Below are 70323 nucleotides of genomic sequence, written 5' to 3' on the forward strand. Positions count from 1 at the left end.
TTACTGCAAAATCCTGTCAACTAAAATCATGAAAGGAGATGATCTTTAAGGTCCCTTCCAACCCAAAGTATTCTATGATTGTATCTTCAGGAGCTTTCCACAAACAATTGCTCTAGTTTTTTATTTATTTGCCAGTAGATGTCACATTTACATGGTGTGGAATGCTGTGTAAGAAATGTCAGCTGCAAAGCACAGTAAGAACAAGACTTGGAAAGTATTTAAGAGTAATAGGGAATGAAAAATTTAGATTGCACCAGTGACATAACATGTCAGGGAATAATACATGAAATACCAACCATGAGTATTTGTTCTTTGTGTGTTAGTAGATTTTGCCTTTAAATCCTTTTTGAGTTAATAGTTGCAATATTTTTTACTTGTTTTCATATCAATAGGAGCAAAACAGGAGGTTTTGATACTAATTTGAATGAAAGCATTTTTTCATAATATGTATTATTGCATGGATTATATAAAAATGTCACTAAAAATCCCTGATTTATAGTTCCTATTTCCATTTGAAGCTAGAACCAGAGGGAAGTGTCTGTATAATAGCCCACAATCACATTTCTATTTTATGTGCAATTGAAATTTCATAAATACACTGTTTTTAACCAAAGATGGTCACCAATACAAATTGAAAAGTGTTCCTATGCTGATCTGTTAAGTAAAGAGTATCTATAGTAGAGTGGATATAAAATTTTGAGTTGGATGGTAATCAAATTTAGATATATCTCTACTAATTATGTTTGCAGGCAAAAGAACAACTGTTTATATTTTTGTGAATTATGTGATCACCAGAGCAGTTGGAGAACAAGTTACAGCAAATGTGCTCTTGAGAGCATCCGTGATCAGAGCCTCATCAACCAATTTAAGAGCTGAGTAAGTTTTAAAATTATCGGTTTAACTGTCACAATCTTAATGCAGAACTGTTAAATGTCATGTCTGCTCATGTTCAGATGCATCTGGGTTTGGTTTATATCAAAAGAGAGGGGAAAACAGGGTCATCCAATGTGTGACTGGAAGAACTGCCCCCTGTAACAGCGCTTCCTTTCTTGCAGTCTGTTTTGGCAACCACTGTCCTACCAAAGCAATGTGTGCAAGCTTTGAGCTTGCACATTGATGCACAAATCACAGGGGTGTCATTTCTTCTGGTCTGCTCACAGTTCAGTGCCTGAGAGCAGACAGAGCCCCTGTAAGTCCCCCAGCAGAACCAGAAAGTGAGAGCTGCAGAAAATGCCCTTCGCTGGGTCTGGGGTGCTTTCAGAGGGCTGAGCAAAGAATGAAATGTCACACTCTGGTCTTCCACACCTGGCATCACTTCTGGCAGTTACACCAAAATAACAACATGGAGAAAAGATGCCAGTATTTGCTGAGACATGGTCACTTTACAAATCTTAAAAATGTGGATATTTCTGACAGTCAGGTTCTTCACTCCCAGGAGAAGAGCTTCCCAGCAAAGTGGGGAAAAAACTAGCACTAATTTTTCAATGTACTCTTTGAAATATAGTTGAGATTTCTGCTTGTTTTGTTGACACATTTCTGTCTATAACTGTTTTTCTGAGTGTATCATCATGTTGTGCTTTTTCATTTGCCTCACTTCCTGCAACCAAGTGCTACATTTTAGATTTCCCAGAGAGGTAGTAGCTATTTCACAGAGATGTCTGAGCCATGTTTATATAAAATGTTTTTATCAGTCTGGATTCCCTTTAACAGTGTTGGTATTTCATATGAATACTTTTTAAAAGCTTCTTGCTACATTATTACAAGCTGGGCAAATATGTGGCAGGTATACTATTAGTATGGGTGTGTTTTATACAGTGATTTTTTAATATGAAGTATAAGCTTTAAAATAACAAAGATTTAAGTCTAGACAGAAGCTTTATTAAATATTAGCAACTACTACCATAAGGAGTTGCACAACAAAATAAGTAGGGCAGGAAATTCTCAGTGAAGTGGATATAATTCAGGTGAAGGATGATTTATTTAAGCAATTCAGTCTTGGAAAAATGAGGAAGCAAAAGCATAAAGGTGTCACTGGGTTTGCATTGTAGTCAGCTACCATAGATGTTAATTTTTAGCCTGTATGAAAAGGGTGCAACTCTAGTCATCTTACTGGAAATTCATATGATGATAAGAAAAAGGTCAGGTAATGCATATTGTATCCAAAGTACCTTAGGATACTAAAGCAAAGGTTTCAGGGGCTTCCCACCGGACAAAAGCCAGATCTTTGTCCTGCTGGCTGGTCAGTGAGTCTGAGCAGTGGTGCTCCCTTCAGACTGGCAGCCAGGAGCTGTCACTGACCAGCGCTGGGCCCCTGCAGAGCTGCCAGCCCAGCAGCCAGAGCTTTCACGGAAGGCTGTGCACATCTACAGACCCTGTTCTTCTCCCTGTAAGAGCGTGCCCAGGGAACTGCATGGAAGGGAAATTCAGGCCCACTGATTTTGTGTTTAACACACACTGAACATAACTGCCTCAAAAATGAATGCCAGGCTGGTACCAAGTCACTCTGCGGCATTCTGGCCATGGCTTTTCTGCCTCCCTTCCCTCCTCACTTGCTTAACACCATTGCTCTTTAGGCTTTTGTCTAGGCTTTATGCAGAACCTCAGTGCAACATGACAACACGCAGCCATGCAGAACACCCTGGCAGGCCAGAAGGGGATTGTGAAGAAGACAACAGCATGGTTGTTGGAAGACCTTCCTGGCCAAGACAGGAATTGAAGAGGCATTTCATCGCTGGACTCCATGGGCTGGGAGCTGTCTCTCATTCCTCTGTGGAGTGCTGAAGTAGAGAAGGGAGAGCAGGACAACAGGTATGAAGCTGTTGATACTGTGGAGAAAGGTAAGTGGCAAAAATCCATTAAAGCAAACTAAAAATACTATAGACAGGGGTGGAAAAGACCTTAAGTGAGGAAAGACAATTTTCTGAGAGTAAAGTGCTGAAAAGGTGCAACTGGAGCAGTAACAGGGATTTTTCCTGTTTCTGGGTAGATAGGAGCTGCCAGGAACTGTGGAAAGGACCCTTTGGATGTCTCAAATCATCAATACCATACAGGTGTGATAAAAGGGTAATGTGGGGTAAGGGGCCTTTCAGAGCAGACTGGAAAGGGAGAAGGCACTGCCGAGACCCTACTGCAGCCGAGGGTGCAGCTTCAAGTGTCCTCTCCTGGGAGGTGAATGTACAGAAAGGAGAAAGGGGAACAAGATCAGAAAATGCAGACAGCAAAAGGACTGTGGTCATTCAGATGTTTGAGTCTACATAAGAATGTAAATACCAGAGAAACAGAGAAGTCAAATATTACACTAAAAAATATGAAACTAAAGATTATTACTACAGGAACAAACAGGTATAAACTGTTTATATATATATTTTAAGTTGTGGATTAAAATTTCTTCATCCCCAGCAAAGAGAAGCTGGACAGAGCCTTTCTGCAGGGTAGAATGGGCTGAGATTCCTCATGGGCCCAAGCCAGCGCTGGGTGAATGGGCTTGTGTGAGGGCTTGGCTGTGATGCCAGGAGACCAAACCCCATGGCCTGAACAGTCCCTTTTCAGTCTTGTATTGCTAGGAGGGAAATTATGCAAAAGGAATTTTTAGACTGTTATTAGTAATTGACTGGGTATAGCTATACATTAATTCAGTTTGCTGAGCAAGCTGGCGTATTACACCCATGCCACTTCCACACTCATGACAAAAGTTACTTAGAAACAGCCTGTGCCCCCATTGCACTCCCATGCTGCCAGTGCTGGGCATTACAAGGACTTGATGTTTTTTTGGCCGCCAGCCACATCGGGATGAAATCTCTTTGGTTTACTTTCTCCTTCACAATGAGCAGCAGGAACCACAAACGATCGCGATCAGCCCCGAAATGTCTCCCTGAAACCCCAGAGGAGAAGGAAGCATCTTCCAGCGTGTGTTCCACGCTGCGGTTCAGGCGCGGGCGGCACCGGCAGCTCCCAGAGCGGCCCCCGCTGCTCCCCAGGGGCCGTGAGGGGAAGGCGCGCCCGGGGCGGCCCCCGAGGGACTACAACTCCCAGCAGCCCCCGCGGCGCCGGGCGGCTCGCGGCCTGCATGGCGTCTGCTCTGAGGGCGCAGGTCTTTCCTGAGGGCACTGAAATATTTGGTCTCTGTTGGCAAAGGAATACGTGATTTACACAGGGCTAGATCCATTCTACTCTGCATAATGCCCCCTTGTTGAGAGGGGTTTCCCTCAATGTGAAACCACACAAGTCGTGTGTCATTTTGTCACCCAGCTTCCCCAATGCATGCGTTTAACCATGGGTTTTTACCCCAGGGCACTGGAATGAAGAAGGTTCAAAGGGCTTTATTTAGCCCTGGGGAGCTGAAATTCAGTGGCCTCTGCACAGCTAGCAGGGTGCTACACTCTACTTTGCCACATGTGTCATGCATTTTGTCTTCTACTCTTTAACTGCCAGGGACAAAACAAAAGGCTAGGAAGGATTGCAGTAGGAAACTGGCATTTTTCAATAGCCAGAAAACAGGGTCCACTGGTGTCCGATACCTGCACTGACCTTTGCATGTTTCCCCTCATGTGATAGCAGAAGTTCAAACACACACAGGACAGACCCCTTGTCCTGGATCTACCAACCCTGGTCTCACTTGGTTTCCTGGATGGCTTGGAAACTTTTTCTTTTTGGCCATAAGTGGCCAAATAATCAAACAAAAGGCTAATTAATTTTTCTGCTTTATCTTCCTCCAGACATAATTTTATTACAATTAAATTACCTTACCCCAATGAATGAAAATACAGGCCACAGATCATATTCCACACTGAACTTTTCCACAACCAGTTTCCTTAAAATTCATCTCTTCTGTTCAAGGTTCTCTGGAAGGAATGCATGCACTGTGTGAGCCTCACTTCAAATACTCAAAGGATTAACTGAAGAACATGATGAAAGGGAGAATGTGAGTAAAATAGCTCATTTATATTTGTATCCTCAAATGTCAGTTCATTACCAAAGTTAGAAACCAGCTGATGCAGAAAACTCATTATGGCGTCCTTTAGAATGTTTATTTCTTTAGAGCCAGACAAGAATTGCCTTGCTTGCCTCACTTGTCCAACACAAATATGCGACATTTTACAGTACACTTTGGGATGGGCAGTAAAGAGGGTTTTGTTTAGGGCACAGTACACTTAATCCTCTATTTATTTTGTTTATCTGCATTTATTTAAATCCCAAAGCAGTGAGGACTGTTACTGCCCTCTGTTCTCAATGCTTCTGTCAATATTTGCAAAGCTCCTGCAAGCTCTGGTTATTTATCTGACAGCACATAAGTAAGACAAAATGAAGTGGTTTGGGAAGTTGTGTCTATAGTCCTTTGCCCAAAAGTCCACTTTGCTGGTAATTTTAGTGCCTGTAACCCTGCCCAGTTAGCAGCTACGTGACCTTGATCTCCATGCAGCCAGGGTGCAGTAACTTTGTCTGGGAGTGAGATGGATGCAAAGTGCCTGGGACAGCCCCAGGTGCCCATTCTGGTGGCCAGGCAAGCTCTGTCTGTCCATGCCAGCTGAGCACTCGTGTCACAGCTCTGCAGAAATCAGGCCAGAGTCACCAGTAGATTCTGTGCAAATCCCCAGGTAATTTGTAATGTCCCCCCTTGCCTTGCAGCAAAGAGCAGGTGGGTAATTTGAGTAGCTTGACTCAGAAGGAATTTTTTAAAGTAAAACATCCCACAAATTTGAAGTAACCCAGCCTGTTACGGATAATCAAAAGGTCACAGCACCTGATTAGTGTCTGGGATGCAGCCCTGGCTACAAAGCCCGTGTGTGGGGAAACAGGGTGTGTTGATAGTCCTTGCTTGATCTCCCTTGCACTGACAGTGCATACAGGTAATGCCTACAAGCCATTAAAAAACGTCAGCAATCAAGGAAATACTGAAGAGACAAAAAATAGTGTAAAAAGGGGAAAAAAAAGTGTTGTTGCCAGAAAAACTTGACAAGTTTTGTATTAAACTCTGTGGGTGAGATTTTATTGCCAGTGGACACTCAGTAATTTGTAAGCTCTTTGAGTTGATTCTTTCCGTACAGTAAATCCCGTGGGTATGGTCTCCTTGTGAAATAAAGTCTGGAGCTTAGACGAGTAAGATCTGCAGACTCAGTGCCTCCATCTCCTCTCTTTCCCCAGGGCCGCCGGTGGCACGGTGGGGGTGACTCGGGTGTGCTGTCCTGGGTCACTCCTCTTTCCCATCACCCCGAGCCTGCAGTTGCAGGAGTTCCACAGAAAGCCTAATGTCTGCTACTCACATCCGTGTTGACGAACTCATTCTAGGAATTAATTTTTCTAACTTTATCAATTTGCCAACATCTGGCGACTCCTACTTCCTACCTTGTATAAAATTTCCTCGCCTTGATACTGCATCCTTCAACAACTAGGGATCTGTTTCCTTTCCGTTACCTGTAACACCCCGCTTGTTAGGAGGAGCAGAAATGTCCACAAGGAGGCCCCAAGAACCTCAAGTCACGAACCGAGCTCGGAGCGCTGCTCTCCGGCCGTGTGCCGCCGGCAGGTCCGCGCCCGCCCATACCGGCCCCCCCGGCCCCGGCGCTGTCCGCGGCTCCCCAGCAGGTAAGCGCCGCCTGGGTAAGGCGCTCGGCGGAGGCGCCGCTCCGTGCCCCGCCCCGCTGCCGGCCCCAGCCCGAGGGCTCCCGGGTGCCCTCCCGCGCCGGGCGGGGCCGGGGGCGGGGGGGGGCCCGCAGCCGCGGGCTCCGCCGCTCCGCAGCAGCCGGTAGCCATGCGCTGGTTTAGTTGCTCCTAGGTAGGTTTTTCTGCCTTGCTTCCCTCGCCCCCAGCCAGAACTGACAATGAGGTGCAGTGCGAGCGGGCTCGCCGGTGCCTGTGAGATGCTGAACGCGTGTCACAGCCCGGCGCAGCCGCCGGAGCGGAGCCCCGGGAGCCCCCGCCGCCCGGGCCCGTGGGCTCCGCGGGAGGTGCCCGCCCCGAGCCCGGCGGCTCCGGGCCGTGCGCGGCCGCGGCGCGGGGCGTTCCTCAGGTAGGCTGGTGCGGGTGTCGTCTGCAGTCACCTCAGGTGAACCGAGAAGTGATTTCAGGGAATTCGTGGAGTTGTTTGGCCAGTGGTGCAGAAAGAAGCATCTTTTCGATTAGTTCGTAACTGTGTTCTTGGTGCTTTACACGCTTCTACGTGTATAATAAAGGGTCTTCTTTTTATTCTTCCTTTTTTTTTTCTTTTTTTCCCCCACAGCAATATTAATTGCTATTCTCTATTTTTGCAAAGTTTTAGCTGAAGAGCATGATTTCCCTATTCTGTATCCCAGAGCTGTGAGACATTTCACTGGCGTCCATTAATGCTACGACGAGAACATCCTGAGTCCTTGGTCCGTTCTCTGATGCTCTCTGAAATAGAAATGGCTTACTTGAGAACAGAAAGGAAAGGCTTGGGTTATTTCTGCATGTTCCGTGGAGTGATGGAAAAAGCTATTGGTGCAAGTACTCCAGCGTGCTGCAAGGAAGGAAGCAAACTGGATTTTCTCCTGCGTCCTTCACATGCTCCTTTCCGTTTTGGAGTTCAGTGTAACATACCTATAGAAAAAGCTGCTCTAGTGCAGGAAGGGAGGTCTTATGGATGACATACTGATTTAGGCCTCAGGAGTTTGGGGCTCAATTATTTGCACAATGGGCATAAGTGACGTGCTCATCTGTATTCAAGTCCACATTTGTAAAACAAGGCTATGACCTTTCTAAAGATCAGATCTTCCATCTGTTTGGATCCTCTGTATCACAGGATAACTGAAAACCTATCAAGCTCTCTTGATACACAGCTATATATTGCACATCAATCTCTGTGTATATAAATACATAGTTTGATCAAAATTTTAACACTTGTGAAAAGGATTAAATGTAGTATTACTTTCCTTGATTTTCAGGCAAGAATTGTTTCTTGTATTTGAAGCACAGATCAACTTTCTTTTCTAGTTCTTTAGCTACTATCAGCTTTGCCAGGCTTCCAAGGAAATCAGTCTTTGACAGCACTGTTGCTCTCAAGTGGAAACATGCATGTGTCCCTGTAGAATGCTTGATTCTGTCACATTACCCCGCACTAGTCATACTATCAGTTATTAAACACAGTTTTTTCTTTTTCCTCCCTATTGATCAGTTGCTGAAGTAAAACTTCTGTCCTCCCCATGCTAACTGTTGACATGGAAAACAAGGAAAATGGCTCTCTGGATGTCAAAAAGTAAGTGTTCCTTTTACATAAACAGCACATGGATTTTGAATGTAGATTTCCTTTGAGCTAATGTAGTTGGCAATAGTGGCCACCTCCATCTTTGCGCATTTCAAATCCTCCCTGTTCTTAATGACTTCTGTTGTGTTTCAGCTTTGAAATAGAAGAGTCCAGGGCACTGAGCTGATTAAAAGTGATATGTGGTAGGACTGTATAGCAATGAAGAGATGTAGAAGCTAGTAACTTAAGTTAGAGGTATGTTTTTTCTTTTCCTCTCAACCAGACATTAAAGCAAGTGCTGTTCTGATAAGGCCAGATAGTCTCATTTTCAATTTTGCTGAGTGTTGCTTTCTGTGTAATCACAATCAGTGAAGCAATTCATAAAGTAAGTCATCATGTGCTGAGCAAAAGTAAGAAACTTTCTCATCACTCAGAGATCTGTGATAAATGAAAGAAACTGCTTTTAGAAGGCCCAGTGTAGCACAGGCTGTGGATGATCTCTGTGGCCAGATTTTGTTGCCTTATCAACAGACACATTTCAAGAGTCTGGGGGGACATGCAAAAACCATTGTTTCCATAAGCCTTCCTTCCCAGGACTCAGATAGTTGTAGAAACAAGAATGTTGTAGAAACAGCAATGGGAAAGATGGTCTACCCTTGATTTGCCCAGTTACTTTGCTGAAAAACATACAAGTCCAGGCAAGGCAGAGATGCTGACAGTTGGAAAAAAAAATAAAAAAATTGAAGGACAGAACAAAAATATTGCATTGGAGTATAATCTGTTTCTTTTCCAGCTGGTGCTGTTGAAATCAAAGTCCTGCCTCTAAGCTTCAGACCAGAAAATGGACAGGATTCTGACAACTGCCCTAATCTGTACATTTTCAATATTGCTTTATTAGCATTATGGTTAAGCAAGTATAACGATGGAAAATTTTTGGCATGAACTTCAGAACTTCTGGTCGGGGAAACACGTTAAAGCAGCTGTCTCTTTGATACCTTGCTGTTCATCCTCATAAATTTCAGTAGAAGAGGCAGTCAAGCTCACTGTGTCTTTTTTTTACCAAAAATTTTCAGACACACCAAGGTTTTCCTTGTGATAGGGTGATAACAGTTTGAGGAAAAGAAATGCAGGATAAGGATAATAATATGAATGTTTTGTTGGTTTTGCTACTGTGGAAAACAATTGCCCGAGGTTAATCACAGAAGGAGTTAATTCTGATTGTGTTTAACAGATGTTTTCTCAGATGCACAGCTATTTAAAAAGTCCATAGATTGTCCAAACATGAGTCTGACAACAGTTTTGGGAAATTTTCTATATTGAGAATTAGTGCAATCATTTGGTGCCTCTTTTTTGTTTTGGTTGGGGTGTTCTGTTTGTTTGTAATTGATTTGTTGTTGTTTTGCAAGGTAAAGATGCCTACCAGTAATTTCTACCCATGTTACAAGAACAGTCTCATCTGTGTAAAGAATAATCCACATAAAATTCTTTAAGTACTTGGTAGCTGAAAGCAAGCTGCAGGCTTGAAAGGCAGGAGCCCAGTTATGGCAGATCTCATTCTCCAGCAGCAAAGACAGCACACTTGTAGGAAGATCCTAACTGATTACCTCTGGTTGATGTGAAGATTCATATACTTTCTTCTTTTCTGAAAGAAGAGGGGTCTCAATTTTCCCCAGCATCAGGTCTTTGGAATGTAAAAGAACAGCAGACACTGTTCTGTATTGGAGTGGGGGAGATGTATCAAAGAACACTTTTCCTGCACAAACAAGGAAGGAGGGGGACCTACGTGCACAAAGGAGGGGGACCTACGTGCACAAAGGAGGGGGACCTACGTGCACAAAGCAGCAGCAGATGTTCTGCACACCTTTAGTGATTACTTGTCTGCGTTTGCACTTTGCAGTTCACTAGAGAATGGGAGACCTCTGGATCCTGCTGACTGGGCTGTTACTGATGTTGTGAATTATTTCAGAACAGCTGGATTTGAAGAACAAGCCAATGCTTTTCAGGAACAGGTAAATCTGTTAGCAAACACCTTTTGACTGCCACCAGTTTCTCACACTGCAAATTTTTACTGTGGGCCTGGTTATATACTGTAAAATGGGAGAGAAAATCCCACATTAATGGTGGGATTTGAGTCTGCTATTGGGTGACAATGCATGGTTCTGTGATCTCTGAGTAATAATATTGTTCTGCAAGCTGTGGGTAATTAGTTGGAGTTTGTTTAAAATAGAATTCAGAAAGGTGAGAAATCTTAATAAATTTTCTGGCTTGAGCTCAGTCTCCCTATACAACCCACTCAGTTTCACTGTCTTGTTATTTAAAATGTGAATGGTGTTTAAAATGTGAATTCCCATCTTTCTTAGTGTATTGTGTAATTACACTCATGAGTACTTATAAAACCTGGGGCTTCTAGGCAGCGACGAGTGTGAAGGCATAGGGTGAAAAAGGGGCTGCTGTGTTGCATTGAACTTGGCAGTACAAGTGAATATGAAAAGGACAAGTTGGCACTAAGCTGGCAGAGGAGCAGCCAACTGCTTTGTAGGACTCAGTCTGAGAAACAGGTTGGGTCTTTGTTTCTAGGCCTTGTAGCTGCTGATACTAATGGAAGGCTTCTTTTGGTAGATTAGATCAGCAAAGAGCTTAACAGTCAGTGGCCCATTGTAACTCACCTGCCAGCAGCTGGGGCTGTGCGTTAGTGGGGCAGAATTGGAAAGTCAGCTTACTTGGCCTACAGCCCACCTGTTCCATAGAGAAGTAGCTCACATCACATTGGCAGTTCAGCAGCTCCCCAGATAAGTCTGTAGGCTTGTGTGTGACTACCAGGAAATTAGTCACCCACACTTGTAATTAGTTATCAAAATAGATGGCTCGACCTTCCAAGGTACTGAGCTGGTGCAAGTTATTGGCAGCTTTGCAGGGAGACTGTACCTTGCAGGTGAAATAACATCATGGTTGGTCAGGTTAATGTTGCTGACCTTCAGCACCACGGCTGTGAAATCCGATCTGATTGTAACTCATGCATATAACAAAGTATCTAAATTTAGTTCTTTGTTCTTGAGGGTGAAAAGCCTGGCGTTGGGTGATTCTCTGGCAGGTTGCAGAGAAGGTTCTTTCTGCAGCTGCTGCTAATTTTTCAGAATTTGAAGATGAGTGAACAGGCTAAAAAGGAAAATGTTTGTGTGTGTCCATTCCTTAATACCATCATCCATGTCACAAAAGCCCTGGAAATGTGGTTTAAAAAAACTACGTAGACAAAGTAATTGCGGTCTCTGTGAGTCTTTTCCTTATACTGACAGATACCTCTGACTTCCATCAAATACCTTGACCTCTTTGCCTCACAGCTGGCTTGACAATAATATTGAAGTAATTACTACTGATTTTGCAGCAGAAAGGTGAGGCTAATTTCTGAGTTTGGGCAAATCAGTTTGCAACAGCAGCCTTATAGGCTTTATTAGTATTTTGCAATGAGGATAAGTGGTTTAAGTAGGATAACTGAGGACTCTGCTGGGACAGCCGTGTGCAGAAATGTGGCTGTGATTCCACTGGCAACTTCACCTTATGCTAAAACCTTGGAGAGAGAGGCTGCAGCTGCCACCAGGATGTGGCCAGGAGCTGGGGGATGGATAATTGCAGCAGAAGTCATTGCCACTTCCTTCCTCCTCCTTCCCATTAGCAGCATGAGGAGCACCAAGTGCCTGGCTCTACGTGCCAGGTTTGCCAGCCTATTCCCTGTCTGCACCAAGAACAGCCCCATAAAAAATCCTGTCCCTAACTTCTTATCAATGGTGCTGTTCAGTTTCTTCTGCACTATTTGCTACCACTAACTCTAACTGTGTTCTTACAGTATTTTTTGTCAGGATGTTCCAGGTATGGCAGTGCAGACAGGTTCAGTTTGAACCCTTAGCCATCCTCTGTCTGTAGAGCACCAGGCATGCAGCTGCAGTTCTGGCCATTCTCTATTTTCCTCTGTCATTTGCAGTTGCCTGGGCCCCAGAAACCTAGTTTCATTTGATCTACTGCCCTGAATATGTACTGGAAGGAGAATGAGTTTGTAAGCAGTAAAGGAAAGTATTCAGTTTCACCTACAACACTGGAAAGTTGTTTTTCACTGAACTGCTTCAACAGGGGTAGCACAATGGTTTCCTTACAAAATATCCTTAGCCCAGAATGTAATCATGACATCTATTGTTACACTGAGCTTTTACACAGCAAGAACTGGGTCCACACTTTCTTTTGATGAATCTGAATACATCTGGACTCACCTAAAACAAGTGGCTCAAAAGATCTTTAAGACCTGAAATTTTCGTACAATACTTTAAGGATAATTAGAAGGCATTTTAAGGGCTGCAGAATGTTTTATTAAAACTCTATTGTAAGTGCTGGTAAGAAGTGATGCTTGTATGATGATTATCTGTTATTCCTTCTTGGAGTTCCACTGATGTCAGCAAATCAAAAAAGCTCACTGATGAAAACAGATTCAACTGAAGGATGTTGCCCAATAACAAAAACCCATAACATCAGCAAGCAAATCAGACAAGCCAAGAAGTTGGGGACACAGGATACCTGAAGAGGGAGGAGTAACAGTTGCAGGATGAGGGTGTGGACACTTCCAGAGAAATACAGCCTGCCAATTTGTGGCTGAGCTTTCTGTAGGAGCCCTGGAAGCACAGAGGACTGTGGCTCACTCTAAGATTGAAGCTGTTTACAAGGTCTCAAGATGTGCTTGTGCTCTGACCTTTGTTATGGCCCATGTGGCTTCTTGACCATTTTGTTGTGATAGCCAGTATGCCCGTGTCACCCAGTGCTGCTTTGCTGGCCTCACTGCAATGCCTTACCAGAAGGGAAACTGAAGTTTGACATCAGCTGGTATCCACTGCTGCTCTCTGGCAGAGCCACAGTAGGGAGGAGCCCATGAGTGTGCTCTCATATTGGCTTACTGTAAAACTTCTCAGTCACTTAGAGCAGAAGGGGTGGTAGGAGGACTTGAAGCTTAACCAGTCTCCTGGTTGTTTGCTGAAGACAGCGTGATATTGGTGTTGAGGTCATCCTGGCACACTGGGGAATTAATTTGCTTGAGTTTTGCAGAGAAGTCTCTCTGCAGTTAACATTAAAAAGACATACTGAGAGCTAGCATTGAAATTACACCCTGAAAAAAAGACTAGAGAAGTCACCAGACCATACAAAATCTTACCTGGTGCAAAAAAAAGGGTGTGACAGTTCTGCAGAAGCAGGTAAATGTGGAAAACTTAAAGGAAGTGAAAGAGGTAAAGCTTACAATTCACACAAAGATAGAAAACACTTGAACTCTGAATATGTAATCACTCATTCCTACACAGATGTGTTTGAAGAATCAGTTTTCTGTTCAGTGGAAGTCTTAGTAGTTACCAGCATTTATAGAAAACACAGGGAACCCTGTGGAAGAAGGGAAAGGAATAGATGCTTTTTTCCTATTCTTGGAGTTTCTCCTATTCCAGGTACTGGATTTACTCCATTTGGATCCTACCAAGCTGGAGGCTGTTCTTCCTCCATAGCATCGTTGAACAGCAACAGAAAAGGCAACTTCAGATCGGTCATAGCAATGAGCAAAACACTCACTGGTGTCAAAATTCCCACAGAAAGAATTGTGACGAATGGAAAAGAGAGGATAGAAACTGGTTTTAACCATTAACATTCTCAACAGTAATTGGAAAGAGGCACCTGCTATAATTGGGTAAAAAGTTATTGGAAACTTTTTTTTTCTTTTAGAATTACTGTTACTTTGTGCTCCCCTGAGGGATTAGTAGTTGTGTACATCTTGGGGATATTTTTAAAAATACCACTTTCTGCTGATCTTTGACTATGTTGTGGTTTGTCCATGTATTTTGTATTTATAAACTTTATGAAATTTTAAGAGAGATCAGTCTTGAAAAATTCCTGCTGAGCTCTAATAGAAGTCTTCTTTTCATGTTGTATTGTAATCAAGGATGGGATCTCTGATATTTCCAAGATAATGGTAGATAGTGGAGAGATGTGGATTCTTTCTCTTCCATTTTGACTTTGAAAATTATTTAGAGGTAGTTTTCAAGCATATGTCAAGGTTTTGAGATGGAAAAAAAATCCCAAAGCCTACAGGATTTCTAACCTAGACAAATCAGAAGGTCAAGGTCTGAGAGAAAAAAAAAATCCCACCATATCTGTGATTTACAAGAGGTATTTTAAGCAGGAAAGTGTAGGGGTTGTTAAGACCTAAGCTGGCAAGTTGCTGCTTTTCTCGTCTTCCCTTGAAAGTAGAGGAAGAGAAGTTCTCTCAGTGTGTCAAGCTCCAGTTAGGCCCTTCCAAAATTTCTGATTGCAGGAATCTTTTCCTTTTTTTCCCCCCACAGGATGCATGGGAAGGTTGGCCTTTTAAAGACGGCACCTGAAGTTATTAGCAGATATTCACTAGTTTAAACTTGCATATTGCTGTCAATAGTAATTCTTCTGAAATGCACTTCATAAGCTGCATTCTTAGGAGTATCCTTCCCTAAATGGCTGATAATTAGGCATTCTTCACTTGTACCTATTAATTAGAAAAAGGTTTACAAGGAGGGAATTTTGAAATTAGGCTCATTTGGATTTTGTGCTTGACTAAATAGTATTTGTGCCTTAGTCAGCACAGGTGAGCACTTGAAAAGTAGACAGCAAGCAGAATCTAGCAGCTGTGAACACGGTTTCAGGAAAATCAAGGCTATTGTTTTCCTCACTGATCCTCTATAGTAGTATTCCATTTGTTGCATGACTATTCTCCTCTGTTAGATTTGTATATTTGTCTTTATCAACTCTTTAATTCTTCTTATAGGAAATTGATGGCAAATCATTACTGTTGATGACAAGAAATGATGTACTGACTGGACTTTCATTAAAACTGGGGCCTGCGCTGAAAATCTATGAATATCACGTAAAACCTCTACAGACACAACATCTAAAGAACAACTCTTTATAGCTAATTGTCTAATTGGGGTCATGCTGTGCCTCAAAGGAAAAATAAGCAATTTGGTTTCATGTGATGGAACTTTGTAAAGAGAGAATATATCTATTAAGAGTTTAAACCAAATTAGAATATATATCCTATTGGATAGAGCTGGCAATATACTATATGCTGAGTCTGAACTGAGAGAGGTGGTGTGTATTTTTTACATAGTACATAATGATTTTCTCTTTTAGGAAGTGTCAATGAGCATGTTGAGATAGCTACATCACTGTATCCAGAACAAAAGGGAGGTATGTCATTCTCATTTTTGAGCCAGACATGTTCTTGATTTCATTAATTAAGATACCAAAAAGTTAAACAAAAACAACCCCAAAGTTTACATGCATCTTTAGAGAGAGGAACCAATTAAAGTAGGTTTTGGTTTGCGCTAAAGACCTACTAAAATTATTACTACTTATAATTTCAGGATGGGACTGACACTTGCCAAGTCACCCTTTTTTGCAGAGGGTCCTATTTTGACCTTATTAAGGTTTACTTGTGGTATGCTGCAATGTTTAAAGCTGTACATAGAACTAACATAACTCCTTCAATAGCAGAAGGTGTTGCTGACAGGTGAAACTGAGTTGTGTATTTTTTGCTGTCCTTTAAATTTTCAGCTTTTCACCTGTTTTTAATAGTAGTCCTATGTAAAATATAGTTGTTTTTTAAGAGTTTATTTTGCTTTGCAAACAAAAAAGCTTCACTTTATTCCTTTTTTAATTTATGATTGTTTTCTAACATTATGCAGAAATTTGTAAAAAGTAAAATTCTGCACATTTTTAATATTGTCTGTCTTTGGTGTTGTAATGATTGATTTTTTTTTAATGCTTTACTTAACACTTTGAATACTTGTTTTAAGAACTGAAAGAAGCTGTCTTGTCATCATACATCTCTGTTAAAAGAGAGTCATGTTCAATCTGTTTGTACTGGTTCCCTATTTGATAGGTTGCTTGCTATATCCCAATAAAACATTGCTTATGTTTGGATTCAGTTTACGGATCTTTTACTTTCTCTGTTGTGGTATACTGGAACTCCTTTTCTCCATTTTCCTATTAAAAAGGTACCAAAATATACTTAAGATTCTATGTCCTTGTGATTACTTTTAACATGACCTACCATAATATTTAAAGATTTAATTATTTTTGTTCTTTTTTCTCTGGTGTTACATACTGCTGAAGAAGAAGCCCTGGCCACAGTTCACCAGTAACATCTGTGTTTCCCTTACCCGTGTCTGGAGCTGTCAGTGGTGCGGAGCTGCTGTGCTGGCCCTGGTGCACAGGGTGGGTCCATTTACCCCAGAATGTCTGAGAGACAGCCCAAGGATGGTGCTAAACCCTGTCTGGGCTCACCATCATCTCTGGCCCAGAGAGCTTTGCCATGACCCCTGAAATGGGGAATGTGGGGTTGCATCAGTGATGCTGAGCTGAGGAACAAGGAAGGAGGAAATAAGCATGAGAGTGTGGTGAAAGTGGAAATGGTGTGGGAGGAAATGGTGAGGGGATGCAGCTGGGAAAGGAGAAGGGTGCTGCCTTCTGGCAAGTAGGGATAGCATTCAGGGAGAGGAAGGAGAAACTCCTGCCATCTCCTGCCTGGGTAGTGGCCCTGTCTTCACTTTGACTTGGCCGGGTGTGAGGTGGCTGTTCATGCTTGTGGTTACTGGTGTTAAAGGGAGAAAGGGGAGAGAAGAGACAAAGCCATGCTAATAGCTATGCCATAGGTGAAGCTCTATTACATAAATATATACAGCAGCATGCTTTCTTGGATTCTTCCTAACCTTTACATGGTACAATGTATTTATTTGGAATTTGAGACAGTAGGACAGAGATGTATTAATCATTTCTTTGTCTGTCCCTTGTACTGAGCTTACTTCAGGTATTGGTCTATTAGTAGCAGGTTTGTAGGTTATGGTTTGAATTCTGTTTATGATTTTATTTATAGTTTGGTCATGTCCTGAGATACCTGCTGGGAGTAGGGCTTTGCTGGAAGACTAGATTCAAATAGACATCATCAACCCTGCCTTGGGGAATTTTGAGCTATAGTCTGTATCTGGCTAATTTTGGACTGCAATTTAAAAATTATATATGCAACTCCTAAATATTTTAATATAGATTTAGGTATGTTTTTGAAAAAGATCATGAAAGCAGTCTGGACATGCTAACCAGCACTGTATGTGTAGAATTATTTTGGATGAGAATACATAGTGCTGTGTTACTGAAGGATTAATTGAATATTCTTTTTTTCTCCATTTGCATGTTTGGTATGGGATTTACATTTTGTGGTCCTAGGAAGACAGAATTGGAAGTAAAACATACTTATACCAAGAGGGAGTAAAAATCTCCACTGTGCAGAATGAGAATATATTTGATGACTACTGAACAAAGTTCTTTCTTTTAATATGTTTAAGGAGCAAATGAATTGCATTCAGAAACATCCAGATTTTATTTCCCCTTTGCTCAGCACCACTGAGTCATACAAGTAAAGGCATAACAGAAATCTCGTTGCAAGTGCAAAAAAGAATTTGGAAAATATTGGTCAAAACTGACAATTTTTTACTGTCTCTGATTTTTATTGTCATTTCCTACTGTTCTCTGAGCTTTCTAATCCTGCTCTTCTCTTTATGCACTTGACTGTTCTGGTTTTGTCTCTTACATTCTCTTTGCTGTTTCTGGGAGAACAAAAAAATCTTTCTAAGAGATTGAAGGGTTTAAAAGAGGAAGTCAAAGCCAGATTATTTTTAGCTACCATTCCTCTTGCAGAAAACACAGCTGCTGTTGAGATGAGGAAGCAATTGATAGGCATTACTGGATACCATGTCAGTACTGCAGCTCTGAGTTGCAGAGCTATGCAGGAATCCAATTTAAATCATGCCCTTATATGTGCCTGCAGCTGGGAGAGTCCCTCTTCCTTAAAAGCCCTGCCTGTGCCCTGGGTGATGGTTAAGCTGCCAGCATCTGACTGCTCAGCTGATCCAGAGGGTGAGTGTGATAAAGGTCTTGGCTTTCACACTGAATCACAATTTAGAGAGTGTCCCTCTCCTGGAGGCAGCTTTAAGGAATAAAGCAGCACTGAGCTCCCCTGCCCTGTTGGTCAGCACAAGAACAGTCGTGCTGCGGCCAGGGTCTTCCCTGTCCTTCCTCTCTCCTAATATCAGACATGCATATCTATCAGAATCTTTCATATGCTTTTAAAATTATTTCAAAGCATTACAATGCGTCTGTTTGGCATGATGGGTGTGAAATATATAGGAATTGTTCATCAGCTCTAGTCACTCTCCTCTCAAGCTGTACATACACGACATGGCATGTTCTCTTTGCATCCAGACAGAGCCAAGTACCACATATAAAGCACGTGTAAGGCACCTGTCAGCAAAGTATGGGATCTGTGGTGGTACCTGTCCATCAGGATCACTTTCTCAACCCAGAAAAAGTTGTTCTGACTGCTTGCTGCTGTCTCCCATCCCTACATGTTATTGGTCCCAGTTTGTTCTAATTGTGCTGCACTTGATCAGGTTGTAGAAGATTCTTTGCCCATATAATTACAAGACAAGATTCAACAGCTGTAACAAAGGGAGTAACCCCCCATGCATCACTCCTGGTTGGAAATGACCCTGGCAAAATGTCTCATTAGGCTGTAAGTGCCAGGAATTAATTGCTAAATGAACTCTTCCTTCTTTTCCCTGCTTTTTCCAGCATGTTCAAATTCTGCCAAATCCTTTCACTATTCCTCTTTTTAAAAATCAGCATTTAATTGATCTTTTGTCTTCAACAATCCTCTTTCCACCATCACACTTAAGTTACAGTGACAGTTGTTTTAAAATCAGAGGGTCTTATTTTCTATGAGTCTGACAGAAGCTGCAAATTTATTTCTCATTTTTTTAATGGCAATATTGTACAACATTTAAAGGCTGAGTCTGAGGAAGATCAGAAAAATATTACCTTACTTTGTCTTCATTCTGTTTTTTTACTTCTAAGTCAGAACAGCAGTTCCTTCTCTTCTAGGAATGGCTTTTGGCCCAAAAGTCATGTGGGAAATGAAATTACTGTAAATATGCATGTTGGAGGGTGTAACAATCATTGGCTCATAAGCAGCAGGGTGAGTGGAGCACTGCAGAAGAGGATCTGCTTTACTCTCTCCTTCACCTTGAGCAATTTACACAGGCAATGCATTGGCTTCTTCATCAAATGAGAGGACTTGGTGCTTGGAGATGTGATCCAAGAGATCTCACCCATGTCCCATTCCATCACCTCTGTGCTGCTCAGTTTGGACAGCAGTTTCCCCAGGAGAAGTGGCTGTCATTAGCCCACTGGCAGGGGCAGTCTCTGTTGGCAGAATGGGCAGACTGATTTAATAAGTAACTTTCATTCCTATTGGGAGAGTCTGTCTTCTTTTTAATAATGTAACAAGGTCATTAAATTACTTTTTGCTTAGCCCCTATAATTAGGGAGTTGATTAAGTGATGTTCACTTGGATCTTCGATGTATGTTCAATTCCCAGAATAACACTGGTTGGTAGTTGCTATAAATGTGGGAAATGCAACCTCAGGCACCTGGAGAGCCCAAGGGGAGCACCTTGAAGATTGTAAGTGGTTCTTGGTCTCTGTGTGAGAGTTTCATTGCTGATGAGTACTGGAGACCACTGTTGGATTTGTATGCTGCACTCGTGAGCATCCTTGCTGAAGGAGCAGTCAGCAGTTACAACTGCCCTATTATCAGCTGATCTGCTGATAAGGCAGCAGCACATGTCTTGGCATTGGCAGACTTGCTTTCATCTCAGGATGTTCTCTTCCTTTTTTGGATGATTGCTATAATCTAGCTGCCCCTCTGTAGAGTCCGTTCTTTGGTACTTACTATATTGAGGATGCCTCTGATTTTAGCAGATAAATTTTATCAGAAAAGGGAGGGAAAGCTCATCATTTGCACTGATCTTTTGGATTCAAGAGTAACATTGTTTTGTCTTGTCTTAGTGGATGGTGGAAGGAGGAAGGAAGTCAAAGTAAGGAACTTGTGGCTGAGTTTGTTCACAAGCTGGTGGCCAAACTGTGGGGAGAGAAATGTGGAAATGGGTGTGTGCCTGGGTGTAGCAACCCTGTTTCACAAGGACACTTGAAATTCCCTCCTCCCTTCTGCATAAACACCACACGCCAGTTTGCCTCAGCTTTCCTACCTGGAAATATGTGTGTCTAGAGGATTTGAAAACACTGCAGGAGTATGAGGTCATTAAAACTTGAACTCTTGTCTTTTTCAGTCAGGTGTAATGTAGAAATTCATTCCTAATGCCCTGCTTGAGAAGTGGCAGAAGCCCTCCACAGTTCTCGGGCACTCTGGTTTCTGTTGTATTTCCCTCTGAATCAAAGGTTTCTCTACCCCCTTGTCTTTCTAATTTTGAGTCCCTCCAGTAATGTTTGGGTTGTTTTTTTGTCTTTAACAACAACTAACCCCAGATAATGCTTTTTCTGATGTGGTTGCCATGGATTAGTCATACATCAGCTGATCTAGTAAGTGTCATTTATACATGTGTTTTATACACATACGTGTGTGCATGCATGCACTCAAGTACTTGTGTGTGTCTGTCTCAGGCTGCTATGAACGGTGAAGCTCTCAGAAAACATTTTATATTGCAGCTGACATGTGAGTTGACATTTTTGATCCAGTAACTGGAAACATTTAATATGTTTCCTTTCTAGATAAAGCTGTGCACTTTCCAGGGGGGATATGGTCGGCTGCTGTATATATATAGAAATAGCAGAATTCTAAATTCAGAAGTATTTATTTTGAGATTTTTAGCCAGAAACAGTTTTGTGGTCACTTTAAGTAGCTCAGCTTAACTTAGAGTCAGGATTATGAACTCTTGATAAAAGCAAGGTTAAATTAAGAAGGGAAAAATACAAGTTTAAGGAGGGGGGAAAAAAAGTAGCTATTGTAGTTAATAAAAACTGGCAGGTTTAAATTATATTGGAAAGCAGATGACAATATATGTAGAATAATATAGTCAGGGAAGACAGATGACTTGTTCTGACCCTGACAGTGACATCTGCTCTCTGTTTTAGGTACTGGCTGATGAGTTTAGCCGGTACATTTTGTCTGTATGACATTGGTTGTGCGTGGAGCATGATGAGCAGCTGAGGCAGGCTGTGTTGGACTGTCCTGGGCAGTTATCAGAATTGAACAGAAACAGGATAGGAAAGAATAAGAGACTAAAAAGATAATATGTTTGTGCACTTGAAATACCCTGTTTCTTGGTACGAGACTTCATCCCCTATGAACTACTGGGATGTAGCCCAGGACCAGCAAGGTTCATGTTATCAGCAAGAAGTTGTATTTTAAACAGCAATTTCACAACCTGCTAGCTGCTGCTCATTTTCATCAAGTGTGGTGGCATCAGCAAAGCATCACAGCTGCTTCTGAGTAAAACACAGTAAGCAACTTGAATAGCTCCTTAGGACAGGAACTGAAAAAAACATCTGTCTGAATGAAATTAATGCAAGTCCATCATGGAGACTGAATCTAATGAAACCAATGGGAATTTGGTCAGATTTCAGGCCCAAGTGAGTATGGCTAACTCACATTTTCAAGAATGATTTATGCCACTGTTACCTTAATCTTTTTGCCATATGGGAAGTTGGGGCTGCTTCCGATTGCCTAAGTACTTTCTTTAGAAGCAATCTGCCCACGTAAGTGACTCAGGTTTGCAGTGCTGGATGGAGCTGCACTGAGATGCTCCAAAGACATGAATGTCTGCCTGTCTGTGGAGATTTATACAAACCACGCTGAATGAGTGTATGTGTGTGCTTGTTGCCACAGGAAAGGCTCAGTAAACAACTGCTCACTGCTTTGTGTCCTCATTCTGTCATGGAGGTTAGTCCACCACTACCTTGCAGGGCCACAAATGAAACACAAAAAGTGATGAAAGAAACTTTGTGCCTAATGCAATACATTTCTTATAAGGTAGAAAGGAAGTTGGTCATGCAGATCTGCTTTGTTTTAGAAAGAGGCAAATGCTGAAATGTTCAATAAGATTCTTTTTCATCTGTTGGTAGTGAAGTGTCATTTGGAAGAAGATTGATCACTTTTTGAGGTGAAATTGGATGAATTAAAATAGTTCTTTTACTTAAAATGTTTACATTTATATATAAGTAGTAAATCGTCAAAAGCTAGTTTGTTTTTTGATGTTGCTCTTTATTTGCCTTTAAAAGATACATTAATAAATTAAAAGCACCTAGAAGTGACAGAAGTAGCAAGACATAAGCCCACAAGTACAATACAACACAATCTAAGAAGGTAAGCAAGAATGTCCCCAGGAAAAGCTAAAAGTGTTGTAAATAAAGCTTTCAGAATTGGCTGGTGACCAGAGAACATCACAGCTGGGACAGCCTCACTCTGTGGTGTCATTTTTCCTGCTGCTCAAGGGATAGCTCAGGCTGGTGGAGTGTTCTCCTCTTGCATCTGTTATGCCCTGCTCATCAAGGCAAGTTTCTGTCTTGCAAAGCACCTCAAAATGTCACACAGAGCAGGACATCTCCCCAATTTTTGGTGCCTGTGAATATAATGACTGTACCCAGAGCAGTGCTGCATCTCTGCCAAACACAAGGAGGCACAAAGGCAGCTTAACTGCAGTTTTTACTTTGGACACTTCCCACTCAATTTGTACTCTGTCACATGGAGTCTGTGAAAATGACACTCGAAGAAAACGAGGGAAAGGGTTAGAAGCTGTTGGAAGCTCAGGATGATTTCTGTTGCAAATGTGGTAGCCACAGTTAGTGAGATGAGAATTATTGACTGTATTGTTTTATCTAAATGTTCAAAGCTATCACCTGGGGTAACTAAAGTAAAATATGCATTATCTGTCTGTCTGGTTTTCTCCCTACTCCTCCCAAATGTAATAGGGCTATGTAGGTTGACTCCTGCCTGCTCAGAAGTCATGATAGGTTATTAGACTAAAGAAAACTATTTAATTAAACCTACAGAGATAGCCCAAACCCTCAAATCACCTCAGTGATTAATGTAAAAGTACTATAGTAACTACAGTCTGATGAGTAGCAGCAGCAGTCATGCAGTCAGATTACATGCAGAGAAAGTAGTCAACAGCTGGAACTATTACACCACAAAGGAGATACGAGAGATGCTTTTTTTTTTTCTTTCTGTTTCTCATTTCCTGCATAAAGAAATCCTGATTCTGACTGATTCCCTGTTCAGTCACTGGGTCAGAACCTCAGCTTTGTAGATCAGTGTGGCATCAGGGGGTCATGACAGGTTATGTCAATGAAACAGCAGGTCTTATGCCTGTATATTCATTTTACTGAAGAAATATTGATAAAGGTAATATAGAGAGTTCCTGATTTTACATGTCAAAAACTTGTTACAGACATCTAATTGTTTCATTAAAGGGTTTAGGAATAGCTAGTTTAAAAATTAATTTGCTTAATGTTTCCAGCTGGGGTTTTCAAAAGAGCTTAGGGCACTTCAGTCTGCAAGTCGCACTGGAAGTCAGGAACAGACTTTGATTTCCGATTTCCTGAGGGTCCTTCATAAATCCCATGCTCAGGAGTTCATAGAGGGAAAAGCAGTCAGCAATGGAAGAGGCCAATAAGGAGTAAACACTGATAGGAAAGCCATGCTATTAAGTTTATCAGGAAGGTTGAGTAGAGCCAAGAGGTTTAGTTTCCCTGGGCAGCTGCCAGTCCAAACTGACATTTCCTCTCATCTCTCAGCATGTGGCCTTGTGCTTCAAAAAACTTCTTCCGACCAAGTGTGCAAGTACAGGAGCCATAAGGAGTTTCCACTGGAACCAAAACCTGAGGGGGATGAGCACAAACACAAAGGTTATGTTTGAGACAGAGATATGCCAGCAGAAAATCCGGCTATTCATCTCCTTATTAAAATCATGCCCAGACCTTTTCTCCCTCTTAGGAACATCAGTGGTAGATGCTGACATTATCACAAGTAAAAGTGGATCTATAATGTCCACCTGAAGGAGGGGAAAGATAGGAGAGCACAGTAGCAGAATCCCAAGACTTTGGAGGAAGACTAGAGCATAAAAAGACTATAGACCATTGATGTCAATGGAATAATCCTCTTTCATGTGAGGGTAACATAACAGACTTTCAGCTGGACCTAGCTGGCAGCTAGAGCAGCTGTGGAGGGAGGAGCAAATACACCTCACCCCCTTCCTCTTGCCCCCTGCCTGATCCCAGACTTGTATCTCATCCACTGTTGGACCAATTAGGGATGCCACAGTGCATTCTGCTTGGATAAAATGCATAGGTTGACATTATAATTGAGAGTGAAATTCAGTGGAGAAAATAGGAATAATTTGTCAGAGACAGTCTCTGTTACAGATCCTTTTGATGTCCAGAGTATTCCACTTGACCTTTAGCTTTTATCAATAACATAAAAAGACAATTATTTATGCTCCTTTTGTAATCAGTTTAAATCTTTTTTAGAGGTAATGTGGAGCTTTTACTGGGACTGGGAGAAAGTTTGCTCACTTTAACTGTTTTTTATGTAGAACTGCTGCTATGCTTAGAGGCTGAGTATTTCTAAAGAGGGCAGTCAAGTTGTATTTGAAGCATTTACTTACTTCTTTGTCATTGGTCAAGCCTAGATTCTTCATGTCTACAATGTTATAAAAAGTGTTGTTCAAGACGACTTCTATGACCTGTACCTGAAACCATGAGAATGGATGAGACAATGAATTAGGGCACCTTTTCAGTCAACAGCCTGGCAGGCTTTTCACTCTGTGTAAAAAAGAACAATGCCACGCCCCGAATACAGTTGATCAAATGCAATCTAGTGAACATGTGTGGCACACCTTTCACTTTTATTCAAGTGCTGCCAAGAGCTGAGTGATGTTCCCCCCCACTGTGTTCCCAGGCTGGGGAGTTTCCATTCTTAGAACCGATTAATTCCAGTGGTGCAATTAACATTCACTATTGTTGAAGTAAAACATCATTAGGAGGAAAGAAGATACCTGTGGCACTCTGGAAAGGACATGCATCTGGATAGAGTTGACAGTTTTCTGGTAAGAGGGTGAATATTCCCCACAGTCAGGTGGTCCAGCAAAGGCTTCAAGGATACATTCACGGATTTTCTTCCTAGAGGTAACACAGGTTCTTACAAAACATTGTATCGGCTGTCTCTGCTTAGATCTGTAATGCTCTGTTGTGGGGTGGTTTTTCTTTATATTTTGCATGATTTTCTGACAAATATATAGCCCATGGGATTTTATGGAAGAACAAGTTGTCCTTTCACCCAAATTCTGTTTCCTCTCCCCACCCCTGCCAGATATATAATTCACAAAAAGGTTTTGTTAAAACTATTTAACAAAATAGTTATTTTAGTCTCATAAAGTGTTCTGTACTGAACACTGAACTGTTCATTTGAATCCTGTCCAATGATGTACCCTTAGAGAGAGAAGTACCCCTAAGACATGCCTCTCAACCCTCGTAACAAGAGCTTATTGCTGTCGCTGAGACCTGTGAGTGGCTGGTGCACAGCAGCTGTGGATCCCTTAGACCTTCTGTATGGTATAGAGGGACTTTGTGAGTATAGATTGGGAAATTAATACTACTTGATATAACATATATACCATATGCAGTTAAAGTCAAAATCCTTGCATTCGCCATATGACCATTTGCAGAAGAACTCTCCACACAGAATCCTGTCATGTCTTTCAGGAAGTGTGGTGTGTTCATTCTTATAGAAGCCTTCAAATCCAGACTGTGTTGTCTTCATAAGTTTCAGGTCCTTAATTCCAGCAAAGACAACCAGAGGACCTGTGATTGAAAATTACAAGAAAATATGAGCTTCGTTTCACACAAAGAAATAAGCCTTTGGGTGCATACTTGCATTAACAGCTCCAGTGCCAGAAAGCAGACAATAACTTTCTGCAAACTGATATTGACAGAAAGGTAAGAAACAAGATGGAAACTACTGAAGTCAGGCTCAGTCTAGAAAATGGAGAATCCCATCAAGTGAACTGCAGTTAAGGAGAACTGAGGATAGACTTTTTTGTCTCGCTTGGAATTGGGACGTGTTGGGTTGGCTTGTGCTGATGTCAATTTAGGAATGGCTCTAAAGGGAAATGAAATAGGCTACCTGTGCTGTGATGGTGCCTTTTCCAAGAACACAGACAAATGTAAAAATTCTCTGTATAAAGACAGAGCCTCAGTCAGTAATTTGCTTTAGATACCTATCCTGTTGGGAGTTTTGCATCTATGAGAATGAGAGCCAGGAGCCAGTGCAAATCCCTGCAGTTCAGCTAATGAGCAGGAACTGGCACTGATACAGATGCCACCCACAGGTTCAAACTGACAGTGGCTTTGCTCTTAGCCACTATTTATAAAATGAGCTGTCGAGGATCGCTGCTGCATGGGTGGATCATTGTCTTCTAAACACCAAGCAGTTGTGACCTGAACTTTTTCTGCTGACACCTTTTGAATGGCAGCTATTTCAGTTTCAAGCAGTCAGTCATTTAGAGCACACCAAGATGGTAACTGAAAATTTCACTGACCAGACCTACCAAAAAACTTATTCAGATAAGAGAAACTGCATGGCATGCAGGCTCATTCAGGGCCTGTACAGATAGTCAGGGGCTGAAGTCCAAGCTGCTGGTTTTGTGCTGCTCTTGGTGCTCACACTAGCTAGTTCAAAATTCATCCTTGAATATGTCAAGTGCATAGTAATCCTGCCTTGGACTTGGAGGACTCACAAATTTTGTCTTTAAATGATGTCTTTGAATTAATTTATACTGGAAATAATTCCACCATGGTAGGCATTTTCTATATTGCATAGTTGTTTAGAGGTTTGGGTGTTTTTAAACTGCTCTGTGAGTGGATATTACTGACACTGTATCTTATCTATTTCTTTCCTTACTTACATTCATTATTGGTTTTGAATCAGTCTAAGGAGGTGTATCTATCATTTTGCCTATGTCCCCCATTATTTACTAAAGCTGTAAAAATATCTAAAAAAGGGACTGACCTTGGACAGGATATTTTAGAGTTTGTACAGATCTTGAATAATTCATCACTTGGGTATAAGACTGTGACACACAGGTAATAATGTAGTGCAGGTACTATCAGTGAACCTGGAGAGATATTTAGCCTATATTGAAATACTTAGCCTTATTTGAAAGAGCTCCTTGCAACAAAAGATTGACTGAAAGGCTGGCTGATTCTGCAGCAATCAGCCTGAAACTTGCTCCAAAGGAGACAGCACCCAGGGAGAGTTTCCAAGGTGAACAGCTCATGCTGTGCTTTCAGGAGGCTTTGTGCTCCTGCTGTCTTCAGTTGACAAATTTTGATTCTGTTAAGTTACTTACAATGTTTTGAGTTTCCAAAAAACTCTGAGCCTTTTATCAGCTGATACAGTGGCAAAACATAATTCTATTAAACCTCATTAGGTTTTTTTTATTATAAGAAAATTATTAAACAATAGGATTAACTGAGAAATGAACTCTATCCCATGGCTGATAGGTGCATAGGAGGATGCTAAATATAGAGAACATTCTCTTAGAAGAAAAATAAAAGTGATTTGAAAATCATCACTTTGGTTATTGTTCACCTAGGCAGGGAATTCTAAAGAAACAACTAAAGGGCTACATGAAGGGAAGTCTTAAGAAGGAAAGGTGGTTTCTTCAGTAAGCCATAAAAGCTTTCTGTTTATGTAGAATCTGAAGTTGCAGAATTGCTTGTTAAATTTTCATGATGATGAAAAATGTAATACAATCTACATTAAGAGCAGCAGCTTTTCAAAAATGTATGGACTCTTTTTGTTTGTTTATTTTTTTTAAATCCAGGTGTCTTTTTTAACATTTTCCAGAAAATAGAGTCAATACTATTGAGGCTGCCAAAAGCACAGCCGTAGTTAACAATACTAGAAACATTAAAAAAGATGGGGCCAAGAGGCACTGGAGACTTGTACAGGCTTTCTGTGTTCTTTCAGTAGGAACACAGGAACAGTGCTCAGAAGGACCTTTCAAAACTTGTGTCCTGTCTGCAAGTGAAACTGGTCTTGTCACTGGTTCTGGATAGGATGGGGAATAGTTCTAAGTTACATTAATGTAGTATAGACAGGTACTGAACTAATGCCCAAGCCCTCTAAATCCATTCTGTGAAATGATACAGTGGTCTCAGCTCGGCTCCCAGTAATCCAGGAGATGAGTTAAACAAAACATCACAGTGAGACTTAACTTGGGCTTTTGTTGCAAGCTATAGCAAGCAGAGATAATTTTTACACTCCCTTTGGAATGCCAATTCATGGACAGACAGCTGAGCTTGAAAGCCTGTTTTTTAAGTATCACAAAACTCTTGGTCAAGCCAAATACTGCTTTGTTTATGTGTGGTGTGCAAAAATGGTAAGCACACTGAAGTATTTTCATGTGAAAGATGGTTCACATATAGACCAGACTGCTCACCATGTTAAGCTAGTCTGGCTTGCAGCAATGAAACTGTTTTCTTAGAAAGAAAATCAGGGCATGTTGACAGGAGTTTGAAAATTACTGCAAACCAGGCAATTGGCCTGCAGCAGTGTGGTATCAGGTAAGGATCATAGGAGACCACAGGTTGTAGTATAAGGTAGAAAAGTAAGCAGCCTGTTCTCAGAAGGCTGTTAAATCCTGTGGCAAGATGTAACAGTTCTGCTGGATGTGCTGTTGTAACCATTCCATGTTTGGGATATTCATACAAATGTGAGCTACGTTAGTTCTTCAGCCATGTCTCAGAGATCAAGAATGTCAAAATTACACTATAAAAATCTCCTTTGGTTTAGACCTCTGGAGCAGTTTGGCTGTGCCCTAAGCCCTGTAACAGCCATAGCTATCTCTAAAGCCTTCTTCATCTCTCATTGGCAGAAATATTTACAGAGAAGTAGGGGATGCTGCCAATTCTTTTCTCACCATTCCGGCACTGCTCAGCTTCACAAAAGCGGATCCCATCAGGAACACATATGAATGAGTGGATGTGGGGAACGCCATCCTGCAATTTAGAGTAGACATGTAAGTAAAAGTGCCATAAATATTATTATGTTAATTTGAAAACAGGAGCTAAGAGAATGAGGAATGACTACAGCATAAACAAATGGAATGTATTAGTATTTTAGATACCTCATGCAGACGTTGCCATGGTACTTCTTGAATGTAGGTTTTGACGTACACCACTTGGCAAAATGTTGTCATGAAGTGATTGCAGATATCTATAGCAAATTGTTCTAAACTTGGGATCTAAGGCAGCAAACAGTATTGTTAGAAAGAAGCAATTACCTCATGTACAAAAGTAGATTTTTCTGGTTGTTGTAAGTATTTGGGAAGAATCAGTGTGGTTAAAAACACATTTCTCTTATTTCTAGCTTGGCTCACTGTGCCCAGTCATTTGACCAGCTTGCAGTATATGCTGCAAATAGCAGCTGTAGTTGTTTCAAAAATCTTCCATTCTGTGGTACAGTGAGCTGCAGTTCTTGGACTGACAGAAACTACTGCAGGAGTCTTATGCTTTGAGGATATAATCCTGAAATAATAATTTATCACTATTATTCTGATTGATATGGTGATATTCTAATTAAGTTTTGCAGGGTAAAGAAGGGATTTCATTATGGAGAAATTTAGTGCTACAGATTGTCATTATGATACATGCAATTGATGGCAGTAAGAGCACAGAAGAATTAAAAGGCGTCTCATATTTTGAGACCTTCTGTTTAAAAATACTGTATAGGAATAATGCGGGATTATGGGCTATTAATTTTTTTTTTAAATATGGCTTTATATGACAAATCCACAAAAACAGTGGTAGCCCTTGAGAAAAAAAGCTTTGCAAAACAGAGTCCACAGGACAAGCAGTGGAGGAGGAAAATTAAAATCACTGAAAATTACTTTGGTACTGATCTGATATGCAAATTGAAAATAAAAAGTTAGTATAACAAATACTTCCAAATGAAGTTGTAAGAAACAGCAAGGCTAGTTAAAAAAATTTAAAAATACCCCTTTTTTTTTGCCCAACACAAGGACAATATTCTTTATGGTGTCTGTAGGTATCACAAGAGAATTGTTTCCTTCCAGGTACTCCTGAGGAGAAGTCAGCCGGAGATGCACACACACTTCCACTTCTTTAACAAACTCCTTCTTTCCCTCTTTATGAAGGCGAAGGAACTTAATTGTATTCTTGCCATATTCACAGTTGAGGACTTCAAGGTCGTTGATCTGCAAAGAAAACACATGGCAGTAGTAAAGAAATGCAGTGGAAGCCTGAGTTATGCTGTCATGAAACAATGTCAGTGAAACATAAACAGTGCTTATGGCCTTTATTTTTGTAGTTACCTATGATAATGAGAATATTTTCATTATAAATTCCAGAGTCCTGACAGGAAGAAAAAATGCTTTAGAAGACTATTATTGTATTAGTAGAAGCTGTGATAAAATTTTAAAATTTTCTGGGGGAGAGGTTATAGAACAGGAGTCACAGTGAACTAATCTCCCATTTGTCATCTGTGAATTAGTCCTGACTGTATAGACCTTCACTGAGTCTCTTCTCTGGGATCATTGGTTTTCTTTGCATTAAGCCCTATTATTAAGTTTTACCCTGCTTCTGTGAAACACACCCCATTTACACATCTCTTACAGTGTTGGAGAGGCTGTACTAGCAAGGTGACAACATTCTGCAAAGGTTGTGAGGATTTCTGATGTGCTGAAATATCCACAGCTCATTGTACTAGACTTTCCATGAGGCTGAAATAGCCCATACTCCGTATCAACAACTTTTGATGTAAATCAGCCCCTTTTCATGTAGGCATAATGAGGATGGAGAAAGAGCATTTTCCACACCAAAGTATAAATTGAAGCTTTTTACGTGTGAGTTGCTAAAAGATTATCAGATGTGAAATCGCTCCATTCAGACATGTTTGTTCCTAAGACAAATGTTAATGCACTTTAAAAATAGTTGAAAAAAGCATTAGCTAATTGTAAGTAAATTCATTTGGTTCAGAGATCAGAGCGTTTCTCCGGCTCAGTCCGTACGGGCTCCGTTCCCGGGGGTGGCTGGAGGTGCCCAGCGCCGGGGCCGGCATCGGGCGGGGCTCTGCCGGGACACCTCTGCGGGCGCGGGGCTCTGCCCGGACCCCTCTGCGGGCGCGGGGCGAGGGCTGGGCGGAGGAGTAGTGAGCTGGGGACGATGTTGTTTTGCTTGTCTGAACACCAGGGGTTTTTTTCAGATAGTTGTGAAAAATTTGTACGTCAGTCATGGAGAACTGAAAAGAAAACAAAAAGGGTTTCGGTATCTGCAGGTTGGAGCTTTTTTTTAAAGCAGAATACCGTGAACATTGTAAATAGTCAAAATATTTTTTTTCTGTTTTTTGTCAAAAGCATAGCTTGTCAGCTGTCATTTTGTTGCCCAAAGAAATGGTGAGCAGTTTCCGGCGGCTCCCAGGAGCCTTGCCCCGCAGTCCGTGGCCGTGCCTGCTGTGCCGCCCGGTTTCCCGGGCCGGCTGCGCCGTGCCGGGCGCGCTCCCTGCTCCGTGGGCAGGAGCTGACAGCTCTCGCGGCACAGCTTCTCCTTTCGGAGCCACTCGGGGCTCGCCCTGCGCAGCCGGGAAACCAAAATGCCGGCGGGATCTGCTTGGTGGCACCCGGCTCTGCTCTTAGCTCTCTCCTGCGTGCCCCTGTGGGCCGCTGAGATTTCCTGCAGGAACGAAGACGGGGAGACGGTGGATTGGTGAGTAAATACCGTTCGAGAAAGGCTGGGAAAGTAAATAAATACATTGAGATTAAACCGCGGGAAGGGGGTGGGTCACCGAGGAGCTATGCGAAGGCAATCGCGGGCTCACTGCTGTTGGCATGAGAGTGGTGGCGGAATGCTGCGTTTGAAAAACCTAGGATAAGTCACTGAAATCTGATTTCATTTCCCTCGACCAACCACCGTGCAGCATCATGACTAACTGCAGAACAATCAAATAATCACGGTTTTACACAGCGTTCATGTCTCATGATCAAAGGGAACATAACCTGTGTTGCGGAGCCAAGGCTGCGCTCGCCAGCGGCAGCCCCGGGGGCACGGCCCGGCCCGGCTCGGCTCGGCTGGCCCGGGAGCCACCGGGCGGGGAAGGGACACGCGTGTCCCTTCGGCTGGCTCTTGCTGGGGAACACTGCGGGGCACTGAGCGCCGGCGGCAGCGGCGTGGCCGAGCGCCTGTGCCCTGCCACTGGAGCAGAAGTCGCTCCGTGCCCGGAGCTGCCGGTGCCATCCCACTGCCAGCTGCGAGCCCAACTTCGGGTGTTAAATGATTAATTGGATTAATGAGCTTTCAAGATGAAAAGATGTACAATTACACAATATCCAGCCCAGATTTTAAAAGTGAAATGAGGGCTTTTTAAAAAGAGCTTCCTGAAGATAAATATCAACCAATTTTAAAAGAAAAATGTCTTTCTTGTGAACAATGATTAGTTTGGATACAAGTGCTAAAGAAGTAGGCCCATCCCTTTCCTTGTACACAGAGCTGACTGCAGGGAAGGCAGGTGCTCCTCGTGCCACAGGCAGGAGCACAAAGCTGGCTTTGCTCTCTGCAGACACAGCATCAAATGTATGAGGGTCTAATCCATCCCTATGACTTGTCACCTTTGTCAAGGCCCTTCTGGATAATGTAATTTTTTCAGGAATCATACTCTTAGTTGGTGCGGCTACCCAGGAACTTAAAGGTATGAGATATTTTATTTCTCTCTAAACTGGATTTATTCCTTGCAGAATGAAGTTTTTCGTGAAAAACAAATGAACACAAAAACCCAAACAAACAAAACCCACAGACCAATATATATACAAACTATCAATTTCTTAGATGAAGACAATTTTTGCATTAAAATTTTCTGAGAAACTCTTTGAAGGCTGGGGCTAGAAGTAATTCACCTGTGCTTCAATGCCAATGCCAGTGATGTGGGGCCTGTTCCAGGAGGGAACTTGGGGTTCTGCACAGGCAAATCCATGTTTCCTTTCACAAATTTAGCAGGTAGGACAGGGGGATTACCTTTTCAATATGCCCTGATCAAAAGAAGAGAAACTTGTCTGTCTGCTGGAGTCATTCTGGTTTACTAAAAAGAGTCAGCCTTTGGATTCTGGATTTGGTTGCTATGAAACTGACAGGAGAAGCAGAACTGAAACTGCTGAGAGGAGCCGTCTCTTAAACAAAAGATGTCAATGTCCTTTTAAACAAACAACACTGTGTTATTTTCAGCTAGCAGCAGGTTTGTGTGAGTTCCTGCTATGAGGTGGTTTCATCCTGCAGTATTCCATAACTGCTCATTATTCACACACCTTTCATTTGCCGCTGAACCAGAGGGATCAGTTGCTTTATCTGCCCTGATCCCATCTGTGCTCCCCAGCTGGGCTGGCAGCTCCTCCCCGCACGCAGGACCTGCGCGGGCAGAATCTCTCCTGTGTTCTCATTTCTCTCGGGGTCTCGTCCCGCAATCCTCGCTGCAGCTCCCACAGGGCCGCCAGAGCACATGGCCGTAGGAGCGGCTCCCTGAGGAGGGCAGAGCCTTTCTTTTATTCATCTAAACTCACTGTTTGCTGTGGGAAGCCTTCCCTGTAAAGAGAAGCCAGCACTATGCTTCCTGAGAAATGCTGAGTCAAGGACTGAAGCCACCATGCACATTGTTTGTTTGGGCTTTCTTTAAGGGGGCAGCGAGGAAGGGAAGAAGCAAAGATGTGATTCTTGCTTGTAAACTGTGTTCAGTCACGAGAAAACAATGTGACAATGCTAATCCGGTCTAAGCGGATTTGCTCTTGGTTCTCAGGAAAATAGCTTTTACTCTGCTCTCACAAATGCCTAAGTTCTTGGGAAATTTCCTGTGCACAAATAGCACTAAAGATTTTATACAACTTTAATTGGTAATACACTCAGCTGGCTTTCTGGAAAGACCCAAAACATGTATCTACTGGGAATTGGCAGGCAATTTCCTGATAGCTCAATGACTAGCATTTCATAAGCATATCTGCCTAGGTGGATTTGTCAGATGTAAGGCTGTAAACACTTCCAGAGCATAAACCTTTCAGTACAAAGTCGTGTGGAAAGGCTTCATCTACTAATTCCTGGCTCAGCTCTTACTACTGTAACCACTGCTATTCCTCTCCTTTCCAAGTCTTCATTTCAAATCTTTATTTCAGATAAAGGGATTGTTTTGACTCCTTGTTCATGTATAGGCACAGACCACTCTCCCCAGCCTAGTTATATAAATCATTTTCTTCTCTGTGATCTGTCATCAGAAATTATTTCTCCTGAGATACTTTGAGGAGATCATTCAGTCAGTGGCAATGTAGGTGGATTAGCAGGACCGCCACTGGTGTGTTTTTCTTGTGCCTGTACGTGCACATTTCCCATGGATTAAATGTTCTTCTCTAGTAAAATGTTTTCCTGCCACTTTTTACCTGTGTTTGGAGATGTCTTTTGTGAGCAACTTGAGCCTCTAAGTCAGCTGGGCAAGGTTTACTCCTCCTGATATACTTGAGGGGTTAAGCATAGGCTGCATTTTGTTAAATAGTATAGATTGAAAATAATGCCACTCAGTCCTTAGTGTTGACATTAATAGCAAGTTACTCAATTACAGCTCTCAGAGAAAGTAGCTGAGTTAATTACATTGTGATTAATCCCATGGACTTGCACACTGGGAAAACTTGTTTACTTTGTCAGGAACTTTAGTATTAACTGAGCCATTTACTGACAATATTGAGTACTTTACAGTTTTGAAGAGATTTGTATTCCTGGCTAATGGTTTGGAAATTTCCAGTCTGCAACATCAGAGTGCAAGTCTGTTATAGAAAGTAGGATTGGAGCTATTTTATCACTTTGCTTTATATTTATTTTTATACATATAAGCATAATATAATGCATTTTTAAAATTTCAATACCTAATTTTATCTATTTCATATAAAGCCATATTTATAAAATATAGAAATTGTTTAACCTGGGGGAATGTTACACTGGGTTTGGGACCTGAGGTTCTTTACCAGAACCAGGAGCGATAGGGATTTCATCGACTCAGCCGAGGCTACCTCAAATTCTTCAGGGGTACCAAGAGCAATCTGGGCACAGCAACAGGAGTTTGGTGCTGAATCAGCCTCCCTTGCTTGCTAAGAAGCAGCACACATTTGTCTGCAGCAGGGACTGTGCTGCCAAACTGCAGCTGGTTCCAGGCTGGGTCATTGCCTTGGGGCTGAGATGGCCACACTGCTCCCCCTCCAGCCCAGGCATCCCTGGATTCACCCTCCTTTTTTTCTCAGGGAAGGAGATACTCATTTACACATTCATACAGGGTGGTGGTAAAAACCAGTTGTTCTTCACTGTTGCAGGTTTGCTCTTTACAAGCTGCCAAAGCATGCCAAAGGACAGATTCCCATGCTGGGACTGGAATACCTGTACATGGATGCCCTGGCTCCGCAGTGGCAGCTTGGTAAATACCTCATCAACATGACCCAGAGTGCTCTGGGACAAACACTGCAGCAGCTGTATGAGACATACGAATCCAAGGCAAGTGACATTTCATTTTTTTTAGAGTGGTTACTTGATATCATATGCAGATGACATGAAAGCAGCCAAAATAAGCACTTAAGATAGATCTGCTAAGACACATAGAGGGGAGGAGCACCTTGACAGCTGGGCAGATTATTTGCAGTTTTGGCTACAATTAGGGAAATCCTCAAACTTCTAATTTCTAGTCAAGCTTTTCATATAGTTAGAGTGTTGTCCATCAAAAAAAAGAGTGCTCATACATTCTCCCTTTGGCTTCTTTTCTGCCATTCATGTTGAGCAACATCTGAAGTTGTGAATTCAAATTGAGGTCAGTGGTTATTGTTACAGGCACTTGTCCTTAGCCCTGCTATGTGCATGTGTTTCATACTCTGACTCAAATCAAGTCTGGGTTTTCATTGTCCCACTGAAATCACTGTGACTGCTCCAGCTGTGATATGCTACTTTTGACCTTCTGTTTTGCTCCCATACTGAGACACCTCACTTATATTTGTATGAAGCTATTGTAAAATATCACAACATTTCCCTATAACCATTTTTTCCCCATCTTTGTAGTATTGTTGGGTGTGTCTTTGCATTTCTCCTGTGGGTTTGTGGTAGGGTGCAATTAATTTGTATGTAGAAGAGACTCCCAAAAGTCACTCAAATGTTAGCAGTCCAGAAAACTGTCAAATCCCAGGTCTTACTGCAGCTGTAATAAAACTTTTGCAAACTCATAGTACATTGGGAGGGGAGGCATGTCCCAACTCCTTTGAAGTTCTCTATTCAGGGGAAAAAAAGGTGTGGCTGCATGCAAATATTTTGCAAAAAAAGCTTTAATTGCTTGTCCTTAATAAGAACAGTTATCATGTCTATTTTCACTCAGCAAATATTTTTACCAGATCTGATTGCTAAATCAGAGAGAGGCCCAAAAAACAGAGAGTGGAACTTCTTTGCAAGCAAGTGGCCACTAAACCTGTGAAAACTTAGCAAGCATATTTAACCCTTGGCAAAGGGCTACTGCAGTGATTGAGAGAGCTTCCACTTCACTTCACTTTCACTGAGACCCTAATGCTGAGTCTTCAGGTTTATTTTACTGTAAAGTCTGTGGAGACTGTGTCAGCTGAACTGGGAGCAGGATTAGGCTTGTGATATTCACACAGAGGACTCCTGAATTCTTTCTTCTGTTCCCAGCAAATGTTTGCTTAAATGCCTTCCTGTTACTGAATGGCACGTTTCAGAAATGTGTGTTTCCCTGCAGAGGAACACCACTGCATATGCGATGTACAACGATGAGATCCCTGAATCAGACTCCAAAGGGTCGAAATGTGGACACACCAAAGGTACAGGGAGAGTCCCAAACTTCTGTTTTCCCCTTTCTAAAGTTGCAGATAGCATCTGCTTGTCTTTCTGTTTGTCTATCTGCATATCTAAAATTCCTGCCTAAAACAAAACTGAAGAGTATTTGCATGGTGTGTGGTTTTTGCATAGTCACCTATGCTGCAGCTTCTGTTTTGGTTTTGCTATGCCTTTGCTGTGTGAAGGATCTTGGGGCTTATGGACTCTTTGTTTCAAGAGCTGAAACTAATACAAATCCTTTTAGCACCATCCTGTGCCTGATGGCAAAGCAGTACAAGACATGAAGGGAAACATTCCCTCCACAGAAACCCCTCCAAACATTCTGGGAGGACAAGAAACTGCTGCCAAGGTCATGGAAGCACTGTAGGATGTAGTTACAGAAAATCAAGACTTTAAATGAGTGTAAACTTCAGTGGAGTTTAAATGTTCCCCTGAGGAAGCAGATGGGGTTTGCCCAGCCTGATGTGGAAATGAGCATGTTTTGCAGGGCTGTATTTTCAGGCTGCAGCAATGGGCACAGCTCAGGAGCATGATCCACCCTGCAGGGCAGAAGCATGGCCTGTCTCTCTGCTGCTCCCCCATGGGGGACAGTTTGGTCTGGGAAAGAAGACACAGTGTTGACAGCACCTGTTTCCCTTTGTCCAATGAATATTTGAAGTGAAGAAAGATGAGCAATGGAGAGATGGTCACAACCACTAAATTGTTGGGACTCTTGAGGACAAAATTTGATCAGAGGAAGGGGATGTGAAAGGATCTCTTTCAAATAAAACATGATGACAGTTTGAGTTATGCAGGAAAGAATTGATGCAATTTTAGTATTAAATTAGTGTCTCCTATGGTCTGTTAATATGCTCTAGAACAGCTTACTGTAGACATTAACACATTGAAATGTGGTATCTGCAGCAGCAAAACCAAAGTAGGGCACTGCTCTATCATCTCAGGGTTTTTTCTTCTGTTATTCATTTGCTGTAACTTTTATTTTGACAGGATTTCTGCTCTTGGATAAATCACAAGGCTTCTGGGTGATTCACAGTGTGCCCCTGTTCCCTCCCATCCCTGAGGATGGTTATGGATATCCATCTACTGGGGAGTCCTTTGGACAAACAGCTATCTGTATAACCTTCAAATATGATCAGTTCACAGAAATAGGTACGAAAAGCTTCTCTCTAAGAAAGCCTTTGTCCCACCACACCTTTCTGATTGCTTTCCTTGAGGTTTCACCTCAAAAATTCCTTGTTCTTGACCTTTTTTTGTGACATTGGAAAACCAAGTGGGGCCTAGAAAAAGCATTCTTGGCTTCAGTTATGTTTATCCAATGATTTCCTGTGTGAATGTGGGAAATTCACTCTTCCACTCTGTTTTCATCTCCCTATGGGGACTATCAGGATAATAATAGTTACAAGTGTGTATCAAGAGTAAACTCAGTCCATGCAAACAAACGCTTTGGAAATACAAAGTAGGATGATTAATCACTTTTAACAGTAACAGCTCAGTCAGCAACAGTCATCTGCAGTTCTAAAGATGTAAGGTAACCACTGCTTGAGCTGGAGTAGTAGCCTTGACTCATCAGAAATATGAAGTATGGAATAAATATCACCTAGAATTTTCCCAGGTATTTCTCGGCCACAAAAATTGCCAATACTAAATATATAAAAAACCCAAAACCCACTGCAAGATTCCGAACTACCTGGCAGTGATAACTGGTACTGGAATCCTGAAAAGGAACTATTGAAAGACATCACAAGAAGTCATATTGGCACGTTCCTCAACTCTTTTCCCAACAGTTTTTTTCACTATTCACTCACTTACAAACCTCAAATCAAATTAATGAACGGCACGTGCTGTGCAAATTGCCAGGCTGGCCACACCTCAGAGCTGTCTAACCCAGGTTCCTGTTTGTGGAAACACATCTCTGCATGTGTTTAGTAGAAGAGGACAAAAAATGAGATGCATATGCTAATGCTTTTCCTGCCTCATCCTCCCAGCTTCTGCTAATCTGTGCTTCAGGGATTTCCTGAGCCAGAAAGACTGGAATGTTTCCGATGGACTGGTCTTCCATGCACTCACCAAATGAGCCCATTTGTTCCCTAGCTGTTTATGCTATCCATGGCAAGGACTTCTACAGTTGAGCTGTGCACTGTTCAGAAAAGGAGATTTCTTCTGCAAATTCAAGCCAGATGCTGAAAGTCAAGTTCTGTTCTCCCTAAAACCAAATGAGACCCTTTGGCAGCTCCTCTGTTTGCATTTGGCTTGGCAGCTCTAACTGACTGGAAGCTAGTCCTGTACATACAGAGAGGTTTGGATTCACACATGATGTCTGAGTGCTCCCTGACTGCAGAGATGCTCAAAGATGAGCATGGGTGGAAGTGGCAGTGGACCAAAACCACCAGTTAACAGTTCTGCTAGAAATTATGGGGTGTGAGTGGAAAGCCTGAGAGTACTCTCCCAGCCAGTCTTTGTGCTGCAGGGCCAGTCAGAATACAAAGCAATACACAAATTCGTGGTTGCTAAAATAAGATACTTTGACACTTAACTCATCCAGGAGGTAGGCTGTGAAGATTAAGAAGGATTTAGGTTTCCTGTCCAAGACAGAACTTTGCTCTCTTGATTGCTTTTCTTTAACCCATTTTAATTCTGCATGTGTTAATTTCTGTGGGTTTTTCTCAGACCAACAGATGCTGAGTTACAATCCAGGAATCTACAGCTGTTCCATCCCTGACATCTTCCAAGCTGATCTCCCAAATCTCCAGAAACTCTGTGCAAAGTCCAGGCTGCCCTCGGCCCCCTTGCGCCACCTCTCCAAGCTCCAGTCAGCTCATGGGGAAACCTTTCTCCACTTTGCGAAGTCACACTTCTTCATAGATGGTAAGAGAAGCTTTTGCTCTCTATATAACACATTCTCACTTAATTCTTAAAATATGAATTAATAAATTATTTTAAAATTCATAGTCTTTCTGAGGGGGAAAAAAGAAGTCCAGCTTCAGAAATAAATGTGACAGAGGGCAAGGTGTGCTGTCCCAGCCTAATGTTCCCTCAGCCCCACAAAGCAAAAAAACTGTCTGATCCTCCTAAGGTATTCAGCAATTAGATTTTCAGGAAAATTATGTTTCATTATCTAACAGTAACAACAAAGAAGAAATAGAGAAAATCTGGGGCTTTTTTGTTATGAAGAGGACTTGCAATTTTTTTGTCCTTTCCCTTTTTTCATGCTGTTTGTTTGTAACAGGTTTTCTAGAAGGAGAAGAAGTATAAATGAACTTCTGAAAAATTCAAAATAAGGGGAAAGGGCAAAATTCCCTCTGGCCAACTTCATGCATTACCATGAAACTAGCACAATTTAATTTCAGTCTGTTCTTAAATGAAGGAACATGAAACACTGATGGCCCACACCCTCTGTTATTCCACAGATATCTATGTGGCCTGGATGGCTCAGGAACTGAAGACTGATTTGTTGGCTGAATCCTGGCAGCGTTCTGGTGAAAAACTTTACTCAAATTGCTCTCTTGACTACCACGTCTACAACATAAACATGATAGGGATGCCATTGAACTCCACCTTTCATTCCATTAATGATCATTCCAAATGGGCTGTTTCAAGGAAATACAAAGATCAGTGGACATGCATTGGGGACTTGAACCGTGCTGCTGAGCAAGCTTGGAGAAGTGGTGGGTTCATCTGTACCCAGAACGAACAGATCTACAAAGCCTTCAGGCATTTGGTAATCCACTATGAAAGCTGCACTTCTGCTCCCAGAGAGCTGTAGCAAACCATTCCTCCCAACCCGCCCAGCCCTTGTTGCATGGGAAGTGCAGGAAATCTCTCTCTCTCTCTGAACTGTATTTTCACTCTGAAAAGCAGCCCTGTGAGTTTCCAGATGTGCTGGGCCATCCCCTTGTTAGCTGTAGGAGCAGGTGCTGTGCAGGTGAAGGGCAGCTGTTTTCCTGTGGTGTGGGGCCCTCAGGGGGTGTGTGCCCTGCTCAGGTCCCTGGCTCCTGTCACCATCCGGGATGGGATGGGATGGGATGGGATGGGATGGGATGGGATGGGATGGGATGGGATGGGATGGGATGGAGGCACACTGCTGCACAGGACTGCACCTAAGCACATCTCTGTGAACACCCTGCACAGGCATCCCTGGGCACTTTGGGAGGAGGGCTGGATGTGGAATGGGAGGGACAACAGCAACCCCTCTCATGAGCTGGGCTGTCAGCACTGGCAGGTGGCAAGGGATAAGTACCCCCAAATACTTCAGAACTGCCCTGGGTTTCTGGCACTGTTGAAATAAATCACAGCATTTCTGCTCAGCTTGGGCTGGATCTCTAAAAGTGCTGAGAAAATTAGATCCAGGCAAGGAGATGTGTAGATCTGAGGACAGAAAGGCCTCATTTTTACATGATTCATTTTTAGAGAATTAATGAACTTTAAATCATCTTTAAATTATCTGTAACCAATAGCTTGGGAATATTTTTAGTGCTTTTATTCATGTACAGCAATTTTATAAACAAATAAACAGGTCCAAAATATGAATAAACAAAACGAGGAGTAACAATGGTCTGTTTACATTCTCCCTCTTCCATCTGTGTTTGTGGTTAGTTACAATGTTTTATAGCTGCCAAAGGAAAAATGGAGACAATGAGTAAAAAATATAAAGAGAAGAATATATTTGAAGAAAGATATTATTTAACCTACATTTTTGCATTACAACAAATGTGGCTTTAATTTTCAGTATCTCCAGTCTCAGGCTTAGGACCTGAAGTTTACATGGTCTTGCTATAAAGACAAAGCTGATTTGCAAAATCCCAATACACTCCTGTGTTCAGATTTCAGAAGTGGATCTGTGTTTAATATCTTCCTATTTATATGTTGCTCTCTTTATTTTTCCTGAATTGCTAATATAAACTGCAGTCTGAAGATCTGGTTGTCCCACTGATATTTCTGTTTTGCTGTGTTCATAGTCCCCACCACTGATCCTCCACAGAGGCAGGCATAAAGAAATGCCCCACAACCACAAGAGGTTGCCAAAGATTTCTTTCCCTTTTCACCCTGAACAATCAGCCAAACAATGAAGTGTAAAAAGTGTCAAACTTTTTACTTTCAGAAAACACTTGTACATATTTCTTGAAGAGATAATCTATGTTGCCTGTACAATGAAGGGAATTGTACAGGAATAGGTTTCATAATTAGCCAGTCTGGATCAAAGGCAGCTCGTAGCTTGAGTCTCATGGCTCAGTGAAAATAGTTGTGTTGCTTAGATATCCTGCAAGAATTTTTTATTTTATTTTCCTTGCATATGACCCAATAACATTTGATAAATAATTTGTTTGATAATGTTCTTTCTCTGATGCCTGTCAAATTGTTTTACATATTTACTTCTTGTTTTGCTAGCTGTGGTCAAGCAACACCTTTTGTGGCAGAGAAAATTGCCAGTGACAGAACACTGCGCCATGGCATGGTAGGGCATCACTCAGATAAGCCAAGACCAAATTAATTTATCTTGCCTATCTTTTCATGGCAGACACTGACCTAACCTGCCTGTCTGAGCTCTTGCCCACAGCTTTGTGTAAGCACAACTTCATGTACAGGACTGGCAAGAAATCCTCCGCTGGAGACAGTGCTGGCAAGTTCCCCATGTGTGTCAGAGAGCGCCTGGATCTGTGTAACAGCCTGTATTTCTTGTCGTATTTTCAAATACTCGGTCACAGGGTTCAATAGCCAAGAGTCTGTGTCCCACTGGTTGTCACAGCAGTGTTGTCAGCCTCCTGCTCCCCAGGACAGAAGTCACCAGTGCATCATTTGAAATAAGTGCTGATTGCTGTACTTAATTACTAGGTCGATTATTAGCTGTCATAAAGTTTTACAAGACTACTTAAACATTCCTCTTTCATTAAACCCAAGACTGGTTGCCTCCATTTTAGCTGTAACTGAGGAGGCATTAAGAGCAGTGGGAAGATGCAGAGCTGTACCATACAGCAGTATAAGCACCTCAGCAGCCTGGCTGTGCACAAACTCATTTCAGTGGTGTAGCAATAAAAAGGCTGCAGATCTGGTTCTCATTTTTTGACTGTAAACAGCTCTAATTCAGTTTTGCTTTTGTTGTGTAACTTCCGTATTTGCATATCTGTGTATTTCTGCTGCCTGTTATGAAACATGGGCAGACTCTTTGTTTCCCAAAAGAGACTAATAATCAACAAAATAAACAGTATAGGTTTTTAAAGGGTTTGTAACTCTAAAAGCCTTAGGGCTTTCTTCAAAAATGCAAGACCATAAGCTACTTACTCATCCTCATGTGCCTTCACAGCATGCCCTGTGTGACATGTTTACTTTTTGCCTATTTTATATATATATATATATATATATATATATGGTTTTTAAATTTAAAATATGCTGTTCTATTTTAAGATGCCAAACACAAGAAATATCTGCCTGTCCCAGTGATTCTGTGCTGCTTCTGCTGCCCACTGCATCCCTTTTGGCTGGACAGACTGGTTTGGTTCCTCCAAAGGGGACACATGGCGTGGCCCTTCTACAGTTTCAGGGGGTCCTGCTCAGTAAAACTGACCCTGCAGAAGGGCCCAAATGCTGGACCCTGGCATGAAGAGAGAAGAAAACTGCTGCCTTGCATGGAAACCTGGAGTCTCTTCTCAGCATGCAGGTTTGGCTATTCTGACCCTTGGGCTCTGTTCTAGTTAGACTAAATGAGAACATCTATTATACATGAAAATTGTTTGCCGAGGGAATAGGAGAGGCCAAAAGCAAACATTATTAATCCACTAAACATTACTGTACTGCAGCCAAGTTTGTAGCAAACACAGCAGTAGGGGAGGTTGTTTGCTATAAATTGCCCTGCAATCATTTCCACAAGCCAAGGCTCGGTCCCAGCACGCCTGACACACTGGCGGGGCGCAGGAAATGCAGACACAGCCTCCCCAAATCCAACCCCCCACACCAGGGCATCTCCTGCAAGGACAGGACTCTGCCTCCCTGGCAATGCTCAAAAACCCTGGCTGGTTCTTCTATAAACCCCTGTATCCCTGAGGATCCTTCCCTAATGCTGGTAATTGTGTGTCAGTAGGGCAGTGGTTTGCTGTGTTAGAACAGTGCAATTTTACACAAAGTTAATGCAAGAGGGCAAAGGAATAGTCATTGAAGAAAAGCTAAAAATAGGAAAAAAACTTGAAGGCTTAAAAATTTAAAGTGTGTGAATTCCAGCTGAGCAATTACAGTACTGGAGAACAGGCAGAGGCATGGCAGCCTGAGCCCACTTCACGGGGCAGCCTTTGTGGTGGAATTGCTTCTGGTGTCTCCACAGCAACTGAACATACCCTGAGCTCTCATGACGGGAGCGCTGAGCAATGTATTGGAGAATTTCTCCAGGACTCTGGGGCTCCATGCCAGCTGCCTGCCAGCAAGTTAAAGGAAGCTTTGGGAACAGTTTCTCTGAGCTGGAAACCTTTAAGGCAGGCTAATTTAGCCAGGTGCTTTGTCTTGTCACAGGGGTCTGCAGGAATACTTCTGACTAATGAAACAGTAACGTCATTGTGAGAAATTGTTTTAATGTATCAAAGCATCCTTGGCGTTATTAGCATAGCCGCATAATTACCCCCAGAGAAACTTACACCCATATGTTAACGCCCATAAATTATTGTGCAGATTTCTTTTATACCTTTATTTTCGGTTTCGGGAAGGATACATCACTGGGTACTTAATATAGTCATTGCTTCAGAACATGTAAGCTGCCCATGCCTGCAGTAAAATGTTCAGGAGGCAGAGTGGTGCTGGCAGCGTCATCTGAAAGCTCAGGAAGCCAAAGCCTAACTGTGCTCAGGGTGTGATGCAAGAATATGATGCACCTCTTTAATTTCACAAGAGGTTTCTTAAAAAGACAGGAATTAAAAAATGAGAATGGAGATGAACAAATTTGTGTTAGGCTGAGAAAAATTTGTGTTAGTATGAGAAAACCCTTTGTAGCAGGAAAAAAATTCTTCATGGTAAAAGGCAGAGAGCCTGATATGAAACTCCAAGCTAGGATATCAGTGCATTCTAGATATCCTGATACCCTGAGTTGCTAGCCATATGTGTCACTTTTTTATTTATGTGACACTTTTTTATTTTGACTGAAGATACCAGATTATAGATCTAATCTTCTGAATTTTCTCATAATTCTCACAAATTTGGCATGAATGCTGTAAAAGAAGTGGTGTTTGAACCAAGAAATCAGTTGTAGCACTTTTAGATCTTGGATTCAGACAGCATAATAAAAATTTTTAATGCAGACCCATTGTATGCTTATCTTTATGGTCTTTAAATGATTTATCCCAGTATTGAGAGTATGCTATTCTATGCGTATGTATGTGATACGTTTTACTAAAACTGTTAACTACAAAACATTAGGACTTGACAAATATATCTTGCTTTTTATAAAGAGCTGTGTTACACTTTTACTCAAGTTATTTTAGTAAGTCCTTTTGATTTTATTTTTTTCCATTTGCGTTTGCTTGACATTTCTATACAAGGTATCTGCTGACTATTCTGGTTCTCTGTAAGAGGGATAAAAGTAAGGAACATTCTTCCCCTCCTTTGATCACTTTGCATCCTGGGAACTGCAAACTGATGTTCAAATATTCAAAGCTTACAGGAGCAGAGCATAGTATTTAATGTTGCATGCTGGAATGCTGGCGATTGCTACAAGTGGTTCACTGTAGTACAGTAGTTTCCAGCATTGCCTCATTTATTAATCATAGAAATGTTGCATGCAAATTAGCCAGAGAGTTGTGCATCATAATACAGTAATCCAAAAATCTGCCTTCACATGTATTAATGCTGCAAATTTCTCACATTATAGCACTGCATGGTTTCTCCATTACATTCCAAAACCTGCCAAAAGCTCACTAAAAGCTGTGTCACTGAGTCTTTTCTTCTTGTTGCTTACTAAAGAGTGAGAGTATTTAGCTCCAGGGCACTTTTGTGTCTGCCTTTTTCCAGGGTTCTTTTTTGGGCTAATGTTCAGTCAGCCAAATATCAATATTTCTCTTGCTATAATGCAGTTTAAAAATGCATTTTTTCACTGGTAGGAACATGGTAAGTACCACAGTCCTCTACTTCAGCACAACTTCAGAAACTCTTCCCTGCTCTGAAAGCTGCTCCATTTCACATCCTGACCTTGTAAATCCTAGGCACTGTGCAAGGAAAATCTCATCTTTTAATCTCTTGCTTTCTAATTACTCCAAATACTTTTTCCAGGAAAGTCAAGGTGAGAATGAAGGAACTGAAAATTTTGCATGGAACATTTTGCAAAGAAAGAAACACTTCACAGCAGAGAGGGACAATCTGTGCAGTTGTATTCCCAGCCGCTCACCAACCTGCCGAAAGATGGGAATAAACAGAGAAATGGCAGCACAAATGGTTTGCAGGACAAAGGAAGAAGAGAGAACAAAACAACTGAAGGCAAGCAAGAAAGGGGAAGCAAGGGAAGAGCAGAAGGAACATTATAATGGTCAACACCAAGGGACTCAGAGACCTTCTGTGTTGGGACAGAGAAACTCTTGGAGTTAGCTGTGCGAAAATCCAGTTAACAGAATGTTTCATTTGCTATGGTAGTTACCTAACATTTAAGGATTTTACAGATATAGTCTCCATAGGCTACACCATAGAGATAAAAGCAAAAGGCATAAACTGAAGTGACTTAGCCAAGTGGCAAAAAACCACAGCGCAAACCAACACCCGAGAAAGTCATTGCCTCTCTGTTTCCAAACCTGCAAGAGGTGGGGTAAGGTAAAGTCAAATGCATTAAACAGGTAAAAGTAGGAGGGAGAAATTCATAAGCTAGGCTAACCAGTTTGAACCATACATATTTTAACAACATGCTAAAGCATTTTTTTGAAAGAAGGAAGCTACAATTAAGGTTTAAAGCCAATGTACAAATACAATAAAAACAAGAGATGCAAAACATTCACCAGAGTAACTGCAGATAATTTCATTACAGCTGGTGACAGTAACGTGAGCTGCATTCATTCTTGTAGCATTGAGAGTACCGCAGGCAAAAATAAGTAAATACAAATACAAAAGAAAGTAAAAAGAACATACATAGGGATTAGCAAACTGATGCCTTTAACACTTTGCTCCTGGGATCATTATTATAATGGGTATTTTGTACAACATATGGCCTTTTATTGTCAAGTTAAAAATCAAGCTTTGTTTAGAAACCTCCCCAGTTTTATGTTTTTTTTCAGTTTCATCTCTGATCCTACTTTGCACTCCTGCACTAAACAAACCATGGCTGGTCTACTATAGTAGTTTCTTACTGCACTGAGTCAAAATCAGCAATCATTCCTGGGTATTACTTACTGTCACTTGGCTCATGGTGGCTGTTTTGTCACCTCCTGGTCTCGGATCCCACAGAGGAATAATGGCAGCATAGGAGCTGAAGCTCTATAAAAAGTGTCATCTTAATATCAGAGGAGGAGCTAGGCATAAGGGGTTGGCTTCACAAATGTAAATATTTCATAATTTATTTAGCAACGTGGCTTTGCTTTTTCCCCCAGGCAAAAACTTTAATAAAGGAATAGGTCTACTGCAACAAAGGAAACAACAGCAAAAATCAGAGACAAGGACACATCCTCACCCCATTAATATCAGCGGGAATTTGCCTTCATCTTCAGTGGGAACAGAACTTCAAAGACACGGGAATCACCCATACATCCTGAAGGGTAAAACCTGAACCTTCCATAGTGTCTGACACAAGCTGTGTTTGAGGGTGGAAGGGTAGTCCTGGCATGGTGAAAATGTCCCCAGCAGGAGTTGCATGCCCTTGGCCTGACCGTGACCTTGTCCCTGGCGCTGGCAGGTGGGTTAGGACAGACCTCGTGCCTTGACAGAAGAACCTCTCTGAGGCACATGAGCTGGGCACAGGTGAAGCTCCTGTCTCTCTCTGTTCATGGCTGCATTTTCAGTGCCCAAATCAGGAAGAAGTGATATCCCCACCTTTATAGGTACATTTTTTTACCTCTCAGCAGCTTAAGATATCCTTTCAAAACCTGTCTCTGGCAGAATGAAAGCTCTGTCTCCTCAGTCCTGATTTGTGTTGTTTGACATGAGGAAGATGAGTGGTGTCGATATAAAGAATAGTTTCTTCTCTAGGAAGATTTAAGATCACCCTTAAAGACTAAGAACATATTTTGGGTGCACATGGGCTGCTAAATGCTGGGAATGGGGGAAAACCAGGATAAGGGAACTCCTTCCTGGGCATCTCTGCAGTTCTTGTTCTGGTACTCGCACCATACAGCAAACAGAAATTCAAAGAACAGAGGTACTAACAGCAGAATTAGTTTTCCTGTCCTTCCTTTGGATGATTCTTTGTGCTTCTTCCATTCCTGGGAATGCATAGTATGACATGGTAACAAGTCACTGGATGAAAATATGTATAATGTACAACCTGGGGAGGTTGCTACACTCTTGATGAGTTTATTTGCTCCTCATAGTCCTACTTTAGCTCTGCGAGAAAAATTCCCCCTCTGTCCTTCATTACTTACTGCTCACCAAAATAAGTCTGACAACATAGACTCTTTCAAATAAACCAGATTCCAAAGAACAGTAGGAAAACATTCCACGGGAGTGTGTACCCTAGCTAAGGCTTCTCCATTGATTTCTAATTATATTTCATGTTTTATATAGTGTCTGCCCCTCCCAGACCACTGCAGCCATATCCGGAAAGCAACGACAAGCACTTTCAGAAAGGCCCCTTTAAAAGAGGTGTGTTTAACACACCTTTATATGTGGGTGATTTTACATTCACAATGATTTTATGTTGCTGGCTGTAAAGAATTCTATGGACAACCTTTAATAAAGCCATAAATTTGACTACAAGTTCATGCATGTTTTCTATACATTAAATTTCTTAAGGAATCTGAAGCCTCTCCTGGAAAACTATAAGAATATTTCAAAACCTGTGCTTTTTACAAGTCAGACCCATATTGTGTGTAAAAATATACAGCTGGGATTTTTTGAAAAAGCAAGCACTGCTCAGGACCCTGCAGGTACAGATAACTTGGGATTTCAATACTTTTTTATAATAAAATGTAGTATTTCTTTAATGCTGAATTCCTCTGGTTTTCAGTGCCCTTATTGTTAACTACCAGCACGTACATAATCAGTCTAAGAAAGGAGGAGCAGAGCATGTGGTTTGACTGCTTTGAAAATCATAGAATAATGCTATTTGTGTCTATGGGTTTAGCTTGGTAGTCCAACTGAAATGACTGTCAGCTAGACAGATAGTACAGGAAAGGTGAAACACTGCATTTCAGATAAGAAACTAATCTGTATTTCATGGTCCCCATCTGCTCTGAGAATATAAACCCAGCACTTTGTGGGATCAAGTGACACTCCTAAACATAACACTGTTGAGCACAACTGGTCTGATTGGCTTAGTTAGACCAGTGTGGTAAAGGCAAAGTGAAACTGAGCAGCCTTGTGGCCCTTACCACTTCTACCATAAACAAGGCGTCTTTCCTAAGCAAGGGAAGTTTCAAGGGCTCACAGCATTTGAAGTAAGTCCAGTTTAATTTAAATGTAGTACTGCATAAAGTATTACAATAAGATGAACAGAGTAAAAATTAGAAGAGCCAAACTCTAAACAAATTTATAAGTGCACTCTACAAATTAATACATATGTGTGCAAAGTATGCAGGAGAAGAGAAATATGTTTCCTCTGAAAGGATGTAGGTGTGGCTACTGCAGTGTACCAAGGAGATTAAAAAAAATCCTGTTGTTATGTTGTGTTTGAAGTATTAATTAGAGTCTGGCGTCAAGTTTGAATGATAACTATTACTTTCTTCACACAGATTTTCTAAGCTTGAGAGACCAGTTTTCAAAAGCTCTCTAGCAAAGCTATTATCTTACCAGCATCACTTTGTCAGAAGAATCTGTGAAAGATTCATCAGAAATACTGAGGGTGAGTCTGGTTTTTTCAGTATCTTCTCCGGAATTGCCTTCAAAAATGAAAGTCAGCCTTTCTGACAGTAATCTTTCATAATTACAGATGAAAATTATGCAGTTGGCAAATTCTCAACAGCCTTGGAAATTGGACCTAATACATTCAAAGGCACAAGTCTTTAAAGTATTTTCACACATAGCCATAGTATTTCACACAGTTAGCCAATATTCTCAATTAGAATACATGCTTTTGTTCTTAAAGTAAACCACCCATGCTATTTCTTTCATTGCTGATACAGGTTTGTATCTGTTAGTGCTTTGGATTTCCTGATTTGGATACTCCCAAAAAGAGAGCTTTAGATTCCTATAGCACCCTGTCCCAGATAGCTTAATACTGAAAAGTGTTCCAGTAAGTCTTGTACGTGGATGTATGAACACACTATATATAAAAATAAATTTATACCTGCAGAGCTCTGGTATTGTGAAATACAGCATTCAAAAGTGCTTAGCTCCCTGAAGTATGATGGCTCTTGCATTTGATCTAGGATATGCAGGAGTGGTACAGATAAGATGTATGCCTATGGGTGGAGGGATAAATAGTGTTTTATATTAACAGACTCAAACGGTTCATTTCCTTCCTTCTGTGGGTGCCCTTCCAGTACACTACAGCAGTTCTGCTGCTAAACAATTTTTCTATTATTAGTCACAAGATTACCCCAGCTTCATGCTAAGCCTTTACCTAGGCTTAGTTATAAGGGTTTTCTCAAAACCTGGTGAAATGTTTTTCACCTTCAGTACATAGCTTGGTTTCTGGTGTTCTGCCAGTGGATATGTGATGGACATATGCAATGTCTTTTCAAAATCACAGCAGGTGGAAGCCTGCTTTGAGACTACACTGGAACATCCAGCAGCATTGACATTTTAGGGTAGTGGCTGTTAAAAGTTCTTGGAAAAGCAAGAAGTGCTTAAAGGCCAGAGGGTTCAGGAAGTTAGCAGGAACTTAACTGGCATCAAAACATGGCACAACAAAAAGAGTGAAGAGAGCTATCTTCTGCACCTTGCTTTTTGAAATGAGAAAAATGGAAACAATTTATGAATGCAGACAGGAAGGGTACAGCACTTTTCAAAGAATTTTGAACTGCAGAGCTGTGGAATGCCTGCTTCTTCCCAAGGCAGAATAATACCTAGAAACTTAGACAGTAGGTGAGGGCATTGCACTGACATCTCACCTGAAACAGCAGAGGTATCCCTTTTAATTCAAGAGGCTTGAAGGAATTAAATATATTGAGCCCAAAGGAAAGGAAATAGTAGTGTCCCCTAAAGGATGGACTGCTTCCTGAGGAGAAGGTGCTAAGAACATGCTGCTCTCCATGCAAAGCATTCTGTTGTTTCTCTATTTTCCAGAGAAACAACAGAATGTCCAATCCTTGTCAGGGTAGCAGGCTGTTCCCAGGACTACCGAGCAAAATATGGCTGAAAGAACAAGTGAGAACAAAACTTTATTTTAAATATTAGCCTCAGCCTAGATAAAAACTTGGAAAATTATCCATTTAGTTAAAAAAAAAAAATTTGGAATGACATGCTAAAATCCTCAACAAAGACTTGTAAAGAGACTACAATCATCTGAGCAGTATATTCTACTTAAGATTTAAAAAAATGTACAACAGAATTTGGTCTTGATAAATAACTTGTGTGCAGGATTAGAGCAGTTTTGTTGGGATCTCCAGCAATGTCATCACTCCATCTCTAAATGATTTTGAGGTTGGCGTCATATCAACAGTATCAACCCTGCAGGCTGTGTAACAAGCTAATGGTGCAACACTTAAGGATGAAGGTGGAGGTGCTGGTAGAATGACAGAGTCCCACCACACACATACAGTAAGAACCAGCTGAGATTACATTACATGAGGCTGCAGTCAAACACGAACCATTAAAAACACTGCTTATTAAAAACACAGGCCCAGCTAAACTGAATTTATATAAACTATCTAATTAACAGATTAGAAAGCCTGATATGACCTGTGTGATCTTCTAGTCTGACTTCTGGCATAATGGAGAGCAGATTTTCCTGAACTCATCCTGTCCGAACTAGATTGCATCATCTTAAGGGGGGCACATATATCTTGATATAAATATCAAGAGAAAATTTACCATAATTCTTGGTAACCCTCTCAATGGTTAATTATGGGTAACTATAAATTAAGATTGCAGTTTTTGGATCTTTGTCTGCCTGAACTAAGGCATGGATTTTCAAATGAATATTTACACCATAGAATGGTACATAAAGGGCCCCCATTAGCTTTCTCTTTGATAAGCTAAATAGGTGGAGCTCCTTGAACACCACATTAGAAGGAGAGTATCCTTTAATCATATCTTATCTCTATTCTATGAAATCCTTCTAATTTTTGATCACTCTTTTGAATTTAGGACCCAGATCCTGAACAACATTCCACCTTTCCTTACATCGGTACCAAATAAAGATGAAGTATAAATCTCTTTATCCTTTTTCAATATTTACTTGCTTGGGCAATCAAGAATTACTTTCCATATTCTGGTCACCATGGCAGAGAAGCAGCAACTATGACCTGATAAAATTCCTTTTCAGTGCCTTTGCTTCCCAGCAGAGGACTTCCTAGGAGATTTGCTGAGCCCTTGTTCTTTCTGGAATATATATTCTGCTTCTTTATTTGTATAAAGCAAAAATGCTCTCACAGTGATTTTGTAGAAGAATAAGGTTCAGAGGGATGCATCAGAGGTTACCACAAAGTATTTGTGAAGAAGGAGACTGAGGACAGGACAGATCTCCTGAATCCCATACTGGCACTAGAGTACTGCACGTTTCCATGTGAGGGTGAATGACAGAGGCCATGGCCAGATGCATTTCAGCTGATGGATACCATCCTGGGATCAGATTGAATGCTGCCATTTCTTTCCAGATGTATCTAAAAGTTGCCTGGTGAAATAAAAGAACAGGGTTTGAACCACTGAGTCTAACTCCCTCCTGTCAAAGGTAACCATGCCATGCCTTCCCTTTCATAAATAATTCCATGCAGGCTTAGGAAATAAAGTATTTTTCCAAACGGGAGAGAAATGTGATCAATTTGGAAATATGGACAAAGGAAATATTATTTTACTTAATCCCTTCCTTGCAAATTGGATGTAACTTTTACTGAAATGTGCTTTTAATTCTGTCCTCTGTCTCTTACTGCAGAGAACAGATTGTCTCCAGCATCAGTCTGTGTTGGTAAAGCATCAAACTTGTTGAACCATAAAGACCAAGTAGAAGAGATCTTGTGATAAAAGGTCCAATGTAAGACCAAATTTCATTATGAGTTTCATTTCTTTGTTCAGTCAAACCCTTGTGCATCAGTCAGGATTGGCTCTGACAAGCTTCCACTGTAAAATTATACAAAAGAAGCTGAAATCTAGGCCACTGCTAGAAACAATTCTTAGGAAGCTCTCTGCATTTCCTGGAGGGTAAGGTGTGGCTTTGTGTGTGGGAGGTAAATGCCAGTGTTTTTCTGTTACCATTAATTATGTGCAGCTTGAGTTTCAGTAATCAGAGCTACATATGCATGCTGGAAAAAAAGAGTTTATCTTACACTGGGATTATACATTCCAAGATAAATGTCTTACATTGCTTTTATCTTTGTTATTTTGTGATTAGCACTTTTAAATGTCCAAAAGCATGTACATATTTTATCAACACATAAGAAAAAAATACAGTTACTGAGAGTCTGTAACATAAAAGAGAAAGAAATCTTGTACATCTTCATATTAGTCCACCAGTCTGTCTAACATTTTGGAACTACTTCTTGTACTAGCATTTGTTTTTACTAGCTTCAATAATTTTGCTTTTGATGTTTTTTATGATCACTGCCAAATACAGAATATGCTTTCCAGAAAGTTATCCTGAGGTGAACACACAACATTGAAATATAAGTCTTAAAATATTTGATAAACCAATAAAGAAAGAAAATCTTATCAGGGAAAGGGGCTTCGTAGCTTAAATAAAAGAAATACTGCAATTCTAATGATTATTAATCAAAATATATCAATACAAACAGGAAAAAAACCCTGACTTTAATGTAGCTAAAATGTAGCCTGTTAAGTTATTTTAAATGCAGTGTCTAATGCTCTACCATATGAATATTACGGAAGATACTCTACAATTCTTATAAAACAATTGAAAGGGCTTTTTTTTTACTTCATTTTGGGGTTTCATAGCATCATAGGTCGCTCTACCATATGAATATTATGGAAGAGACTCTACAATTCTTATAAAACATTTGAAAGGGCTTTTTTTTACTTCATTTTGGGGTTTCATAGCATCATAGGTTTTCAGGCCAGAAGAAAGCACCACAAGTCTCCAGCCTGACCTTCTGCATGGTACAGGTGACAATTAGATTGAAGGATGTGTCCTTTGGAAAAAAATCCACCACCTTGGTTTAAAAATTTCATGTGAAAAGGAATACTTCACAGGCTTATCTATCAATTTGTTTCCCAGGGCTTAGTTAATCCAAGGGGTTTTCTGTTTGTTTTGATTTTTTTTAAATAAAAAAAATCTCTTGACTCAGTTTTCAAATGTTGCATCTTCTAAAAGATTTGTCTGTTAAACTGAAGATTTCCATGATTGTTCTCTTTATTTATGTAATTTCAGGTTAGTTCTTCCCTGATTCATTAATGGGCCAAAGAGATGAATCTTTTTAAGTCTCTTCTGTAAAAAGGGTTTCTAGATCCCAAAGCAACTACATAGTTCTGCTTAACCAGTTTCTCAGTTTTTGTCTCAGTATCAGGGCAAGACGTACTGTTCCACCAACAAAATCCTCATTGCTGCAGTGCTCCCCACATTTATTCACAAGGATGGTATTTCTGTGTGCCCCTAACTGCATTTCTGCATCAGTCCTTTTCATGATGCAGCCCTCCCTCCAGTAACTAAATTATATTTTTCTTTCCTAGCAATATTAGTCTGCACTTCACTGTACTAAAATGCACATTGTTCAAGTTAACTCACCTAGATTCTGGGAGCATTGTGGACTAATTTCGTATCACGTATCACTTTACAACTTCTGTTTCTTATGCAAGATTATCTTAAAATTTGTAAAATAGATAGTATCTGTCACTAGCTATTTATAAATACTTCTCACTTATTAGTAATGCCAAGTAAAAAATTATCCCAACTGTTTTTCTCAATTTAAAATGTAAAGTATATACCAAGAGCCAAGCGTAATATAGCCAGACACTGAAATATATTAAAACAGAGGAATATTTAAGCAATATTTTGCTTATTCTCAATAAAATGTCTGTTGATACCATGGAGTTAAGAGCAGTCTTCAAGGGGAAGTGAATGCCAGTTTCACTTGACACCTTTTACTTTGTAATAAAATAATCACCTTATTTCTGTAGTAGCACCTACAAATTATGTTGCAATAATTTTGAACAAGGAGAAAATTGTTCTCCATCTGTGGGCAAACTGCATGCAGAAAGAGAACCAAAATTACTGGTTATACCAAGCTTTATTTATTTCAGCAAAATTATTCCACTACTGCACAAATATGCCTTAATAGAAAATAACAGGAATTTAATAAATAAAATGAAAACACAAGGTGGCATATTCAGAGAAATAGCTGCCTAGAAATAAGTCATACTCTAATCTTGGATTAACTCCTTCTTTTTCCATACATGAAGGAGAGTTTTATTAAGGCAGCCCAAGCTATGTGTAATTGCACCAGCAGAAAGATATAAGCATCACTTTCTGCAGAGAGAACCACACCTCCCAAGAAACACAAGTTTTTCTACATACCCACAAGGTTGATGAAATGTTGCCATTGACTATCTTCCTTTTTACAAGGTAATTCTTTAGAAAAGGGCAGAGATCTCCAGAAGCAGCACAATGAATTCAGCAAAATACCAGGTTGGAAACAGTAGATGCTTCTTCAGTACTTTGCCATGGGTAACTATTGGCTAAACTTCTCAAAAAGTCTAAATGTGTCAAAATACAACTTTATTGTCCATAGAATTTCTATTTGGGGAGGTGTTCCAGTTTTCTACACTGGACACTTGAAACTCTAGAAACTGCCATTATCTTTTTTTTTTTTTTGCCAGCTTATATACAATTAATGCATTATCTAATATTTATAATCTGCTAACCAGAAGTGCTGACACACTTGTAATAAATCAAACACCCAGTACGAGCCAGGCCAATCTGTCCAGATTAAGATAATGGCCAGCTATGCCATCTTGATAAGTCCTGTGGGCAGAAATTATTATGTTGGTTATAACCACATGTTTACTACTGTGTTGACATCCATACATAAAGTCATTTTTTTAAACTCAAATGAGTTGAAAACTGGACACTCATATGCAGCAGAATATGGAATTTCCGTAATTTTTAAATAATACATTTGCAAGTTTTTTTTTGCAAGAATTCCTTATAAAATGCCTTCTCTTTTAAATCCTCTCCTTTGCTTAATTCTTCCTTAGATTATGCAAATCTTGCTCAGTCAGCCTTCTGAAAGCTTTGCTTCTTTTTCTTTCTCACATGCACATAACCACACAGACACTTGAGACGTGTGACACAGAGCACTTGAACACATCACTGCTTTTTGAACAGTTTCAGCAAGAAGGTTGCACCATGAGCTACTGCAGCTTCAAGAAGAGCAGGAGGGGAGAGCCAGGGACCTACAGGTCTGTCAGCCTCACCTCTGTCCCCAGGATGAGTCTGGAGCAAACACTGCTGGAACACATTTCCTAGCACTTGAGGGACACAAAGGTGACTGAGAGCAGATGGTGCAGTGTGACTTTACCTTTGATGAGAAGACTGGCTCAACAGAGGAGGAAGAGCAGTGCTTGCTGTTTACCCTGACGTTAGAGAGGCCTTCAGCATGGACTCCCACAGTGTCCCTGCAGTCAAATGGGTGAAATAGGGAGTGGAAAAATGTGCAAGATGGATGGATGATCAGCTGGGCTGTGCAGAGAAACGGGTGTTCATCAGCAGCACTAACTCCACATAAAAAGGAGGGTGGTTACTAGTGCTGTTCCTCAGGGACACATACAGGGGCTAAAACTCTTAAATGTCCTTTTAAATGGCATTCTCAGCATGTTCAGATGTGATACTTTTTGTGGGCAGGAGTGTCAATACTCAGGAAAATAAAGCTGCTATTCAGAGGGTCTTTGTTCTTTTTTGCCATTGTTTGCTTTCTTAAACCTAGGACTTTTTACACAAAAATGTGAAGATTGTAAAGAAACTTTAAAAAGCAAGAGCACTACAGAATGAAAACTAAAAAAATTCATTTGGTCTCCTTATTGACCCATAGTACCAAACATTTTTAAACACTCAGTCTGCATTCCTCATTTGCTGGGTGATGTACCTGGAATCTGGTATCTAGAATGATCCTGAGCATGCAGATATTAATTGTGAATCAAACTGAATACAGTTGTGGTTTGAATGTGTGGTGCGAAATATTTGTAAAATAACCTTTAGGTGTCTTAAGGGGGCATTCTAAATATGTTTGATAAATTTTGTTTTGACAGACTAGTTTAATTTTCCCATCTGTATAACAGACATCACGCCTTCTTTCCAATAAGCATCTTAATGCCTTAACACAGCTCAGGTACTGTAAAAAAGAGCAACCCAGGAAAGCACACAAAAATAATTTTTTTTTTGTATTGTGTTATGGGATGAAGACAGGGCATTGAGAGCATATAGTAAGATCTAATGTTCATCCTGAAATATTAAATAATACCCAACTTCATTGTGCATGATACCCATTTTATCCATTAGAGAGATTGCCCTGGGTGACTGAAAACACTGAAATTAAAAGACTGTAGACAAGATCCACTAAGGAATGCAAGCCTGTAAGTCTCAAACAGATGATCCTGAAAAACTACCCACACACTTCCTGCATAGTCACCTGGTAATTTAATTAAATGCACCCCTGGAGAAACAGCTCTGGGTATGCCTGAGTCTGGGAGCAATGTGGAAAGAGCTAAGCACTTCAGCATTTATTTTGTGCTTACATCTAGGTGGGTAAACAAGAGACTATTCTATAGTGGAGGCCCCAGATGGCTTGGTACAATAATGCATACCAAGAACCACTGGCTTAGGCTCTCTACAAAACACAATTGCAGGCATTCTATCAGGAAATGATGGTACAGATGTCCATCTTTCATAGGACAGCATATTGTGGTGGGCCCATGCCCAACTCTTTCCTCAGCTGAGGAGAAGTGGGCTCAAAGACAGATTCCTGCCACAGGAGCACCTCCCACCACTCTGACTTTTCCACCCTGGTGAGGCCACATTGTCTGTTCTTCACTGTGCAAAAAGCCCAGCATCAGGCCAGGAGAGTAGAAGGAACCAGACTCTTCAGCCCAGAGATGAGAGCATACACAGAGAAACTGAAGCTTTGATTGGTTACAATCCATTCTCTATCACTTGTTTTTTGCTGTGTAACTTTTAAAGTAAACTACAGGGAGAATACTGAGACCTGGCCAGTAGTCAAATCTTGTTTTCCATCAGAAGGAGAGTGCCCAGCCTAGCTATTTGATTCAGCATTTTCGAGATCTTATTCGACACACAGCAGTAGCTTCAGCTGGAAGAATGGAGACAGTTCTCGCCTCAGAAAAACCTGCAGGCTTGCGGTTTCACTGTTCCATTGACTGGTAAGATGATAATCTCCAGAGGCTGGAAAGTCCTGTCTTCTGTATCCTTCTCCAACTCTTCAACTACCAGTTAAGCAGAGCCACTGTCACTAACTTTGCTACACATTCCATGGTGTTCAGCAGCCCCTGGGAACACCTGCCAGAGAGAAGCTGTGAGCATGGGGGGCCTGTTGAGGGTTCAGATGTGACCAAAGCTGTACAGCTGCTCTGCAGTCTCATGGCTGAGCTGTTTACAGGCATAACAAAACCAGACCTTGAGGTTCCACTTCATTATCTACACAGCACTGTGAGGGGAAAGAGACAAGTGATATGTGCTCTTAACCTTCAGGTAATGAAATTAAAAATGAAAAAAAAAAACAAACAAACAAAACAAGAAAATAGCAAAATGCTGGTTATTACATAAAAACAAACAAAACTCAAACCAACCAAAAAAACAACCAAAAAAACCCCAAACAAACAAACAAAAAAAAAAAACAAACAAACCCAAACAAAATCCAAAAAAACCCTATTAACAAGAACAACAAAGAAACAACAAAAAGGAAAAAGGAAACCCCACGCCTCCAAAACAGTTCTCTGAATTATTGAATCCAGAGGTACCTTACCCTCTTTTCTGATCTCTTTCTATATTTCTTAATAATTTCCTTTCCCCAGATGAATTTTTGTCATTTTGACTTAATCTCAAAGTGTTTTTTCAATTGTTTGAAATGACAGAACAGAAAAAAACAAAACAGTGCTTGATACAACTTAAAATTATACTTCATTACTGAGTTGGGTTAATTTACAGAAAGTTTTCCTCCAAAATTTCTAAGTGCTGATATGGAATTAATGTCTTCTTTCATCACTATTCACTAGAGAACTTGCTTGTTGAGGAGTTTTCTGTGGGTGGGTGGGGGGTTGTTTGGGTTTTGGTGGCTTTTTCCCAGTTGTTTTGTTTTTAACCAAGCAGCTTCTTTCAAAAGATTTTTTTACCTTCTAAGTTGTCAAATAAGAGTATCCTGGTAAAAAATGTTATTTGCATAGAACTGAGTTCATAGCTAAAACAAGAAAAAGACCTTGGAACTTCTATGAGTGAAAAAACTAAATACTATGCATGCATTTATTAGTTGGGCCTTCTATTGAAGTTATAATTGTACCTTGTCAGTGATCTCAACCAAATCCTCAGTGTGTTTCTGGTGTCTTTTTGTTGTCCCTCCCCTGCCCTAGGAAAAGTTCTTGTATTATTGTGTATCATTATTTTGTTCCCCTGAGTCCTTGGAAGAAAGGTATTTGAATATTAGGAGGTTGTCATCCCTCTTGCTAGGAGGGAGAGAGATAATGTGTTTTTTCCTCATGTAAGCACTCAGTGATCCCAACAAACACAGCACTGCAAACTGGAGCTACAAACAACACAGAGCTCCCTGTATGCTCTGCTAATAGCAGTGAATAAAATCTCTGCTAATGACTTTGAGAAATAACCTTGCAATCTCTGACATCTGCATCAGCTAGAGATAAAGTTACAGCAGTCCTTGGTTAACATATTCTCAACAAAATCCTCTAAACCTCAATTACCATGGAAACTACTTATCCTTAAGGCAGTAAGGATAGCTGAAATATTTTCTCTTGACAAAAATGGGAGCGAGGCCAGAAATATATGGGATTGTGCATAATGAGGCCTTTGATCTTTCATTTCTGTGTTAAGCAGAATAATCTCAGTGAAGCAAGTTGAGTTGCAGAACAGAATTTGTTTATAGGACAGAACAAGACTTAAAACATTCTCTATTATTCTGGTTATTTCTAGGTATTTTTTTTTATTATCTTCCCATGTTTATGTTAACAGATTTATTTTTCCCTTTTCTAGTGAGAGAAACATAGTAAAGACAAATAGTACTTCTATATTAAATTAGTAGACATCAAACTTTGAAAAAATGCTTGGGACAAATGGAACTAAACAGTCCCATTGAAGCTCAGAATTTTGCAGCCTGAGATTAAAAATGTCTCCAATTTAGAACAGGTCCCCCCAAATCCCTGAGTACTCAATTTCTATAAAACACTGTATAGTCTTTGCTGTGCAGAAACATTTGCAGTCCCCTAAGCATGAAAATCAGCTCAGGAATAGAAAGCCTAATTTCTGACTTTATGTAAATTGAATCTCTAATTTGCTGTAGGAGTTCTTGTTTCATTTTAACATCAAGTTTTAACAGAATTTAAATGGAATAAAAATAACTTTTGGGAACATTATCATCAAAACCTCTATGGTTCCTAATAAACAGGTGCTCCCCAAAACTTAAGTCACTGTGAGCACAAGTCTGAATGTGGAAGTGTGCACATGGTAGGCACTGCTGGGCCATGATGTTACCTGCAGTAATGCAAACCCATCAGTGTGTCATGTTTGCTCAAAGCTTCCCACTTTGACAGCTAACTCGGTTTACAGAAAACACTGCAGCAATAATCCCTGCGAAATACACTGATTTTATCTCCGGGTTCGCAGTCTGCTGAGCAATGAGCCCTGACATGTCGTGGGTTGAGAGAGGTGACTGTGCCCTGCGCTCAGCCTTGAGCATTGTGTGCAGGTTTGGGCACCACAATGTCACAAAGACATTAAACAGTGCAGCGCGAAGAGCCGGCCCGATGACGCTCCTGCACCCCTTCCAGCTCGGAACACTCCAGGAGGGGCGCGCAGCATGCCCGCCGTCTGCCCCGCCCTGCGCATGCGCGGCCCGCCCGGCGGGGCAGAGGCCAAGGGTGAGGGGCCGGCCCCGCCCCGCGGCAGCAGCGCCATGGCGGGTGAGGGCAGCGGGCCCGTGCTGGGGGATGGCGCCGGGCCGCCCGCCCCGGAGCGGGTGCTCTTCCCGCCCACCTTCAGCGTGTCCGAGATCAAGAACAAGCAGCGTCGGCACTTCATGTTCCTTCGCTGGAAGCAGCAGCAGAGGAAGGTGGGGCGCGCTGTTGCCTGGGGGCGGGGGAGGCCCGGGTCTGGCGGGTCTGGCTAACGGAGCGCTGTTTCTCTGCCCGCAGGAGAAATTGGCTCTCAAGAAGAAGCGGAGGAAGGAGCGAGAGGCCCTCGGAGACAAAGTAAGGGTTCCGGCCGCAGGAGCCGGTGTGGCGGCGAGGCCGGCCCTTCCCCGCCGTGAACGGGGCACTGCTCGCCAGGGTGAGGGTCCTGCAGCTCTGCCCGGAGCTGGGGCTCCTCAGCTGCCTGAGCCATAGACTTCAGGGAAGCGCAGCAGTGAATACAGTGAGGGTGATAAAACACTGCAGCAGGATGCCCAGGGTGGATGCCCCATCCCTGGAAACGTTCAAGGCCAGGTTGGAGGGGCCCAGAGCAACCTCATCTGGTCCAAGATGTCCCTGCTCACTGCAGTGGAATTGATGGCCTTTAAAGGTCCCTTCCAGCCAAACCATTCTATGGTTGTATGCTCTCTGTGCTCACTGGCTGTGGTAGCCTTCAGAGACAGGGTTGTCTAGCTGAGGTATCAAGCAGCTGACTTCAGAAACCTTGTTGCTCCTGTGTTAAATGATACTATAAACAGGCAGGATGAGTTTTAAACTTAATGACATAAAACCACTCCTGAAAAGTTGTCTCTGATGTGATTGCTGTGCTGCTGTGGCATTTGTGTTGATATTATTAGGAATTATACTCTAATATTAATTTTTGTGTAGATTGAAACAATCAAAGCTGACCAAACCATGCCCAGACCAGTTATCTGCTGGATTCCAAGCCTAGCTGTGAGCAAAGGTTTTGCTTCCTTCCATGGACTGATTGAAGATAGTCAGATGTGAGTTCCTGTATTACAATAGTCTCACTAGAGTAGTGTAACTTAACACAGTAAACATTAAAGGCTATTAGTCATTAAATTCTAGATATCAAGGTTAAAACATGTTGCAGTTGAAAGCAGAATCCTTTCCTTTCACAGAAGAAATAAAAATGGAAAGAAAGTTCCCCTGTTTTTTTATTTTGTTTTGAAAAGTGGCACTGTTCCAGTGGTGCTTCTCTCCGTCTGATGCTCTCTGGTGTCCCAATACCTGTGCATATTTTAATCAAAGTTATGTCACTTCTTTTTTAAAAAAGGCATCAAACAAATAATACCTGCAGTTCTGTGTAGAAATACACAATACAATATCATGGTAGTATGAATGTGGTATTTGCAATGCATTTAATAATGACATCAATATGCTATGTTAATAAATTTTATGTATTTTAGGCACCTCCAAAAGCTGTACCAAAGACTATTGAAAATCAGCGAGTGTATGATGAAACCACTGTAGATCCCAATGATGAAGAGGTAACTGCATGTGCTAAGAAGTTAACCATTTTTTTTCTAACCAGGGACATAAACTCCTTGATGAAACTGAATAATCCCCACTTTCCTGTTAATCTGCTGATGAATTACTTTCTACATGTGGTGGGTTTACTAAGAGGTGATGTCATTCTTTCATTATCTGTATTAAATAATTGCAGTTCTGATATTGGTGGTAACAGCTGCCCACTTTCATCACACTAGATTCTTAAAAACATGAAAACCACATGCCTTCGGGTGATGAATTACAGACTAGATCTTGTGGATTAAAATTTAGATCAGATTGAACAATTGTTCCTCAGGTATTTCATACATGATGGATTTAACAAATTTCTGTTCTTCCAGGTTGCTTTTGATGAAGCAACTGATGAATTTGCACCATACTTTAATAGACAGACTGTTCCCAAAATTCTTATTACAACATCAGACCGACCTCGTGGGGTACGTATGTTTTACTTGGAAACCAAATGGTTATAAGATACCAGGGTTTTCCTGTGATTGCTACATTAAAACTGAAGATAATAGCATTCACATGGATTTTTTCTTTCATTTTATTTAGTGCCCAACAATAACCTTTTATGTGTATGTAATCCATTGGTTTCTCTAGCACTATTTGTTTTCTCCATTTAAAAAAACCCAGCCTTGTGCATGTGTTCTTGTATTGAAATGATCATCGTTGCCTGATTGAAGAGATTACTGGCATTTTTGAAAACCATAAAATAAATTACTTTAAAAATAAGAAAAAATACACCTCAAACAGTTTATCTGAAAACTCAGACGTGAGTTCATGAAGAAATAGTTACATTGTGTTTTGAGATGCTGTGAACTTTTTGTAAACCAGTGTCCTTGATGAATAATGAGTGTGGAGAGTATGCTTTTTGCATTTCCCTGCTTTTCTGTGAAAAAAAAGTCCTTAAAAAATCTCTGGTGTGCTGCATTCTTTACTGCAAAAAAATTTTTTTGCACTAACAGAATGAAGTAATTTAATAGCTTATCTTCAAATCTTTGTAGAGATACTGGAAGTAATATATGCTCAGGGAGTGTAGCTGGAATGAGCAACCCTCTGTTCTCCTGTCAGCTGAATTCAGTGCTGAATTCTGCACATTGCAATGTAACTCCCCTGTTTTGCAGAGAACAGTGAGATTCTGTGAGCAGCTGGCTACTGTTATACCCAACTCACACGTGTTCTATCGAAGAGGGCTGGCTTTGAAAAGAATCATTCCACAGTGTATCGCAAAGGACTTCACGGATTTAATTGTCATTAACGAAGATCGCAAAATACCAAGTATCCTTTTGTGGATTTAAGGAAAGGAAACAATTCTGTCATGTGCATCAGAGATATACTTTATTCTGTTTTCTTTCTCTACAGGGTGCAGATTACAGACCTAAAAATCACTGTACCAACTTGAGTGTCTGATGGCTTATGGAACTTGGAATTATTGAAGAAAGTAGATACCTTGGCACTTTTTTGTTGTTTTTAGTGCATGGATAAGCACTGTTATTATTTCAGTAAATGTATTAGTTTGATTAATTAACAAATTTTTCTGACCAGGAAAATCCTTTATTTTTTTTCTGGCTAGATAAAATATTGCAAATTCATTAAGTGAGAAAGCAATAGAGGATAACCTTTGTTAGCATGTAATGGACATCCTTCAGAAAGCTAGTTAATTAGTTTGGGAGTGTATGTTTGAACATACAACAAAACCTTGGGCACAGATTATGGATCTAAACCTCTAATGTAATACTGCATTTTGCATTGAATGTTCCTCTGTACATTACGTGCTTGATTTTACCAGCCTTTTCTTTAACTTGGTGCACAGATGGTCTTGTTTTAAGTCACCTGCCTGATGGTCCAACTGCTCATTTTAGAATGAGTAGTGTGCGTTTGCGTAAAGAAATAAAGGTGAGACTCAAAATTTGAAAAACTGATTATCTCTTGGTTAATGATAAATACATCCAGTCTACTTCAAATGTCAAAACTGCACTTTGATATGATTCAGACTGATCTTGTAAATGTGATTTTTTGGTAAGGTAACAGGAGGCTGAGGACTGGTGTATTCTACTTCATAAGCAGCATATTTCCATTTTTAAGTTTATTTGCTGTATTTCTTTACTGCCAAGTATAATCTGACAAGTGTTTTTAAAATCATATCATTAAATAGCAGACGATAACCTACATCAGTAGGAAATACCCCATGTCTAGCATACACACAATAGGGTATATAAAATCACCAGTGTAAAAGGTTTCATCAGACGTAGTTTGTCTTGAATAAAACCTAGTTCTTGTTCCTACAGCCCTGTCACCTCTTTGTAGTATTGCTTACTTAGCCCTAAGGAATTTGCAGTAAATGGGTTTTCTTCTTTGAAATAAGTAATCTCTAATTCGTTTTTATTAAAGAAGCCCATATACTCTCAGTCCCGTATATCCCTAGTTGGTATGAGTACAGAGGGAGTACTCCTATGATAGGCAGAGTGCATTATCTGCTATAACAGGTTCTGCTAAGAGTAAAAAATGCAGGAGAAAACATTATTCGTGCTTTTTCATTGAATTTATATTGTTGAACCAAGGATCCTTGTTACCAGCTGCTCCTTATTTATGAACTTAGGTTGTGTTTGCAGAAATTATTAGGGTGTGGTTTTGGCCCTGTCTTCCTATTTCACACACTTCTTTGGTAAGACATTAAAATCCTTTTGCATTCAATCTGTTCTTTGCATTATTACTTGGATTTCAGCGGAAAGGGAAGGAGCCCACGGAACACGTCCCGGAGGTGATCCTGAATAATTTCACAACGCGGCTCGGCCATTCCATCGGCCGCATGTTTGCTGCTCTCTTCCCACACGACCCTCAGTTCATTGGAAGACAAGTAGCTACATTTCACAACCAGAGAGACTACATCTTTTTCAGATTCCACAGGTGACATTTTCTACAATACTCACTCACAAGTGCAAGAGAATACTCTTGTAATTTAATTCCTAATTTTAATTATTTTCTTCCCCAAGATATATCTTCAAGAGTGAAAAGAAAGTGGGAATTCAAGAACTTGGGCCACGTTTCACATTGAAGCTGAGGTCACTTCAAAAAGGAACCTTTGATTCCAAATTTGGAGAATATGAGTGGATTCATAAGGTATGTCTTAGTAATGATAGTAGTTCTGCTTGGGGAGGCTAAATCTGACATGAAATGTCACCAAGAATCTTACCCTAGAAGAGGGTTATAAATGCAGTTCTCAGTGTGGAAGTGTTTAACTTAAGTATTTAGAGGTATATTTTTGAAATCATGCAAAGCAGAAACATCTTCCTGTATTTCAAGTGAAAAATAAAAACAGCAGGGACAATGAATGTCAATATACCATAACTACTTATTTGCAACTCTGCTGTACAATAACGACATTTCACTGTCTGCCGTGCTGTAAAATGGAGTAGTCATCCTTGTTTGTTTCATCCAGTTGCATGAACTTGCTGGTAAACAACTTTTCTTCTAAATTTCAGCGTCGAGAAATGGACACGAGTAGAAGAAGATTCCACTTGTAAGTGAAATCTGCCAGTTGCTGGTGACCAGGAATACAGCAGCTGCTTTCAACTAGGGATGATCTTGGACTACTAATGATAATGATACTGAACAGTATCTGTCTGCAGAAAGACAACAGCAATCATTAAAACTTTCTACAGCAGCAGATAAGTAGGATGTGCCTCTCTTCCTCTTTGTAGCCAACGTGACAAGGACAATGACTTCTTCCAGCTTAGCAGGGAAAACTATTGACTGTGTTTGAGCAACTTGTCATTTAGCTATCACTAAGGATTTGCCAGAAGTGCTGCTGTGCTGTAGAAACAGATTATGCTTCACAACATCAAAGACAGCAAATATGTTGGTTAAAGAAATTTTCAAAATAAAGTATTTCTAGTTTTACAGTTTCATTTTATTTTTTCTGTTAACCCAGACATCTTCAGTTAATCAGGTAGGAGATAAGTATTTGAAACTTATTTCTAACTCATGTTGTGCTGTTCCCTGATGGTATGGGGATAGTTTTCCAAAAAGGTTCTCCTATCCAGAGAACATGGAGAAGGCAGTATGCAATCCATGAAATCCATGGTATTTTATTTCATTAGCATTTTGCATAAAATAGGCATGTTGCTGAAGTTACAAAAACAATATGCATCACTCCTATAGGCATCTCTTCTCTAAGTATTACATTAACAAGAAGTCTGTATACCCAAAACAGTAAAAACAGTAGAAAGGATGGGAAAGAATTTGTAAAATCCCCTAACAGGATGTTCATAAAGCTGTCATCTAAAAATGCTGCTCAGTAATTATCTGAGGTCCCTGAGCAGGGTTTTCCCCGTTAAAATTTTAAATATGCTTCTTCAGCCTCACAGCAACACTCAAGTTTGTATTATCTGCACATCACCTACTGTTTTGCCTTAAGTGGGCACATTCACTGGCAGCTAAAAGGTCAAGTTTGCTTTGAGCTACTTTCTTTTCATATACAGCTGTAAGTGCTTTTTCATATTTACCTACTGAATAAGAAGGCACATAGAGTAAGTTGTCTCCTAGGGTAGAATTACTCATTAAGATTAATTTACTCGGTCTTAATGTGATGTCTATGATATGGCATAGCTGTATAGCTGAATTATAAACAGTCCCAATTTTTTTTCTGTTCTATTTCTGTTGTGCTTCTAAGTATGGTACTGCTGGAGCCTCATTGTTCTGAAGGACTGTTAACCCCAGGCAGACTTGCAGCAGCAGAGAATATTTACACTCTTCTCTGCTCTCCAGCTGCTGCAGAGTGATGCACTGACTGTGAGGTGCCACCATGCCCAGAAGTTAATCAAATTCTTACAGTAATTTCAAGACCAGACTAAATCAAGACACTTTATTTTCTGCTTGGCATATAAAACTGATTCCCACGTGAAACAGAAATACGTAACTAGCGTACAGTTCATCTGGAGAGGTAGATGGTGAGAAGTTTGACGACAGTAGCACTTTTAGAGTTAGATTTGGCACGTTAAAGCTAAGCTTTTTTACAGACTTCAAACCAGGCCACTCCTTGAGGCACTCTGCCCATACACACATCAGTGGGTAGGAAAAGATGCTAAAAGATCTGAAAAACAAAAAACCAAAATCTAGTTAGAAAGGTAACACTGCTGAATGAAGCAAATCAAAGAATACTTATGTTTCAGAGTACGCCATGGACAACCATTTAGGAAAATATATCTCCTTTTTCCACAGCTGTTGTATTAGTTTAAAAAATAAACTTTAAATCAAGTCATGCCCAAAGATACAATAAGGTAATCAAAGCTCTTATAAAAGAACTGAAGCTTAGTGTCTCCTTGAAACCAAACTGCTAAATGGAAGGATAGAAGAAGCTGTTCCCAGTCACTTTCTGCTCATCAAAACACCAGGCTTCTATTTTGCCTTTGAAAAGCAGAGAATTTGTTGTATAACTAACAAATTACACTTCTTCCTCAGTGAGGTGGTGCTGACTGTGCAAACACAAACACTACTGGCTCATCAGGAAAACACAAGGAATCACCTCCTTTCAGGAAGTGCCTGGAACAGATACTGCAAAGTGAAGGAGTTCCACATATAGGTAGTGTAAAAACAGAAATTAGTTCCATTCCAAAGGCTGTAGCAAAGAAAACATTAAGCCTCCTATGCCCTGTGTATGCAGGTGTGGTGTGAGACAGTGGAAACATTGTTTCCCTACATCCACACTCAGGAATCCAGGATTTTCTTAACCTTGGCAAATCTCAGTGGGGAATTGTATGTGTCACAGATTAAATACAGTTTATTTGGCTTTGTGTAAGTTTTCAGTCTATAATGCTTACAGATGATCTGATTTCTTCCTTGGATTAGTGCTTACAACTGAAGCTACACTAGTGTAGCATCTGAGAGTATTTTTTAAATAACAGTAATTAGCAAAAATTCACAACAGAAGTAACTTTAAAAGCTACAAGAACTCTAAAGCACATTTCAGTTATACTGTTGTAATTCACTGCTCAAAGCAATGTGGGATGTGGTATTGCTTGTTAAATAGTTAAGGATTAACTTCTATACTGCTACTACTCTGGCCTTTAAACATAGTTATTCTGGTGGTACACACATATGGAACTTTTCTACAGCCTGCTTGAGGGGAGAACAATTTTAACAATTCAATCTGACTGTGGTCACCCTTCCATAAAGCTGCCTAACAGCACAATTTACATCTAGCAATCTGCAGTTCTCTGGATGATAGAAGTCAGCTACACAACCAGAATTTTTCAAGGTTAAGACTCACTATGAGATATGTAAGGACTCTGAACTGTGGTTAACTCTATCAGGTGCTTTGAAATAACGTCTGTGCTCTCACCTCCAGCCAGATCCATGTCAGGCAGCAACAGGAAGAGGGAACATGGTAAAATCATCATGTATTTACTGTGGTCAAAATAACAGTTATTGTGACTCTCTGAATTTTGGTGAAACTATTGTGGATCTAAAATTCACCTTTCTAAAGAGGTTAGCCTAAAATTAGTAGTGCTAATGAACCTATGAAAGTCCTGGAATGAAAATCCAAATGAGTATTCCATTGTTTCTAGTTATCTAAACTGCTACCCCTGTTAGTAGCTTACTTGAGTGGCATATGGGCTTTTAAAAGTAAATACTTCTTAAAAAGTATATACTTTTTTATTTTGGCAGAGAGGGCATCTCCCCCGCCAACAGTGGTCAGTGCTCTTCTTGGGGACTACCACCACTAATCCGTTTTTGGAACTGTTCTTTAAAAGCTTTAGAACTGAAGTCTGTTTTATCTGCCACAATCAGGATTCACCACATACGCTGTCAGGTGATTAATTCTATGTGAGAAAAGGGAAATAATACCCTTACAGAGAGGAAGATGCAGCACAATTACTGTTAGTCCAAAGAGCAGCTCAGTAGTATCTGGTCCCACCATTTTGCTACACAAACTGGTGGAAGCTCTGCAACAGCAAAGTGCTGCTCATAACACCAATGACCAGCACGTGTCCAGTACAGAGCTGTGACCAGAAAAACAGAGAAGGGACCAAAAATGGGGATCTAGACCAACACCAGCTGCATAAGTCAGATGTTTCTGAGTGCCTTTCATACGGCCTGTCTCATTTAAATGACAAAAGAGTTTATGAATTGTAATTCAAGAACTTACCACTGAAAGATACTGAAGTAGTTCATATAATTACAAAAATGAACAAACTTTCTGGGGTCTGAATGGATTTGTACTTGATGATACTCCCGTCAGTAGGGGATCATGTTGTGCATTCTGCAGGCAGAATTGCTTCAAGTCAGCTGCAGCTTGAGAAACCTAGTTACAATAAAAGCTGGCATTAGAATTCACTGAACACTCTTTACAGAAGATGTGGTTTTTACATTGCAAAGTATAAAGAATACTACTAAATTATTCTGCACATTGCAAAGTATAAAGAATGGTAT

General features: G+C 40.9%; 5 protein-coding genes across 5 annotated transcripts in view; 3 read left to right on the forward strand and 2 right to left on the reverse strand.

Annotated features, from left to right (window-relative positions):
- The first annotated feature begins 6712 nt into the window (after positions 1-6712).
- Positions 6713-16171, forward strand: SAMD13 (sterile alpha motif domain containing 13). The gene is made up of 4 exons (XM_041421707.1): positions 6713-6772; positions 8129-8209; positions 10095-10206; positions 15012-16171. The coding sequence occupies exons 2-4, from the start codon at positions 8157-8159 to the stop codon at positions 15153-15155; spliced, it is 309 nt and encodes a 102-aa protein (XP_041277641.1). The 5' UTR covers positions 6713-6772; positions 8129-8156; the 3' UTR covers positions 15156-16171.
- A 7664-nt stretch (positions 16172-23835) lies between these two features.
- Positions 23836-31234, reverse strand: LOC121345123 (uricase-like). Its single transcript, XM_041421681.1, has 8 exons — positions 31185-31234; positions 30153-30426; positions 29283-29399; positions 29076-29154; positions 25767-25953; positions 25149-25272; positions 24759-24842; positions 23836-23973 (listed from the first exon to the last, which is right to left on the reverse strand). Exons 1-8 carry the CDS (start codon positions 31232-31234, stop codon positions 23836-23838), a joined length of 1053 nt encoding a protein of 350 aa, XP_041277615.1.
- A 508-nt stretch (positions 31235-31742) lies between these two features.
- Positions 31743-41650, forward strand: DNASE2B (deoxyribonuclease 2 beta). The gene is made up of 6 exons (XM_041421706.1): positions 31743-31878; positions 35505-35682; positions 36923-37004; positions 38008-38169; positions 39688-39885; positions 40428-41650. The coding sequence occupies exons 1-6, from the start codon at positions 31766-31768 to the stop codon at positions 40781-40783; spliced, it is 1089 nt and encodes a 362-aa protein (XP_041277640.1). The 5' UTR covers positions 31743-31765; the 3' UTR covers positions 40784-41650.
- Positions 41651-61337: 19687 nt separating this feature from the next.
- RPF1 (ribosome production factor 1 homolog) lies at positions 61338-66794 on the forward strand. Its single transcript, XM_041421635.1, has 9 exons — positions 61338-61520; positions 61603-61659; positions 62790-62870; positions 63231-63326; positions 64017-64170; positions 64706-64788; positions 65618-65799; positions 65886-66012; positions 66375-66794. The coding sequence occupies exons 1-9, from the start codon at positions 61365-61367 to the stop codon at positions 66414-66416; spliced, it is 978 nt and encodes a 325-aa protein (XP_041277569.1). The 5' UTR covers positions 61338-61364; the 3' UTR covers positions 66417-66794.
- A 934-nt stretch (positions 66795-67728) lies between these two features.
- GNG5 (G protein subunit gamma 5) overlaps positions 67729-70323 on the reverse strand; it is a 3767-nt gene continuing 1172 nt past the window's right edge. Inside the window, exons 2-3 of the mRNA XM_041421636.1 lie at positions 70040-70195; positions 67729-67984 (exon numbers count right to left, since the gene is read on the reverse strand). Of these exons, the coding sequence (XP_041277570.1) occupies positions 70070-70195 (126 nt within the window). The 3' untranslated portion in view covers positions 67729-67984; positions 70040-70069. The remainder of the gene's footprint in view (positions 67985-70039; positions 70196-70323) is intronic.

The sequence above is a fragment of the Onychostruthus taczanowskii genome, unplaced genomic scaffold, assembly GCF_017590055.1.
Source record: "Onychostruthus taczanowskii isolate IOZ18803 unplaced genomic scaffold, ASM1759005v1 scaffold7, whole genome shotgun sequence".
NCBI lineage: Eukaryota > Metazoa > Chordata > Aves > Passeriformes > Passeridae > Onychostruthus > Onychostruthus taczanowskii.

Coding starts and splice junctions, on each gene's coding strand:
- SAMD13 (XM_041421707.1), top strand. CDS start 8,157: ATGCTAACTGTTGACATGGAAAACAAGGAAAATGGCTCTCTGGATGTC. Junction 8,210..10,094: donor GGCTCTCTGGATGTCAAAAA/GTAAGTGTTCCT, acceptor TGCACTTTGCAG/TTCACTAGAGAATGGGAGAC. Junction 10,207..15,011: donor CCAATGCTTTTCAGGAACAG/GTAAATCTGTTA, acceptor TTCTTCTTATAG/GAAATTGATGGCAAATCATT.
- LOC121345123 (XM_041421681.1), bottom strand. CDS start 31,234: ATGCCGGCCCCGGCGCTGGGCACCTCCAGCCACCCCCGGGAACGGAGC. Junction 29,155..29,282: donor CATGGCAACGTCTGCATGAG/GTATCTAAAATA, acceptor TCTAAATTGCAG/GATGGCGTTCCCCACATCCA. Junction 23,974..24,758: donor GCTTGACCAATGACAAAGAA/GTAAGTAAATGC, acceptor CATCCCCCTCAG/GTTTTGGTTCCAGTGGAAAC.
- DNASE2B (XM_041421706.1), top strand. CDS start 31,766: ATGCCGGCGGGATCTGCTTGGTGGCACCCGGCTCTGCTCTTAGCTCTC. Junction 35,683..36,922: donor ATGAGACATACGAATCCAAG/GCAAGTGACATT, acceptor GTTTCCCTGCAG/AGGAACACCACTGCATATGC. Junction 38,170..39,687: donor TGATCAGTTCACAGAAATAG/GTACGAAAAGCT, acceptor GGTTTTTCTCAG/ACCAACAGATGCTGAGTTAC.
- RPF1 (XM_041421635.1), top strand. CDS start 61,365: ATGGCGGGTGAGGGCAGCGGGCCCGTGCTGGGGGATGGCGCCGGGCCG. Junction 65,800..65,885: donor ATCTTTTTCAGATTCCACAG/GTGACATTTTCT, acceptor TTCTTCCCCAAG/ATATATCTTCAAGAGTGAAA. Junction 66,013..66,374: donor AATATGAGTGGATTCATAAG/GTATGTCTTAGT, acceptor TCTAAATTTCAG/CGTCGAGAAATGGACACGAG.